General features: G+C 38.2%; 3 non-coding genes across 3 annotated transcripts; 2 read left to right on the top strand and 1 right to left on the bottom strand.

Moving 5' to 3' along the window:
- The first annotated feature begins 746 nt into the window (after positions 1 to 746).
- On the top strand, positions 747 to 854 carry LOC112745867 (small nucleolar RNA R71). Its single transcript, XR_003173775.1, has one exon. It is a non-coding gene; the product is annotated as a small nucleolar RNA R71 (small nucleolar RNA).
- Positions 855 to 21,598: 20,744 nt separating this feature from the next.
- On the bottom strand, positions 21,599 to 21,706 carry LOC112745656 (small nucleolar RNA R71). Its single transcript, XR_003173573.1, has one exon. It is a non-coding gene; the product is annotated as a small nucleolar RNA R71 (small nucleolar RNA).
- Positions 21,707 to 28,352: 6,646 nt separating this feature from the next.
- LOC112746344 (small nucleolar RNA R71) lies at positions 28,353 to 28,460 on the top strand. The gene has a single exon (XR_003174234.1). It is a non-coding gene; the product is annotated as a small nucleolar RNA R71 (small nucleolar RNA).
- The last annotated feature ends 43,629 nt before the right edge of the window (positions 28,461 to 72,089 follow it).

Genomic DNA, 72,089 nt, shown 5'->3' with positions numbered 1-72,089 from the left:
GCCTTGTACTCTCTCTTTGGATTTTCTTCTGTATTGCTTGGGAGAGTACTAGGAGGGGTTTCAGTGACCCTTTTACTCAGCTGGCCCACTTGTGCCTCCAAACTTCTAATGGAGGACCTTATTTCATTCATGAAACTTAAAGTGGCCTTAGATAGATCAGAGACTATATTTGCTAAGCTAGATAGATTCTACTCAGAATTCTCTGTCTGTTGCTGAGTGGATGATGGAATAGGCTTGCTATTGCTAAACATATTTCTTCCACCATTATTAAAGCCTTGTTGAGGCTTTTGTTGATCCTTCCATGAGAAATTAGGATGATTTCTCCATGAGGGATTATAGGTGTTTCCATAGGGTTCCCCCATGTAATTCACCTCTGCTATTGCAGGGTTCTCAGGATCATAAGCTTTTTCTTCAGAAGATGCCTCTATAGTACTGTTGGATGATTCCTTCAATCCATTTAGACTCTGAGAAATCATATTGACTTGCTGAGTCAATATTTTATTCTGGACCAATATGGCATTCAGAGTATCAATTTCAAGAACTCCCTTCCTTTGAGACGTCCCATTACTTACAAGATTCCTCTCAGAAGTGTACATGAACTGGTTATTAGCAACCATGTCAATGAGTTACTGAGCTTCTGCAGGCGTTTTCTTTAGGTGAATGGATCCACCTGCAGAATGTTCTAATTACATCTTTGATAACTCAGACAGACCATCATAGAATATATCAAGGATGGTCCATTCTGAAAGCATGTCAGAAGGACACTTTTTGGTCAGTTGCTTATATCTCTCCCAAGCTTCATAGAGGGATTCACCGTCCTTCTGTCTGAAGGTTTGAACATCCACTCTAAGCTTACTAAGCTTTTGAGGAGGAAAGAACTTGGCTAAGAAAGTCGTGACCAGCTTATCCCAAGAGTTCAGGCTATCCTTAAGTTGAGAATCCAACCATATTCTAGCTCTATCTCTTACAGCAAACGGGAAAAGCATGAGCCTGTAGACCTCGGGATCAACCTCATTGGTCTTAATAGTATCACAGATCTGCAAGAATTCAGTTAAGAACTGAAAAGGATCTTCTGATGGAAGTCCATGAAACTTGCAGTTCTGTTTCATCAGAGAAACTAATTGAGGTTTAAGCTCAAAATTGTTTGCTCCAATGGCAGGGATTGAGATGCTTCTTTCATGTAAGTTGGAATTTGGTGCAGTAAAGTCACCAAGCATCTTCCTTGCATTGTTATTATTTTCGGCCATGTCTCCTTCTTTTTCAAAAATTTCTGTCAGATTTTCTCCAGAGAGTTGTGCTTTAGCTTCCTCTTCAGAGTCCTTTCAGGTTCAGGATCAGCTTCAACAAGAATGTTCTTATCCTTGTTCCTGCTCATATGAAAAAGAAGAGAATAGAAAAGAAAATATGGAATCATCTATGTCACAGTATAGAGATTCCTTATGTAAGTAGAAGAAGAAAAGAATAGAAGAAGAGAAATTCGAACATCAAGAGGAAAAGAGGGTTCGAATTTTGAGATGAAGAGAAGTGTTAATAGATAAATAAAATAATTAGAAAGAGGTGAGGGGAAGAGAATTTCAAAAATTAAAAAAAAAATTTGTTTTTAATTTAAAATCAAAGTTAAAATTCGAAAATAAAAAAAAGAAATTAAATTAAATTAAAATTTAAAACAATTAGTTAATTAAAAAAGGAATTTTGAAAAAGGAGAGGGTGATTTTCGAAAATTAGAGAGAAAATTAGTTAGGTAGTTTTGAAAAAAATACGATTGAAATAGTAAACTTTTAAAATCAAACAAAAAGTCAAGTAGTTAATTGAAAAAGATTTGAAAATCAATTTTTGAAAAGATAAGAAGTTAGAAAAGATTTTGAAATTGATTTGGAAAAAGATGTGATTGAAATTTATTTTGAAAAAAGATTTGAACAAGAAATTTAAAAAGATTTGATTTTTGAAATTAAAGTTGATTACTTGACTAACAAGAAACAAAAAAAGATATGATTTTAAAATTTAAAGATTGAGCCTTTCTTACTAGGCAAGTAACAAACTTAATATTTTTGAATCAATCACATTAATTATTAGCATTATTTTCAAAAATATGAAATAGAAATAAGAAAAAGATTTTGAAAATAAATTTGAAATTTTCGAAAATTATGAAGGAAAAGAAAAAAAATTTGATTTTTGAAAGAGATTTGAAAAATATAGAATTTTTAAATTGAAAATTTGATTCGACTCATAAGAAACAACTAGATTTTAAAAATTTTTGAAAAAGTCAACTCAAATTTTCGAAAATTTATGAGAGATTAAGGGAAAGATATTTTTTGATTTTTGAATTTTTAATGATAAGAGAGAAAAACAATAAAAAGACTCAATGCATGAAAATTTTGGATCAAAACAAATTATACATGCAAGAACACTATGAATGTCAAGATGAACACCAAGAACACTTTGAAGATCATGATGAACATCAAGAATTTATTTTTGAAAATTTTTAAGAAAAGAAAACATGCAAGACACCAAACTTAGAAATTTTCAAACTTTAGACACTAACAAATTTAAAATGCATATGAAAAACAAGAAAAGACACAAAACAAGAAAAATTAAAGATCAAACATAGAAAATCATCAAGAACAACTTGAAGATCATGAAGAACACATTATGAATTTTCGAAAAATGCAAGAAAAAAATTAGAAAGATGCAATTGACACCAAACTTAAAATTAGACACAAGACTCAAACAAGAAACACAATATTTTTGGTTTTTATGATTTTATTAAATTTTTTTTTGATTTTTTTCGAAAATTGATTTGAAAAAGGAAAATAAGGATTCCAAAATTTTTAATAAGAATTCCAGGAATCTTGCAATGTTAGTCTAAAGCTCCAGTCCAGGAATTAGACATGGCTCACTAGCCAGCCAAGCTTTCAGTGAAAGCTCTGGTCCAAAACACTAGACATGGCTAATGGCCAGCCAAGCTTCAACATACATATCAGACATATAACAGCTGATACTTCATTCAACTTGCTTTTGTGATGATGAGTGGAAGCCTCGGTCCAAAAGAATTAGACATGGCTTTACAGCCAGCCAGGCTTCAACATATCTCATGAAACTCTAGAATTCATTCTTAAAAATTCTGAAGCCATAAAATAATTTATTTTTGAAAAGTTTTTAATTTTTTATATATATTTTTTTTTGAAAAATTTTTTCGAAAATAAAAAATAAAAAAGAATAAAAGCAAAAACTTAAAATTAAAATAAAATTTACCTAATCTGAGCAACAAGATGAACCGTCAGTTGTCCAAACTCGAAAATCCCCGGCAACGGCGCCAAAAACTTGGTGCACGAAATTGTGATCATCAACAATAGCGCCAAAGACTTGGTGCTCTCAAACGTGAATCACACTTTGTCACAACTTCGCACAACTAACCAGCAAGTGCACTGGGTCGTCTAAGTAATAAACCTTACGTAAGTAAGGGTCGATCCCACGAAGATTGTCGACTTGAAGCAAGCTATGGTCACCTTGTAAATCTCAGTCAGGCGGATTCAATTGGTTATGGTGAATTGATAATTAAAGTATAATTAAAATATAAAATGGGATAGAGATACTTATGTAATTCATTGGTGAGAATTTCAGATAAGCGTATGGAGATGCTTTTGTTCCTTCTGATCTCTACTTTCCCATTGTCTTCATCAAATCCTTCCCACTTCTTTCCATGGCAAGCTGTATGTTGGGCATCACCGTTGTCAATGGCTACATCCCGTCCTCTCAGTGAAAATGGTCCAATGCGCTGTCACTGCATGGCTAATCATCTGTCGGTTCTCGATCATACTGGAATAGGATTTACTATCCTTTTGCGTCTGTCACTACGCCCAGCACTTGCAAGTTTGAAGCTCGTCACAGCCATCCCTTCCCAGATTCTACTCGGAATACCACAGACAAGGTTTAGACTTTCTGGATCTCAGGAATGGCCGTCCATGGATTCTAACTTATACCACGAAGATTCTAATATCTCGGACTCGGTCCCCTGTATTAGATACCTAAGAGATACTCATTCTATCTCATCTTCATGTAGAACGGAAGTGGTTGTCAGGTACGCGTTCATAGGTGAGAATAGTGATGAGCGTCACATAATCATCACATTCATCATGTTCTTGGGTGCGAATGAATATCTTAGAGAAGAAATAGACTTGAACTGAATAGAAAAACAATAGTACTTTGCATTAATTCATGAGGAACAGCAGAGCTCCACACCTTAATCTATGGTGTGTAGAAACTCTACCGTTGAAAATACATAAGTGATGAAGGTTCAGGCATGGCCGATTGGTCAGCCTCCATAAAGGTCTAAGATAGCATAAAACTGATCAAAGATGATCCAAAAGACATAAATACAATAGTAAAAAGTCCTATTTATACTAAACTAGTTACTAGGGTTTACAGAGATAAGTAAATGATGCAGAAATCCACTTTTGGGGCCCACTTGGTGTGTGCTTGGGCTGAGCATTGAGCTTTACACGTGTAGAGGCTTCTCTTGGAGTTGAACGCCAGTTTGTAACCTGTTTCTGGCGTTTAACTCCACTTTGCAACCTGTTTCTGGCGTTTAACTCCAGAATAGGGCAGGAAGCTGGCATTGAATACCAGTTTGCGTCATCTAAACTCGGGCAAAGTATGGGCTATTATATATTGCTGGAAAGCTCTAGATGTATACTTTCCAACGCAATTGAGAGCGTGCTATTTGGAGTTCTGTAGCTCCAGAAAATCCACTTTGAGTGCAGGGAGGTCAGAATCCAACAGCATCAGCAGTCCTTTGTCAACCTCTGAATCTGATTTTTGCTCAAGTCCCTCAATTTCAGCCAGAAAATATCTGAAATCACAGGAAAACACACAAACTCATAGTAAAGTCTAGAAATATAATTTTTATTTAAAAACTAATAAAAATATACTAAAAACTAACTAAATCATACTAAAAACTATGTAAAAACAATGCCAAAAAGCGTATAAATTATCCGCTCATCAATCCCGCATCAACTACTCACATTTGAACGTAGACGGGATACCACATCAATCTGCCCCCACGCCGACGCCATTACCTGGAAAAGCGGGATCCCACATCAACATGCCTTGTCAGGTGCATAGCAAATTACAAAGGCAGTACTAACAGTACCACTGGGATCTCACGTCAACTGACTCAGCATGTTAGTGTTTCCACATGGATCCCACATCAACCTGCTTGACAAGCGCATAGCGAATTATAAAGGCAGTCCTAACAGCACCATCGGGATCCCACATCATCCGACTCAGCATACTAGTGCTTCTACAGGGATCCCATATCAGCCTGCTTGCCAAGCGCACAGCAAACTACAAAGGCAGCCCTAACAGCACTATTGGGATCCCATATCAATTGACTCAGCATGTTAGTGCTTCCGCAGGGATCCCACATCAACCTGCTTGCCAAGCGCATAGCGACTTATCAACAATCTCTGTAATAACCACAATCAATCAGGCTCAAATCATATATCAAAATCATTCTTGGCCCATTTACTTTCAATAACAAGCGTATTAAATTCACATCTTGCCAAGAATCATTTTTCCTCAAAAATCAAGTTCCTTTCGAAACGGAGTCACTTTATGTAACATTTTCCAAAACTTCTAGACAACTTCAAAACCATACCAGATTTAAAATCTCCTTTAACAGACTCAAAAATCATTCATTCTAAATCAAAACTTGGTAATAAAAACTCCGCAGTAGAGTCTCAAGATTTTACGGAAAAAATAACCCATCTCATTTCCTTAAATTTATTGAAAATCCTTAAAGTCATAGCTTCTTGGTTTAAATCAATCAAATAAAATTTAAATCAAACCGAGTTATATAAGTCAAAAGTCCCAAACCAATTTCAAAACCCAATCACCTAAAACAAAAACCAATCCATTTAAACCAAAACCATTTTCAGGTTCACTCTTAAAACCAATTCTTTGACTCTTTCCAAAATGTCACAAACAGAATTATTCAATCAAAAATTTAATTTCTCTTAAATTCACTAAAACTTCTTCGAATGAAATTCTTAATTCCAATTCAAGACATAAGCCTTTTCATATTCAAATTGACCTGAAAATAATACTTTTCTTAAATAAATTGAACTCGATACATAACTATTTTCTTAATAAATCAAGAATCAAAGAATACAATTTCTCGAATCCAATCTTTTCCAAATAGCATCTCAAACAAAGTCCTAAATTTTATAATAAAATTTCGGTAGCATCTGTCTTAAAACTCAGACTTTGCCACCCTTCTTAAGTCCCAACTAAACCTTTTCCAAATCAAACCAATCCAAAATCAAATTATTTTCAACAAATCAAACTCATTTCCAAAACTTTAAGGAAATAAATTCAGCAACCGTCCGTTTAACAAAACCAAACAATAATTCAATCAAACAATTATATTCATCCAAATCAAGGCAGACAATTCATAAGACTTGCATAATCACCAAAAATGTATTTATCATATCAATATCCATTTATAACAATTCCAAATTAAAAAAAATTGAGTTTTTAGAAAAACTCCTACCTCGAAAAGTCGAACCGATAAACCAAACGCGTAAAAGGAATTCTTTTCTCTTGGTCTGACATTAGTGACATCCGCAACCACAATTCCACTCACTTCTGCAACAGCAGAAATAACTTTAATCGCAACATGCGGCCCCAATAACTTAACCCTAAAACATTAATATCATGAAAACCTTAAAACACATAACGAAAATATTAACAGCAAGGATTCTGAGACAGAGATACCCATTGGAAAGACAGAACGAAGCAGTAGCGGTCTCTGAACCGATTTGGCGGCAGCTCCGACAGCCACCTCAAGTGACAGCCACGTCCAGAAATCTGGTGATGGCGATTATAACAACCACACAGTGACGATAATATCCCAGGAATTCAAAAGAAAGAAAACCAAACACAAAATCCTTACTAGTAGTGTTTTTGTCATCGGCAACGGCGTTCTCCGATGGCAAAAGTGGCGGTGGTTGGGTGCGGCGGTGCCAGGCCTGCAACCTTCTCTCTCACTCGTGAACCTTCTTTCTCTGCGCTCTGTTCGATGGCGGCTCCAAGGCAGACCAACAGCGACGGTGACGTGGCAGGGTGCGATGGCATAGGGTGCGGCTCTCGCCTCTCTCTTCTCTACTCCCCGTGCTCTCTCTCTCTCTTCTCTGTGTGACACGGCAGCTTCCCTCTTGATGGCACTGTGGTGGCAGTGACAACTGGAAGTGACGGACAGTAACAGCGAGTCAGACGCGACGGCGCTGGACGTCGGAGACAGCTGTAACACCCTTACTCTTAAACCTCATGATCGTACTAAAAGTTCAGGCGTTACTTACCTCTAATCTATTAATTTAATACTATATTTATTTAATATTGATTCTTCATGAATATGAACCGAATCTTTTATTATGAAAATGAAAAATTTTTATTTTAAAATCACAAAATCACATATTATATCCACGTAATAATAAATACATAGACTTATTCAATACTTCTTAATATACAAATCCTGTCCCTCTAAAATTTCAAAATGACAAATGACGATGGGTAACATAAAATCTAAGACTAAATCAAATATAGAAAATGAAAACATATATATACATAAAACTCCATAGTTCGATCGCGGCTTCGTGCCGAATCTTCCTGAACCTGTCACTGAAAGAGAAATTCTGTAGGGGAGTGAGAACATCGTCCTCGAAAGGATTCTCAATAGAGGGTTTAATAGTTGTTATAAGAATATACGTTTTAAGAGAAGAATTGATTTCAAGGAAGTGATTATCGTTCGTCCTATGAATCTTTTAAAAACCAATGGTTAATCATCCAAAACCTTTTCAAAGAAACAATATTTAATTTTTCAGAAATCTAAACCTTTTTTCTTATAAGAAAATCTTAATTAGTTTCCTAGGCTGTATGAATGAACAACCTGTTCCAAGCATAGGTTCATTAAGTCTATGCTAAACCAGCTTGATTTTTCCTACTTTACTAATACCTCAATCAGAAACTAATCATAGCCCCCAACTCAACCAAATCAGCAATCAAATCATCACATCAGGAAAATAACCCACAGCTTCACCACCACCAGATAAAGTGCATACTTTTTCATACTTTTTCTCAGTTGCACACACATACAATACAAACAAGAAAAATACAGATAAAGTGCAAATACAGCAAGTAAGCCAAATAACAGATAAGTATAATTAAACAAATAGGCAAACCAAAACAATGCACACCCAAGCAAAACATACAAATGCATATGATGTGTGCCTGTCCTATGGCTAATGAGCTCATCTGTCAGTTATACAGCCAACTCGACATGTCCTGGTACCTAACCATTGGACAGTCCCTCTGTCAGTTATATACATGCCCATGGGGGAACCTAGGGAGTTACAGTGCCCGGTCACATCTTATGTATAAAGGGTCAACAATTTGTCTCGATTTTACAAGTCTCGTTTACTTTTAATTTATATTATCATAAATTCATATCTCATTTCCAAATTCATTCAAAAATCATACTTTAAAATCAGTCCTCATCATCCTTCACTCAAATTCAATCATCATCATCCATCCTCTCATTCCGTTCATCAACAATCCCAATTCAAAATATAATTCATTCCTTTCTAAGTAAATCAAACTCAAAACGTAATCATTTTTTGAATAACTCAAAATCAAACCTTATAACCCTTAAATCCAAATCTTTTTAAATAACCATCCAAACAAAATCTCTAATTTTTATAAAATTTCAGCAGCATCCCCTCTAAAACTTGGACTCTGCCACCCTTCTCGGGTCCCATCCAAATATTCCTCAAACTCTTTTAAAACATTTCCAAAATCAAACCAATTCCAATATCTCAAATCATTTTCAATTCTCAAAAATCATTCCTGATAAATCAACAATCCAAATCCAATGTCTCAAATTCTTTTCAATAAATCAAACTTATTTCCAATATCAAAACATTTCCAAATCTCAAGAAAATCAATTCAGCAACCGCCAATTTACCAAAAATCAATCAATAACCCAAATTATTCAATCTCCACAAACAATCAATCATTCAACCACATAAACAATTACAATCGTCCAAAGCAACTCAAACCAATCTATAAGACTTACGAAATCACAAAAATATACATTTCACATCAATATCGATTTATAACAATTCTCGGAAATAAAATGAGTTTAAGGAAAGCGCCCCTACCTCGAATATTCGAAACTCAAAAACTCTAAAATGCATCACAAATTCATTTTTCTCCTGGCCTGCAACAGCGGCAGCCATAACCACAGCTCTATACCACTTTCGCAGCAACCACGGCAATACTAATCGCAATATGTAATAACAAAAGCTCAATCATATAATAATAATGCCGCAGGACCTCAGCTAAGATAACAAAACAGCGACAAAAGGACCTTTTGGAATGAAAATGCTTACCGTAACTAAGAAAAAATTGAACCAAGTAGCGGTAGCTTCAATCGCAACTCGCAATAACCAGAACTCGACCGTACATTACAAAAACCTCAGAATCTCTAACCAAACATAACAAAATATTGATTTTCAAGGGTTCTAGAACAAAGATGCTTACAGTAACAAAGGAATAAAGACTGAACCAAACTACTGAAGCTTCGGCGGTGGTTCTGGCGGCAACAACAACTTCTCCAGTGGCCATACATGATGGGTGACAGCCACTATAGCAGCTGGGAGGGCAGCGACAGCTTTTGCCAGTGATAGGAGCTCTGGCAGCATCGCAGGTGGCTTTCCCCTTCTCTCCCATCGTGTTCTCTCTCTCTCTCTCTCTCTCTCTCTCTCTCTCTCTCTCTCTCTCCTCAGGCTTCTCTGGCAACAGTGACTCGAACGATAGCGACGACCGTGGCTGGGAGCAGCTCCTTCCGCGGCAAGGAACAAGGACCCAACGACGACGGTGACCAGCAACTTCTTCCCCTCACTCCGCAACACTCTTCTCCATCTGTCTCTCCCTCTATTTCGTGTGATGACGGCAGCAGCTCGACGGAACAGTGGCAACACGAGCTGGACGGCGACGAGGTGTGGCAAGTTCGGCGGCTCGGTGGGGACGGCGCAGTTGGCAACAGTGAGGATGAATGGTGGAGATCATTTGAGCGGCAGCTCCCTCACTCTCCTCTTCTTATTCCTCCGATATCTCCTTTCTCCCTTCCCCCCTCTCTTTCTTTCTTTCTTTCTTTCTTTCTTCCCTTCCTTTCTCGTTCCCTTGTCCCCTTTTCTTTTTTTCTTTCTTTTAAATTTCTAATGCTATTGTGTGTTGCATTCGTATGTGGGGCGTGGGGATGAGAGAGGTGAGTGGCGATGAGGTGCTGGGGTAAAAGGGTTAGGGTTAGGGTTTTTAATTTGAGAATTAGGGTTTGTTTTTGGAAAAAATGTGAAATTAGGGATTTTTGGGTAAATTAGAATTTGGTAATTTTAATTAAATTAGGGTATAGAGTATTAATTAAAAATCTAATTTAATCTCTTAAAATTACTTTAAAAATATTATTTGATTATCAATTTGTTAATTAACTTTTAATCAAGTATTTTAATTTAACATTAGAAATAATATAATTAATTTTCTTTGCTTATAAAAATTAAACTATTAAATTCTAAAATATTAATTATTTAAACTAAGTCATATAAAATTCTTATTCTTTTATAGCTACTAAGCTTTATAGTTTAAATATAGAAAATTATTCAATAATTAAAAAATTCAGTAAAATTTCTATTTTAATTATTAGAACTTGATTTGATTATTTTTAATAAATTAGTTTATGAAAATAAAATCTTTAATGAATAAATAAATTGAAATTAACTCATAATAGGATTTTCTAAAATTTCTGGGTCTTACAACAGCTCCCTAGCTTGCGCTCCTCCTCCCCTCAATGGCGTCAACGGCGACGGCTCAGTGGCTCCGACGCTTCTCCCTCTTCTCTTCTTCTTCTCCTTACCGCAACTTTCTTTCTCCCTCCTTCTTTCTTTCTTTCTTCCTTTTCATAGCTGTTGCTGTTGTGTGTTGCTGGTGTGCTGCAGCCAGAGTTTGGGGTAAAAGAAAAAATTTATGTGTTAATTAGAGTTAGGGTTTGTATATGGAATTAGAAATTTTGAGTTTAATTAGAGTAGGATAATTTTAAAAAAATTAGGGTATAAAGAGTATTAATTTGAAATCTAATTTAATTCTTAAAATTATTTTAAAATATTATTTGTTTTATCAAAATACTAATTGATTTTCAATCAAATACTCTAATTGAAAAAATAAGATAATATAATTAATTTTTTTTATTCCTAAAACATAAAGTATTCAATTATAAAAAAATATTAATTATTTAACCCAAATCATATAAAATTCTTATTATTTTATAACTACTAACTTTATAATTTAAATATAGAAAATAATTCAACAATTGCAAAATTTAGATAAAAGTTCTAATTTAAATAGTCAAATCTTATTATTTTCGAATTTCTAAAAGTTTAAATTGTAAATAGAAAAATACTCAATAATTATAAAATTGGATAAAATCTTAATTTATTCCAAATTCAATTAATCAAAACTTGCTTTAATTATCTTTAATAAAATAATTTCTGAAATTAAAGCTGTCAATAAATAAATAATTTGAAATTAGTTCATAATAAGAATTTCAAAAGTCTTGGGTCTTACAGTCATGAGGTACAAGAACGATATTGCTTTAGACTTTTATTTCAGTTGACATTTACTCAAAGGGTGAAATGTACTAAATTTTAATTCAAGTGGCATTGCATCTTTACTCCTTCATAATAGAAGAATGAGATACATTGAAGATTCAAAATACTACCAAATGTAATTGAAAATTTTATATTCAAGATCTAACTCGATTACCCTCAAGTAAAATTATTACTCATTGATTTTATTATTTTCAATCTTGAAAATAGTTAAACTTTAAATTTAATTAACTATATAAAATTTTTATAACAAAAATTAACATGCGTGTTTTCATTTAAAAAACAAAAAAATACTATATATATAGTTGTTAGAACCAAACTGGTCAGGTTAATTGATGAGCGGATATTTTATACGCTTTTTGGTGATATTTTCATGTAGTTTTTAGTATGTTTTAGTTACTTTTTATTATATTTTTATTAGTTTTTATGCAAAAATCACATTTCTGGACTTTATTATGAGTTTGTGTATTTTTCTGTAATTTCAGGTATTTTCTGGCTGAAATTGAGGGACCTGAGCAAAAATCTGATTCAGAGGCTGAGAAAGGACTGCAGATGTTGTTGGATTCTAACCTCCCTGCACTCGAAATAAATTTTCTAGAGCTATAAAAGTCCAATTGATGCGATCTCAATTGCGTTGGAAAGTAGACATCTTGGGCTTTCCAGCAATATATAATAGTCTATACTTGGCCCGAGATTTGGTAGCGCAAACTTGCGTTTAAACGCAAGCTCCTTACCCTTTTCTGGCGTTAATTGCCAGAACTGGCATAAAAGTTGGAGTTAAACGTCCAAAATGGCACAAAAGCTGGAGTTCAATGCCAGGAATAGCCTATGCACGTGAAAGCTTCAGTGCTTAGCCTAAACACACACCAAGTGGGCCCCGGAAGTGGATTTCTGCACTATCTATCTTAGCTTACTCATTTTCTGTAAACCTAGGTTACTAGTTGAGTATAAAAACTACTTTTAGAGATTTATTTTGATCATCATGACATTTTTACATTTGAATTTTGTATCTTCTAAGGCATGAGTCTCTAAACTCTATGGTTGGGGGTTAGGAGCTCTGTTGTGTCTCGATGGATTAATGCAATTACTACTGTTTTCCATTCAATCACGCTTGTTTCTATTCTAAGATATTCACTCGCACTTCAACATGATGAATGTGATGATCCGTGACACTCATCACCATTCTCAACCTATGAACGCGTGCCTGACAAACACTTCCGTTCTACCTTAGATTGATTGTGTATCTCTTTGGTTCCTGGTTCACGAGTTTGATTGCCTCTCCTGACAACAGAGCATTCAAATCTGTGAGATCAGAGTCTTCGTGGTATAAGCTAGAATCAATTGGCAGCATTCTTGAGATCCGGAAAGTCTAAACCTTGTTTGTGGTATTCCGAGTAGGATCCGGGAAGGGATGACTGTGACAAGCTTCAAACTTACAAATGTTGGGCGCAGTGACAGTGTGCAAAAGGATCAATGGATCTTATTCCAACCCTAGTGAGAACCGACAGATGATTAGCCCTACGAAACCCGTAGCTGGACCATTTTCACTGAGAGGACGGATGGTAGCCATTGACAACAGTGATCCACCAACATACAGCTTGCCATGGAAGGAGCCTTGCGTGCGTGAAGAAAAAGACAGTAGGAAAGCAGAGATTCAGAAGACAGAGCATCTCCAAAACCTCAACCTGTTCTCTATTACTGCATAACAAGTATTATTTAATCCATGTTCTTTTACTCATTCCAATTAAAACTGAGAATTATTATTGATATCCTGACTAAGAGTTACAAGATAACCATAGCTTGCTTCAAGACGACAATCTCCGTGGGATCGACCCTTACTCACGTAAGGTATTACTTGGACGACCTAGTGCACTTGCTGGTTAGTTGTGTGGAATTGCAAAAGTGTGATTGTGATTTCGTGCACCATTAATGATTCACTTTCACTACTTTAACCGCACTACTTGAACTAGTTAATATGGATATTATTAAATAATTATATAAAATTTTAATATTTTTTTCTTCACAATAAACATATTTTTTATTTTATTTTTATACCAAAGTAACTATTATTTTTTAAATTTTAATAACTAAATTGATTATTCTATACCTATTATATGTTATATACCATGTGTAATTATTGAAAAATAATATTAATAAATATAATATAATCATTAAAAAAATTGTTATAATTAATAAAAATATTTGTTATTTAATGGTAGCTGTTAATAAAATATATATTTATAATAATAATTATTCATAATTAAAAATATAATTAATTTAAAAATAAGTGAGTGTAAAATTAAAATAATATAAAATAATTTAATTAACTATACTTTTTATTATATATCAATTGAATAGCATATTAATTGATAAGAAGCATCACAGCCTAGTAACAAGCTAAACATTTAGTAATCAGGAGATCCTAAGTTCAAACCATGCTTTCTAAAGTTTTGGAATTTTCTTTGTTGACTATGGTGGACTTGTGGTGCACTGGTTTATGGTGGACATGCAGACATGTAGACGTTGGATGCACACTGGAGTGTATGGTGGACCATGAGAATATGGGAGTACCATAGTGAAACTCGAACGAACCGAATTTTGACCTATTTTCATCGATTCTTGCCTGTTTTCACCGATTCACACCTATTTTTCAACTTTCACACCTATTTTCAACTTTAAACGGTCTTGGAGTTGAACCAAACCAGCTTAGGATCCGATTTGTTAGTTGTTTGATCAAACACTATAATTTGGAGGTCATGAGTCTGAACCATACTTTTTGAAATTTTGGGATTTTTGTTGTTGACTATAGTGGACTTGCGGTGCACTCATTTATGGTGGACATGTGGACATGTAGATGTTGGATGAACGTTGAAGTGTATGGTGGACTAGTAGCACGAATCCCCACACCTTTGTACTGTTGTACCAGCAAGTGCACTGGGTCGTCCAAGTAATACCTGAGTGAGTTAGGGTCAATCTCACGAGGATTGTGGTTTGAAGCAACCTATGGTTATCTTGCAGGTCTTAGTCAGGCAGATCAAGAGGTTGCAGGATTACATAATTTAGGATTATTATAATTGGGTGCTAATACTTTAAGGATATAGTTGAGGATTGGAGTTGCTTTGCCTTTCTGAATTATCTCTGGTATCACTGTCTTCTTTGCTTGTGAATGATCTCTTCTATGGAAGGCTGTATGTGATCAAAGCCATTGCCCGTGGTCATTGATCTCCTCTGCTCCAGATCAAACGCCATTGCCCGTGGTCATCCAATCTGACGGAGGGTGAAGCTCTAACAGTTTATTCTCTTGGCGATCCTACACAAAATGTCACAGACAAGGTCGAATCTTCCGGATCAGAAAATGCTGCTTCTTTGGATTCTAGCCTATACCACAGAAACCCTAATCTCCCAAAAAATCGGCTGAAATGATGTCTCGATAAGTCCCCAACGAAGTCGTGGATTAGCCGTCTGAGAGATGTATAAACATAGCTATTGGTTCGTACTTTCCGGCCACGTATTCACACGAACCCAAGTAGATACGGGTGTTTGTCAGGCACGTTCATCTTAGTATGATGAATAGAGCTGATTGTCACTGATCATCCTATTCACCATGTTGAAGTGCGAATATACATCTTAGAATTAATCAAATATGGATCGAAGAAGAAACAGTAATACTTTTATTAATTCATAGGACTCAACAGGGCTCCTCTCCTCAGCCTAGGAGGTTTAAAAACTCATACTGATGTGAAATACAAAGTGAAAATAAAAAATAATGGCTGTCCTCCCTATGGAAAATGTAAAATACACTTTAAATACTAAACAAATAACTAGTAAGGGTAAAACAGTCTTTTTAGTGCTAAAATCTACTTCTGGGTCTCACTTGGTGAGTGTTTGGGCTGAGCTTTAATGAGATCCACGTGCTATAAGACTCCTCGGGTGTTGAACGGTGGCTAGGAGGTCCTCTCTGGGTGTTTGGATGTTGGACTCTACTCCGTGGGTGCTGGACGCCTAGAAGGGGGTAGGTTGCTGGCGTTGGACGCCAGTTTTCGGCCTTCTAATCCAAAGAAAAGTATAAACTATTATATATTGCGAGAAAGCTCTGGAAGTCAGCTTTCCATAGCCATTGAGAGCGCTCCATTTGGACTTCTGTAGCTCCAGAAAAGCTCTTCCGAATGTAAGGAGGTCAGATCCAGACAACATCTGTAGTGCTTTTTCTGTGTGAATCAGACTTTTGCTCCAGCTCCTCAATTTAAGTCAGAAAATACCTGAAATTGTACAAAAACACAAAAACTAATAGTAGAACTCAAAAATGTGAATTTAACACTAAAACCTATAAAAAGTTAATAAAAACTAAATAAAACATACTAAAAATTATATGAAAATGATGCCAAAAAGCGTATAAAATATCTACTCATCACAACACCAAACTTAAACTGTTGCTTGTCCCCAAGCAACTAAAAACATAGTAGGATAAAAAAAAGATTAAGATACAATAAAATTCTAAGTTTCCAATGAAGCTTAGTTATAATTAGATGAGCGGGACTTAGTAGCTTTTTGCTTCTATATAGTTTTGGCATCTCACTATCCATTCGAACTCAGAATGGTTGGCATCTTTAGGAACTTAGAATCCAGATGATATTATTGACTCTCTTAGTCAAGCTCTTTTTGATTCTTGAACACAGCTTTCAGAGTCTTGGCCGTGACCCTAAGCACCTTTTTTTCTAGTATTACCACCAGATACAATAATGCCACAGACACTTTAACTGGGTAAACCTTTTCAGATTGTGACTCAGCTTTGCTAGAGTCCCCAGATAGAGGTGTCCAGAGTTCTTAAGCACACTCTTTTTTTCTTTGGACCACAACTTTAATCGCTCAGTCTTAAGCTTTTCACTTGACACCTTCACGCCACAAGCACATGGTTAGGGATAGCTTGCTTGAGCCGCTTAGGCCAGGATTTTATTCCTTTAGGCCCTCCTATCTATTAATACTCAAAGCCTTGGATCCTTTTTACCCTTGCCTTTTGGTTTAAAAGGTTATTGGCTTTTTCAATCTGCCCTCTTTTTCCTGCATTTTTGGGCAGTAATGGATTTTTCTGCTTTTTATTTTTTTTTCTTATCGCCATTTTTTTTCTTCTTTTTTTTTTTTGCATGCATATATATATATATATATATATATATATATATTCTTTTTCTTTTTGCTGCTTTTTCTTGCTTCAAGAATCAACTTTTTAGATTTTTCAGATTATCAATAATATTTTTTCTTTTTCCGTATTCTTTCAACAGCCAAAATGCTAAAATTTCAACTTCAAATATGCACTGTTTAATCATGCATTCAGAAAACAAAAGCAATGCCACCACATCAACATAATTAAACTATTCTTATTTTAAATTTGAAATTCATACATCTCTCAATTCTTTTCAATAAAATTTTCGTTTAAGCAAGGTGAGAAATATATGGAATATTTTACAACTTTAAGACATCAATGCAAATGATTATGAAATTAGAACAAGAGAACATATAAATAAACAGACAGAAAACAGAAAAATAACAGGAATGGAGTAAAAGAGAACGAATCCACCTTTAATGGTGGCGGTGGCTAGTGCTCCTCCTTGAGGATCCTATGTGATGCTTGATCTCTTCTATGTCACTCCTTTGCCTTTGTTGTTCTTCCCTTATGGCTCTTTGATCTTCTCTTATTTCATTGAGGATGATGGAACGTCCAGGGGCTGCTCCCTCGCTGGTGTTCAATGTCAGCAGTGCTGCCCATGAGGGGCGTTGAACGCCCAGCAGGAATACTGATGAGTGGATAATTTATACGCTTTTTGGCATTGTTTTTACATAGTTTTTAGTATGATTTAGTTAGTTTTTAATATATTTTTATTAGTTTTTAATTAAAAATCACATTTCTGGACTTTACTATGAGTTTGTGTGTTTTTTTTGTGATTTCAGGTATTTTCTGGCTGAAATTGAGGGACCTGAGTAAAAATTTGATTCAGAGGTTGACAAAGGACTGCTGATGCTATTGGATTCTGACCTCCCTGCACTCAAAGTCGTTTTTCTGGAGCTACATGAGTCCAAATGGCACGCTCTCAATAGCGTTGGAAAGTGGACATCCAGGGCTTTCTAGCAATATATAATAGTCTATGCTTTGCCCGAGTTTAGATGATGCAAACTGGCGTTCAACGCCAGCTCTCTGCCCAATTCTGGAGTCAAATGCCAGAAACAAGTTGCAAAGTGGAGTTAAACGCCAGAAACAGGTTATAAACTGGCGTTCAACTCCAAGAAAGACCTCTCCACGTGAAAGCTTCAATGCTCAGCCCAAGCACACACCAAGTGGGCCCCAAAAGTGGATTTCTGCATCATTTACTTATCTCTGTAAACCCTAGTAACTAGTTTAGCATAAATAGGAGTTTTTACTATTGTATTAGACATCTTTGGACGTTTAGTTCTGAGATCATGGAGGCTGGCCTCTCGGCCATGCTTGGACCTTGTTCTTATGTATTTTCAATGGTAGAGTTTCTACACACCATAGATTAAGGTGTGGAACTCTGCTGTTCCTCATGAATTAATGCAAAGTACTATTGTTTTTCTATTCAATTCAGGTCTATTTCTTCTCTAAGATATCCATTCGCACCCAAGAACATGATGAATGTGATGATTTTGTGACGCTTATCATCATTCTCACTTATGAACGCGTGCCTGACAACCAGTTCCGTTCGACATGCAAACAAGCTTGAATGCATATCTCTTAGCCTCCTGATCCTGAGATCAGAGTCTTCGTGGTATAAGTTAGAACCCATGGATGGCCATTCCTGAGATCTGGAAAGTCTAAACCTTGTCTGTGGTATTCTAAGTAGGATCTGGGAAGGGATGGCTGTGACGAGCTTCAAACTCGCGAGTGCTGGGCATAGTGACAGGTGCAAAAGGACGATTGAATCCTATTCCAGTATGATCGAGAAATGACAGATGATTAGCCATGCAGTGATAGCGCATTGGACCATTTTCACTAAGAGGACGGGATGTAGCCATTGACAACGGTGATGCCCAACATACAGCTTGCCATAGAAAGGAGTAGGAATGATTGGATGAATACAGCAGGAAAGCAGAGGTTCAGGAGGAACGAAAGCATCTCTATACGCTTATCTGGAATTCTCACCAATGAATTACATAAGTATCTCTATCCTATTTATATTTTAATTATCAATTTACCATAACCATTTAAATCCGCCTGACTGAGATTTACAAGATGACCATAGCTTGCTTCAAGCTGACAATCTCTGTGGGATCGACCCTTACTCACGTAAGGTTTATTACTTGGACGACCCAGTGCACTTGCTGGTTAGTTGTGCGAAGTTGTGACAAAGTGTGTGAATTACGTTCCGAGCACCAAGTTTTTGGCGCCGTTGTTAAGGATCACAATTTCGTGCTCTAAGTTTTTGGCGCCGTTGCCGGGGATTGTTCGAGTTTGGACAACTGATGGTTCATCTTGTTACTCAGATTAGGTAAATTTATTTTAATTTTAAGCTTTTGTTTTTATTATTATTAATTTCGAAAAAAAAATAAAAATAAATATTTTCAAAAATATATTTTTCTTCAGAATTTTTAAGAATGAATTCTAGTGTTTCATGATGATTTATTGAATCCTGGCTGGCTGTAAGCCATGTCTAATCTTTTGGACTGGGGTTTCAACTTATCATCACAAGAGCTTGTTGATCTTCACCCATTTGGCAGTTACACACATAGTTGTTGTATACATGGGAGGTAGGCAATATCTGCTGAAGCTTGGCTGGCCATTGGCCATGTCTAGTGTTTTGGACTGGAGCTTTCACTAAAAGCTTGGCTGGCTAGTAAGCCATGTCTAATTCCTGGACCGGAGCTTTAGACTAACATTGCAAGATTCCTGGAATTCCTATTAAAAATTTTGAAATCCTTATTTTTCTTTTTTCCAAATAATTTTCGAAAAATACCAAAAAAATTTTAATAAAATCATAAAAACCAAAAAATATTGTGTTTCTTGTTTGAGTCTTGTGTCAATTTTTAAGTTTGGTGTCAATTGCATGTTTTTATAATTTTCTTGCATTTTTCAAAAATTCATAATGTGTTCTTCATGATCTTCAAGTTGTTCTTGATGATTTTCTATGTTTGATCTTTAATTTTCTTGTTTTGTGTCTTTTCTTGTTTTTCATATGCATTTTCAATTTGTTAGTGTCTAAAGTTCGAAAATTTCTAAATTTGGTGTCTTGCATGTTTTTCTTTTCTTAAAAATTTTCAAAAATAAATTTTTGATGTTCATCATGATCTTCAAAGTGTTCTTGGTGTTCATCTTGACATTCATAGTGTTCTTGCATGCATCATTTGTTTTGATCCAAAATTTTCATGCATTGAGTCTTTTTATTGTTTTTCTCTCTCATCATTAAAAATTCAAAAATAAAAAATATCTTTCCCTTATTCTCTCATAAATTTTTGAAAATTTGAGTTGACTTTTTCAAAAATTTTTAAAATCTAGTTGTTTCTTATGAGTCAAATCAAATTTTCAATTTAAAAATTCTATCTTTTTCAAATCTCTTTCAAAAATCAATTTTTTTCATCTTTTCCTTCATAATTTTTGAAAATTTCAAATTTATTTTCAAAATCTTTTTCTTATTTCTATTTCATATTTTCGAAAATAATGCTAACAATTAATGTGATTGATTCAAAAATATTAAGTTTGTTACTTGCAGAGTAAGAAAGGTTCAATCTTTAAATTTTAAAATCATATCTTTTTTTGTTTCTTGTTAGTCAAGTAATCAACTTTAATTTCAAAAATCAAATCTTTTTAAATTTCTTGTTCAAATCTTTTTCAAAATAAATTTCAATCACATCTTTTTCAAAATTTATTTCAAAATCTTTTCTAGCTCCTTATCTTTTCAAAATTTGATTTTCAAATCTTTTTCAATTCACCACTTAACTTTTTGTTTGATTCTTATCTTTTTCAAAACTACCTAACTAACTCTCTCTCTCCCTAATTTTTGAAAATCCCTTCCCTCTTTTTCAAAATTCATTTTTAATTAACTAATTATTTTAAATTTTAATTTTTTTTTATTTTCGAATTCTAACTTTGATTTTTAAATTAAAAACAAAAATATTTTTATTTTATTTTATTTTATTTTCGAATTCTCTCAACTCTCATCCCCTTCTATTTATTTATTTATCTACTAACACCCCTCTTTCACTCAAAAATTCGAACCCACTCCTCTCCCCTGTGTTTGGATTCTTATCTTTTTCTTTTGCTACTCTTCTTTTCTTATACTTACATAAGGAATCTCTATACTGTGACATAGAGGATTCCATATTTTCTTTTGTGTTCTCTTCTTTTTCATATGAGCAGGAACAAGGATAAGAACATTCTTGTTGAAGCTGATCTTGAACCTGAAAGGACTCTGAAGAGGAAGCTAAGGGAAGCTAAAGCACAACTCTCTGGAGAAAATCTGACAGAAACTTTTGAAAAAGAAGGAAACATGGCCGAAAATAATAACAATGCAAGGAAGATGCTTGGTGACTTTACTGCACCAAATTCCAATTTACATGGAAGAAGCATCTCAATCCCTACCATTGGAGCAAACAATTTTGAGCTTAAACCTCAATTAGTTTCTCTGATGCAACAGAACTGCAAGTTTCATGGACTTCCATCTGAAGATCCTTTTCAGTTCTTAACTGAATTCTTGCAGATCTGTGATACTGTTAAGACCAATGGGATTGATCCCGAGGTCTACAGGCTTATACTTTTCCCGTTTGCTGTAAGAGACAGAGCTAGAATATGGTTGGACTCTCAACCTAAGGATAGCCTGAACTCTTGGGATAAGCTGGTCACGGCTTTCTTAGCCAAGTTCTTTCCTCCTCAAAAGCTGAGTAAGCTTAGAGTGGATGTTCAAACCTTCAGACAAAAAGAAGGTGAATCCCTCTATGAAGCTTGGGAGAGATACAAGTAACTGACTAAAAAGTGTCCTTCTGACATGCTTTCAGAATGGACCATCCTGAATATGTTCTATGATGGTCTATCTGAATTATCTAAGATGTTATTAGACCATTCTATAGGTGGATTGGTGGAAGAAATTGTGTTCCATGTTCTTTGTACTTGTGTGAGAGTAACAATATATAATTGTATTGAATCCTCATTGTGGCTCTATGTGTGGACACAACTCCGTTCAACTAACCAGCAAGTGCACTGGGTCGTCCAAGTAATACCTTACGTGAGTAAGGGTCGAATCCCACGGAGATTGTTGGTATGAAGCAAGCTATGGTCACCTTGTAAATCTCAGTCAGGCAGATATAAAGTGATATGGTTTTCGAATATTATATAATAAAATAGGGATAGGGACACTTATGTAAATCATTGGTAGGAATTTCAGATAAGCGAATGGAGATGCTTTTCGTTCCTCTGAACCTCTGCTTTCCTGCTATCTTCATCCAATCAGTCTTACTCCTTTCCATGGCTGGCTGTATGCAAGGGCATCACCGTTGTCAGTGGCTACATCCCCTCCTCTCAGTGAATAATATGCTCACGCACCCTGTCACGGCACGGCTATTCATCTGTCGGTTCCCGATCATGCTGGAATAGGATTCACCCTCCTTTTGCGTCTGTCACTAACGCCCAGCACTCGCGAGTTTGAAGCTCGTCACAGTCATTCAATCACTGAATCCTACTCAGAATACCACAGACAAGGTTTAGACCTTCCGGATTCTCTTGAATGCCGCCATCATTCTAGCTTACGCCACGAAGATTCTGGTTAGGAGATCTAAGAGATACTCATTCTAGCTTAATTCATGTAGAACAGAAGTGTTTGTCAGGCACGCGTTCATAAGGGAGAAGGATGATGAGCGTCACACATAATCATCACCTTCATCACGTTCTTGGGTGCGAATGGATATCTTAGAAGAGAAATAAGAAGAATTGAATAGAAAACAGTAGTACTTTGCATTAATCTTTGAAGAACAGCAGAGCTCCACACCTTAATCTATGGAGTGTAGAAACTCTACCGTTGACAATACATAAGTGGAAGGTCCAGGCATGGCCGAGATGGCCAGCCCCCTAAACGAGATCACAGGATCAAAATACAATCCAGGATGGTCAAAAAGACTAGTAAAAGGTCCTATTATAATAAACTAGTTACTAGGGTTTACATGAGTAAGTAATTGATGAATAAATCCACTTCCGGGGCCCACTTGGTGTGTGTTTGGGCTGAGCTTAAGTGTTCCACGTGCAGAGGCCATTTGTGGAGTTGAACGCCAGTTTCTGTGCCAGTTTGGGCGTTCAACTCTGGTTTTGGATCCTTTTCTGGCGCTGGACGCCAGATTTGGGCAGAAAGCTGGCGTTGAACGCCAGTTTACGTCGTCAATTCTTGGCCAAAGTATGGACTATTATACATTGCTGGAAAGCCCTGAATGTCTACTTTCCAACGAAATTGGAAGCGCGCCATTTCAAGATCTGTAGCTCCAGAAAATCCACTTTGAGTGCAGGGAGGTCAGAATCCAACAGCATCAGCAGTCCTTTTTCAACCTCTGAATCTGATTTCTGCTCAAGTCCCTCAATTTCAGCCAGAAAATACCTGAAATCACAGAAAAACACACAAACTCATAGTAAAGTCCAGAAATGTGAATTTAACATAAAAACTAATGAAAACATCCCTAAAAGTAACTAGATCCTACTAAAAACATACTAAAAACAATGCCAAAAAGCGTATAAATTATCCGCTCATCACAACACCAAACTTAAATTGTTGCTTGTCCCCAAGCAACTGAAAATCAAATAGGATAAAAAGAAGAGAATATACTATAAATTCCAAACTATCAATGAAACAGAGCTTCAATCATATGAGCGGGACTTATAGCTTTTTGCCTCTTGAATAGTTTTGGCATCTCACTTTATCCATTGAGGTTCAGAATGATTGGCATCTATAGGAACTTAGAGTTCAGATAGTGTTATTGATTCTCCTAGTTCAGTATGATGATTCTTGAACACAGCTTCCTTATGAGTCTTGGCCGTGGCCCTAAGCACTTTGTTTTCCAGTATTACCACCGGATACATAAATGCCACAGACACATAATTGGGTGAACCTTTTCAGATTGTGACTCAGCTTTGCTAAAGTCCCCAATTAGAGGTGTCCAGGGTTCTTAAGCACACTCTTTTTTTGCTTTGGACCTTGACTTTAACCGCTCAGTCTCAAGTTTTCACTTGACACCTACACGCCAAAAGCACATGGTTAGGGACAGCTTGGTTTAGCTTCTTAGACCAGGATTTTATTCCTTTAGGCCCTCCTATCCACTGATGCTCAAAGCCTTGGGATCCTTTTTATTTGCCCTTGCCTTTTGGTTTTAAGGGTTATTGGCTTTTTCTGCTTGCTTTTTCTTTTTCTTTCTATTTTTTTTTCGCCTATTTTTTTTTTTTCTGCAAGCTTTGTTTTTTTGCTGCTTTTTCTTGCTTCAAGAATCATTTTTATGATTTTTCAGATTATCAAATAACATGTCTCCTAGTCATCATTCTTTCAAGAGCCAACATATTTAACATTCTTAAACAACAACTTCAAAAGACATATGCACTGTTCAAGCATACATTCAGAAAACAAGAAGTATTGTCACCACATCAATATAATTAAGCTAAGTTCAAGGATAAATTCGAAACTCATGTACTTCTTATTCTTTTGAATTAAAACATTTTTCTTTTAAGAGAGGTGATGGATTCATAGGACATTCATATCTTTAAGACAAAGTTACTAACTACTAATGATCATGTAATGAAGACACAAACATAGATAAGCACATAATATAGAAAACGAAAAACAGAAGAAAGAAGAACAAGGAATGAATCCACCTTAGTGATGGTGGCGTTTCCTTCTTGAGGAACCAATGATGTCCTTGAGCTCTTCTATGTCTCTTCCTTGTCTTTGTTGCTCCTCCCTCATTGCTTTCTGATCTTCTCTTATTTCATGGAGCATGATGGAGTGCTCTTGATGTTCCACCCTTAATTGTCCCATATTGGAACTCAATTCTTCTAGGGAGGTGTTGATGTGCTCCCAATAGTTTTGTGGAGGAAAGTGCATTTGAGGCATTTCCGGAATCTCATGGTGATGAGCTTCTTGCGCCTCTTGAGCTCCATGACTGGGCTCTCTTGCTTGCTCCATCTTTTTCTTAGTGATGGGCTTTTCCTCTTTAATGAGGATATCTCCCTCTATGTCAATCCCAGCTGAATTGCATAGGTGGCAAATGAGGTGAGGAAAGGCTAACCTTGCCATGGTGGAGGACTTGTCAGCCACCTTGTAGAGTTCTTGAGGTATAATCTCATGAACTTCCACCTCTTCTCCAATCATGATACTATGGATCATGATGGCCCGGTCTATAGTAACTTCAGACCGGTTGCTAGTGGGAATGATTGAGCATTGAATAAACTCCAACCATCCTCTAGCTATAGGCTTGAGGTCCAATCTTCTTAGTTGAACCGGCTTGCCTTTGGAGTCAATCTTCCATTGAGCTCCTTCTACACATATGTCCATAAGGACTTGGTCCAACCTTTGATCAAAGTTGACTCTCCTTGTGTAGGGGCGTGCGTTCTCTTCCATGTATGGCAAGTTGAACGCCAACCTCACATTCTCCGGACTAAAATCTAAGTATTTCCCCCGAACCATTGTAACATAGTTCTTTGGATCCGGGTTCTTACTTTGATTATGGTTCTTGGTGATCCATGCATTGGCATAGAACTCTTGAACCATTAGGATGCCGACTTGTTGGATGGGATTTGTTAGAACTTCCCAACCTCTTCTTTGAATTTCATGTCGGATCTCCGGATACTCATTTCTTTTGAGTTTAAAAGGGACCTCTGGGATCACCTTTTTCTTGGCCACAACATCATAGAAGTGGTCTTGATGGGCTTTGGAGATGAATCTTTCCATCTCCCATGACTCGGATGTGGAAGCTTTTGTCTTCCCTTTCCCTCTTCTAGAGGATTCTCCGGTCTTAGATGCCATCAATGGTAATGGAAAAACAAAAAAGCTATGCTTTTACCACACCAAACTTAGAATATTGCTCGCCCTCGAGCAATAATCAAAAGAATAGAAGAAGAAGAAGAAGAAATATGGAGAGGGAAAGGGAGATGTGTTTCGGCCAAGGAGGGTGTAGAGGGGTGTGTTGTGTGAATTTGATGAAGAATGGAGGTCTTTATATAGGGAAGGGAGGGGGGGTTAAGGTTCGGCCATATGGGTGGGTTTGGGTGGGAAATTGGTTTTGAATTTTGAAGGTAGGTGGGGTTTATGAGGTAGGTTTATTGGGAAGAGTGGGTGGATGTGAGTGGTGAAGGTTTAATGGGGAAGAGAGATTGAGGTGATTGGTGAAGGGTTTTTTGGGTAAGAGTGTTTATGGGGTTGTGTGAAAGAGAGTGGTGAAAAGAAGTGAGTGGAGGTAGGTGGGGATCCTGTGGGGTTCACAGATCCTGAGTGGATCCTGTGGGGTCCACAGATCTTGAGTGGATCCTGTGGGGTCCACAGATCCTGAGGTGTTTAAGGATTTACATCCCTGCACCCATTAGGCATGTAAAAATGCCTTTGTACCCAACTCTGGGCGTTCAGCGCCAGGTTGGTGGCCATTTTGGGCGTTCAACGCCCATTTGTGTGCCATTTCTGGCGTTGAACGCCAGAACCATGCTTGTTCTGGGCGTTCAGCACCAGGATGCTGCCTATTTTGGGCGTTCAGCGCCAGAACCATGCTCTGTTCTGGCGCTGAACGCCAGACAGATGCTCCTCTAGGGTGTGATTTTTCTTCTGCTGTTTTTGATTCCGTTTTCAATTTTTCTATTTATTTTGTGACTCCACATGATCATGAACCTAAGAAAACACGAAAAACAATAAAAATAAGAATTAGATAAACATTGGGTTGCCTCCCAACAAGCGCTTCTTTAATGTCAATAGCTTGACAGTGGGCTCTCATGGAGCCTCACAGATGTGCAGAGCTTTGTTGAAACTCTCCAACACCAAACTTAGAGTTTGGATATGGGAGTTCAACACCAAACTTAGAGTTTGGTTGTGGCCTCCCAACACCAAACTTAGAGTTTGACTGTGGGGGCTCTGGTTGACTCTGCTTGGAGAGAAGCTTTTTCTGCTTCCTCTCCATAGTTGTAGAGGGAGATCCTTGAGTTTTGAATACAAGGGAGTTCTCATTCCATTGAAGGACTATTTCACCTCTGTCAACATCAATCACAGCTCTTGCTGTGGCCAGGAAAGGTCTTCCTAGGATGATGGATTCATCCTCTTCCTTTCCAGTATCCAGGACTATGAAATCAGTAGGTATGTAAAGGCCCTCAACCTTTACTAATACATCTTCTACTTGTCCATAAGCCTGTCTTCTTGAGCTGTCTGCCATCTCTAATGAGATTTTAGCAGCTTGCACCCCATAGATTCCCAGTTTCTCTATTACAGAGAGGGGCATGAGGTTTATTCCTGAACCAAGGTCACACAGAGCCTTAAAGATCATGGTGCCTATGGTACAGGGTATTATGAACTTTCCAGGATCCTGTCTCTTCTGAGGCAATGTCAGTTGATCCAGATCACTTAGTTCATTGATGAACAAGGGAGGTTCAACTTCCCAAGCATCAATGCCAAATAATTTGGCATTCAGCTTCATGATTGCACCAAGAAACTTGGCAGTTTGTTCTTCAGTGACATCCTCATTCTCTTCAGAAGAGGAATACTCATCAGAGCTCATGAAGGGCATAAGGAGGTTCAATGGGATCTCTATAGTCTCTAGATGAGCCTCAGAGTCCTTTGGTTCCCCAGAGGGACGCTCCTTATTGATCACTGGACGTCCCAGGAGGTCTTCCTCCTTGGGATTCACGTCCTCTCCTCTCCTCAGAGGTTCGGCCATGGCGCTTATGTCAATGGCCTTGCACTCTCCTTTTGGGTTCTCTTCTGTATTGCTTGGGAGAGTACTAGGAGGGATTTCAGTGATCCTTTTACTCAGCTGACCTACTTGTGCTTCCAGATTTCTAATGGAAGACCTTGTTTCATTCATGAAACTTACAGTGGCCTTAGATAGATCAGAGACAAGATTTGCTAAATTAGAAGCATTTTGTTCAGAGTTCTCTGTCTGTTGCTGAGTTGATGATGGAAAAGGTTTGCTATTGCTAAACCTGTTTCTTCCACCATTGTTAAAGCCTTGTTGAGGTTTCTGATCCTTCCATGAGAAATTTGGATGATTTCTCCATGTTGAGTTATAGGTGTTTCCATAAGGTTCACCTAAGTAATTTACCTCTGCTATTGCAGGGTTCTCAGGATCATAGGCTTCTTCTTCAGAAGATGCCTCTTGAGTACTGTTGGATGCAGCTTGCATTCCATGCAGACTCTGAGAAATCATATTGACTTGCTGAGTCAATATTTTGTTCTGAGCCAATATGGCATTTAGAGTATCAACTTCAAGAACTCCCTTCTTCATAGGCGTCCCATTACTCACAGGATTCCTTTCAGAAGTGTACATGAACTGGTTATTAGCAACCATGTCAATGAGTTCTTGAGCTTCTGCAGGCGTTTTCTTTAGGTGAATGGATCCACCTGCAGAAGTGTCCAGTGACATCTTTGATAGCTCAGATAAACCATCATAGAATATATCCAGGATGGTCCATTCTGAAAGCATGTCAGAAGGACACTTTTTGGTCAACTGTTTGTATCTTTCCCAAGCTTTATAGAGGGATTCACCTTCTTTCTGTCTGAAGGTTTGAACATCAGCTCTAAGCTTGCTCAGCTTTTGAGGAGGAAAGTACTTGGCTAAGAAAGCCGTGACCAGCTTATCCCAAGAGTTCAGGCTGTCTTTAGGTTGAGAATCCAACCATAATCTAGCTCTGTCTCTTACAGCAAAAGGGAAAAGCATGAGCCTGTAGACTTCAGGATCTATTCCATTAGTCTTAACAGTATCACATATCTGCAAGAATTCAGTTAAGAACTGAAAAGGATCTTCAGATGGAAGTCCATGAAACTTGCAGTTCTGCTGCATCAGAGAAACTAATTGAGGTTTCAGCTCAAAGTTGTTTGCTCCAATGGCAGGAATAGAGATGCTTCTTCCATGTAAATTGGAATTAGGTGCAGTAAAGTCACCAAGCATCTTCCTTATATTATTATTATTTTCGGCTGCCATCTCCTCTTCCTGTTCAAAAATTTCTGAAAGGTTTTCTCTGGATTGTTGTATTTTAGCTTCTCTTAATTTTCTCTTCAGAGTCCTTTCAGGTTCTGGATCTGCTTCCACAAGAATGTTCTTATCCTTGCTCCTGCTCATATGACAAGGAAGAATGGACAGAAAAATAATAATAATAATAGAGATCCTTTATACCACAGTATAGGGATCCCTGTGTGAGTGGAAGAAAAGGGGGAGACAAAGAATGTAATATAAAGGAAGAAACACAACTGTGAGGATGGAAGGAGGTGAAATGAGATGTTAGTATATGAATGAATAAATAGAATAAGATGGGGGAGGGAAATTTTTCGAAAATTATTTTGAAAAAGAGTTAGTGATTTTTGAAAATAGTTTTTGAAAAATGTTTAGTAATTTTTTTTTTCGAAAATTTTTTTGAAATAAAAAATAAAAATTAAAAATAATTAGTTAATTAAAAAGAAATTTTGAAAAAGGGGGAAGATATTTTCGAAAATAGAGAGAGAGAGAGTTAGTTAGGTAGTTTGAAAAAGTTAAGAAACAAACAAAAAGTTAGTTAGTTAGTTGAAACAAATTTTGAAAAGATAAGAAGTTAGGAAGTTAGAAAAGATATTTTGAAAAGATATTTTTGAAAAAGATAAGATAAGAAGATATTTTTTTGAAAAGACATGATAGGAATTAGTTTTGAAAAAGATTTGATTTTTAAAATCTCAATTAATGACTTGATTCATAAGAAATCACAAGATATGATTCTAGAACTTAAAATTTGAATCTTTCTTAACAAGCAAGTAACAAACTTCAAATTTTTGAACCAAAACATTAATTGTTTAAGTTATTTTCGAAAATTATGATTTAAAATGAGAAAAAGATTTTTGAAAAATATTTTTGAAATTTTCGAAAATAACTAAGAATTTTGAAAAAGATTTGATTTTTGAAAAAGATTTTGAAAAAGATAAGATTTTCAAATTGAAAATTTGATTTGACTCATAAGAAACAACTTTGATTTTAAAAATTTTTGAAAAAGTCAACTCAAATTTTCGAATTTGATGAGAGAAAAAGGGAAAGATATTTTTTTGATTTTTGAAATTTTTATGAAAAACATGAAAATTATGCAATGCATGAAATTTTTAGATCAAAACAATGAATGCATGCAAGAATGCTATGAATGTCAAGATGAACACCAAGAACACTATGAAGATCATGATGAACATCAAGAACATATTTTTGAAAAATTTTTAATGCAAAGAAAACATGCAAGACACCAAACTTAGAATTCTTTAATGCTTAGACACTAAGAATTCAAGAATGCATATGATAAACATGAAAAGAAACAAAACAAAAAATCATCAAGATCAAACAAGAAGACTTACCAAGAACAACTTGAAGATCATGAAGAACACTATGAATGCATGATATTTTCGAAAAAAATGCAAGATGCATATGCAAGTGACACCAACTTATGATATGACTCAAGACTCAAACAAGAAACACAATATATTTTTGATTTTTATGATTTTCTAAATTTTTTTGGATTTTTATTTTATATTTTTCGAAAATAGTTTTGAAAAAATAAGGATTCCAAAATTTTTAATATGAATTCTAGGAATCTTGCCATGTTAGTTAAAGCTTCAGTCCAGGAATTAGACATGGCTCACTAGCCAGCCAAGCTTTCAATGAAAGCTCCAGTCCAAAACACTAGACATGGCCAATGGCCAGCCAAGCTGTGATATATGGAATTACATGCATTGAAGTGATTAGTTGAAGCCTCAGTCCAAAAGAATTTAGACATGGCTTTACAGCCAGCCAGGCTTCAACATGCTTCATGAAACACTAGAATTCATTCTTAAAAATTTTGAATAAAATTTTTGAAAACAAATTTTTTTTTATATATTTTTTTTTTCGAAAACAAGTGAGGAATTTTTGAAAGGTTTTTGAAAATTTTTTTTTTTTGAAAAGAAAACAAAAAGAAAATTACCTAATCTGAGCAACAGGATGAACCGTTAGTTGTCCAAACTCAAACAATCCCCGGCAACGGCGCCAAAAACTTGGTGGACGAAATTGTGTTCCATGTTCTTTGTACTTGTGTGAGAGTAACAATATATAATTGTATTGAATCCTCATTGTGGCTCTATGTGTGGACACAACTCCGTTCAACTAACCAGCAAGTGCACTGGGTCGTCCAAGTAATACCTTACGTGAGTAAGGGTCGAATCCCACGGAGATTGTTGGTATGAAGCAAGCTATGGTCACCTTGTAAATCTCATTCAGGCAGATATAAAGTGATATGGTTTTCGAATATTATATAATAAAATAGGGATAGGGACACTTATGTAAATCATTGGTAGGAATTTCAGATAAGCGAATGGAGATGCTTTTCGTTCCTCTGAACCTCTGCTTTCCTGCTATCTTCATCCAATCAGTCTTACTCCTTTCCATGGCTGGCTGTATGCAAGGGCATCACCGTTGTCAGTGGCTACATCCCCTCCTCTCAGTGAATAATATGCTCACGCACCCTGTCACGGCACGGCTATTCATCTGTCGGTTCCCGATCATGCTGGAATAGGATTCACCCTCCTTTTGCGTCTGTCACTAACGCCCAGCACTCGCGAGTTTGAAGCTCGTCACAGTCATTCAATCACTGAATCCTACTCAGAATACCACAGACAAGGTTTAGACCTTCCGGATTCTCTTGAATGCCGCCATCATTCTAGCTTACGCCACGAAGATTCTGGTTAGGAGATCTAAGAGATACTCATTCTAGCTTAATTCATGTAGAACAGAAGTGTTTGTCAGGCACGCGTTCATAAGGGAGAAGGATGATGAGCGTCACACATAATCATCACCTTCATCACGTTCTTGGGTGCGAATGGATATCTTAGAAGAGAAATAAGAAGAATTGAATAGAAAACAGTAGTACTTTGCATTAATCTTTGAAGAACAGCAGAGCTCCACACCTTAATCTATGGAGTGTAGAAACTCTACCGTTGACAATACATAAGTGGAAGGTCCAGGCATGGCCGAGATGGCCAGCCCCCTAAACGAGATCACAGGATCAAAATACAATCCAGGATGGTCAAAAAGACTAGTAAAAGGTCCTATTATAATAAACTAGTTACTAGGGTTTACATGAGTAAGTAATTGATGAATAAATCCACTTCCGGGGCCCACTTGGTGTGTGTTTGGGCTGAGCTTAAGTGTTCCACGTGCAGAGGCCATTTGTGGAGTTGAACGCCAGTTTCTGTGCCAGTTTGGGCGTTCAACTCTGGTTTTGGATCCTTTTCTGGCGCTGGACGCCAGATTTGGGCAGAAAGCTGGCATTGAACGCCAGTTTACGTCGTCAATTCTTGGCCAAAGTATGGACTATTATACATTGCTGGAAAGCCCTGGATGTCTACTTTCCAACGCAATTGGAAGCGCGCCATTTCGAGATCTGTAGCTCCAGAAAATCCACTTTGAGTGCAGGGAGGTCAGAATCCAACAGCATCAGCAGTCCTTTTTCAACCTCTGAATCTGATTTCTGCTCAAGTCCCTCAATTTCAGCCAGAAAATACCTGAAATCACAGAAAAACACACAAACTCATAGTAAAGTCCAGAAATGTGAATTTAACATAAAAACTAATGAAAACATCCCTAAAAGTAACTAGATCCTACTAAAAACATACTAAAAACAATGCCAAAAAGCGTATAAATTATCCGCTCATCATGGATCTATTCACCTAAAGAAAATGCCTGCAGAAGCTCAGGAACTCATTGACATGGTTGCAAATAACCAGTTCATGTACACTTCTGAGAGGAATCCTGTAAGTAATGGGACGCCTCAAAGGAAGGGAGTTCTTGAAATTGATGCTCTGAATGCCATATTGGCTCAGAACAAAATATTGACTCAGCAAGTCAATATGATTTCTCAAAGTCTGAATGGAATGCAAGCTGCATCCAACAGTACTATAGAGGCATCCTCTGAAGAAGAAGCTTATGATCCTGAGAACCCTGCAATAGCAGAGGTGAATTACATGGGTGAACCCTATGGAAACACCTATAATCCATCATGGAGAAATCATCCAAATTTCTCATGGAAGGATCAACAAAAGCCTCAACAAGGCTTTAATAATGGTGGAAGAAACAGGTTTAGCAATAGCAAACCTTTTCTATCATCCACTCAGCAATAGACAGAGAATTCTGAGCAGAATCCATCTAGCTTAGCAAATATAGTCTCTGATCTATCTAAGGCCACTCTAAGTTTCATGAATGAAACAAGGTCCTCCATTAGAAATTTGGAGGCACAGGTGGGCCAGCTGAGCAAAAGGGTCACTGAAACTCCTCTTAGTACTCTCCCAAGCAATACAGAAGAGAATCCAAAAAGAGAGTGCAAGACCATTGATTTGACCATCATGGCCGAACCTACAAGGGAGGGGGAGGACGTAAATCCTAGTGAAGAAGACCTCCTGGGACGTTTAGTGACCAATAAGGAGTTTCACTCTGAGGAACCAAAGGAATCTGAGGCTCAATTAGAGACCATAGAGATTCCATTGAACCTCCTTCTGCCCTTCATGAGCTCTGATGAGTATTCTTCTTCTGAAGAGAATGAAGACGTTACTAAAGAGCAAGTTGCTAAGTACCTTGGTGCAATCATGAAGTTGAATGCCAAGTTATTTGGTAATGAGACTTGGGAAGATAAACCTCCCTTGCTCACCAATGAACTGAATGCATTGGATAGGCAGAAATTACCTCAAAAGAAACAGGATCCTAGTAAATTCTTAATTCCCTGTAACATAGGCACCATGACCTTTGAGAAGGCTCTGTGTGACCTAGGGTCAGGCATAAACTTAATGCCACTCTCTGTAATGGAGAAACTTGGGATCTTTGAGGTGTAAGCTGCCAGAATCTCATTGGAGATGGCAGACAACTCAAGAAAACAGGCTTATGGACAAGTAGAGGACGTGTTAGTAAAGGTTGAAGGCCTTTACATCCCTGCTGATTTCATAATCCTAGACACTGGGAAGGATGAGGATGAATCCATCATCCTTGGAAGACCCTTCCTAGCCACAGCAAAAGCTGTGATTGATGTGGACAGAGGAGAGTTGGTCCTTCAACTGAATGAGGACAACCTTGTGTTTAAAACTCAAGGATCTCTTTCTGTAACCATGGAGAGGAAGCATGAAAAGCTTCTCTCACTGCAGAGTCAACCAAAGCCCCCACAGTCAAATTCTAAGTTTGGTGTTGGGAGGCCACAACCAAACTCTAAGTTTGGTGTTGAACCCCCACATTCAAACTCTAAGTTTGGTGTTGGAAGGTTCCAACCTTGCTCTGATTATCTGTGAGGCTCCATGAGAGCTCACTGTCAAGCTATTGACATTAAAGAAGCACTTGTTGGGAGGCAACCCAATGTTATTTAATTATATCTATTTTATTTTTTATTTCTATTTCGTGTTTTATTTGGTTGATGATCATGTGGAGTCATAAAAACTACAAAAAAAAATCAAAAACAAAATGAAAAACAGCATTAAAAACAGCACACCCTGGAGGAGGAGCATTCTAGCGTTTAAATGCCAGAAACAAGCATCTACCTGGCGTTAAATGCCAGAAACAGGCTACTTTTGGGCGTTTAATGCCAGAAACAGGCAGCAGTTTGGCGTTAAACGCCAGGATTGCACAGCAAGGGCGTTTTACACGCCTAATTGGAGCAGGGATGTTAAGTCCTTGACCCCACTGGATCTGTGGACCCCACAGGATCCCCACCACTTCTTCTCTCCTATTCACAACTTTTCATAACTCTCTTCCCCAAATTCCCTTTACCAATCACCTCAATCACTCTTTCCCATCACCTCTTCACCATTCACATCCATCCACTCTTCCCCATAAACCCCACCTACCTCCAAAATTCAAACTCTTTTCCCTCCCAAACCTAACCCCAATGGCCGAACCCTAAACCTCCCCCTACCCCTATATAAACCCCTCATTCCTTCTTAATTTTCACACAATACAACCCTTTCTTCTTTCCCTTGGCCGAATACACACCTCTCTCCCTCTCCTCCATTCCTCTTCTTCTTCTTCTTCTTCTTCTTCTTCTTCTTCTTTCTTTCTTTCTTCGTTTGCTCGGGGACGAGCAAACATTTTAAGTTTGGTGTGGTAAAAAGCATAGCTTTTTATTTTTCTATAACCATCAATGGCACCTAAGGCCAGAGAATCCTCAAAAAAGGGGAAAGGGAAGGCAATTACTTCCACCTTTGAGTCATGGGAGATGGAGAGATTCATCTCAAAGGTCCATCAAGACCACTTCTATGAAGTTGTGGCCAAGAAGAAAGTGATCCCCGATGTTCCTTTCAAGCTCAAGAAGAATGAGTATCCGGAGATCCGACTCGAGATCCAAAGAAGAGGTTGGGAAGTTCTCACCAACCCCATTCAACAAGTCAGGATCTTAATGGTTCAAGAGTCCTATACAAACGCATGGATCACTGGGAACCATGATCAAAGTGTGAACCCGAATCCAAAGAATTGGATTACCATGGTTCGGGGGAAATACTTAGATTTCAGTCTGGAAAATGTAAGGTTGGCGTTCAACTTGCCAATGATGGAAGAAAACGCACGCCCCTACACTAGAAGGGTCAACTTTGATCAAAGGTTGGACCAAGTCCTCATGGACATATGTATAGAAGGAGCTCAATGGAAAGTTGACTCAAGAGGCAAGCCGGTTCAATTGAGAAGACTAGACCTTAAGCCTGTAGCTAGAGGATGGTTGGAGTTTATTCAACGCTCAGTCATTCCTACTAGCAACCGGTCTGAAGTTACTATAGACCGGGCCATCATGATCCATAGTATCATGATTAGGGAGGAAGTAGAGGTTCATGAGATTATACCTCAAGAGCTCTACAAGGTGGCTGACAAGTCATCCACTGTGGCAAGGTTAGCCTTTTCTTACCTCATTTGCCACCTCTGCAATTCGGCTGGAATTGACATAGAGGGAGACATCCTCATTGAAGAGGACAAGCCCATCACTAAGAAAAGGATGGAGCAAACAAGAGATCATGAACCTCAACAAGAGCATAAGGAAATTCCTCACCATGAAATCCCTGAGATGCCTCAGGGAATGCATTTTCCTCCACAGAATTATTGGGAAGAAATCAACACCTCCCTAGGAGAATTAAGTTCCAACATGGGACAACTGAGGATGGAGCACCAAGAGCACTCCATCATCCTCCATGAGATTAGAGAATATCAAAGAGCTATGAGGGAGGAGCAACAAAGACAAGGAAAAGACATAGAAGAGCTCAAGAGCACCATTGGTTCTTCAAGAAGAGGAAGAGGCCACCCTCACTAAGGTGGACCCGTTCCTTAATCTCTTTGTTCTTATTTTCCTGTTTTTCGTCTACTATGCTTTATGTTTTAATTATGTTTGTGTCTTTACTATATGATCATTAGTGTTTAAGTGTCTATGTCTTAAAACTATGAATGTCCTATGAATCCATTACCTCTCTTAAATGAAAACTGTTCTAAAAACAAAAGAACAAGAAGTACATGGTTTTAAATTCATCCTTGAAACTAGTTTAATTATTTTGATGTGGTGACAATACTTTTTGTTTTCTGAATGAATGCTTGAACAGTGTATATGTCTTTTGATATTGTGGTTTATGAATGTTAAATATGTTGGCTTTTGAAAGAATGATGAAAAAGGAGAAATGTTATTGATAATCTGAAAAATCATAAAAATTGATTCTTGAAGCAAGAAAGAGCAGTGAATGCAAAAGCTTGCAGAAAAAAAAGGTGAAAAAAAATAGAAAAAAAAAAGAGAAAGAAAAAGAAAAAGCAAGCAAAAAAAGCCAAAAGCTCTTAAAACCAAAAGGCAAGAGCAAAAAGCCAATAGCCCTTAAAACCAAAAGGCAAGGGTAATAAAAAAGGATCCAAGGCTTTGAGCATCAGTGGATAGGAGGGCCTACAGGAATAAAATCCTGGCCTAAGCGGCTAAACCAAGCTGTCCCTAACCAAGTGCTTGTGGCATGAAGGTGTCAAGTGAAAACTTGAGATTGAGCGGTTAAAGTCAAGGTCCAAAGCAAAAAAAGAGTGTGCTTAAGAACCCTGGACACCTCTAATTGGGGACTTTAGCAAAGCTGAGTCACAATCTGAAAACGTTCACCCAATTATGTGTCTGTGGCATTTATGTATCTGGTGGTAATACTGGAAAATAAAGTGCTTAGGGCCACGGCCAAGACTCATAAAGTAGCTGTGTTCAAGAATCAACATACTGAACTAGGAGAATCAATAACACTATCTAAATTCTAAGTTCCTATAGATGCCAATCATTATAAACTTCAATGGATATAGTGAGATGCCAAAACTATTCAAGAGGCAAAAAGCTACTAGTCCCGCTCATCTGATTGGAGCTAAGTTTCATTGATATTTTGGAATTTATAGTATATTCTCTTCTTTTTATCCTATTTGATTTTCAGTTGCTTGGGGACAAGTAACAATTTAAGTTTGGTGTTGTGATGAGCGGATAATTTATACGCTTTTTGGCATTATTTTTACATAGTTTTTAGTATGATTTAGTTAGTTTTTAATATATTTTTATTATTTTTTAATTAAAAATCACATTTCTAGACTTTACTATGAGTTTGTGTGTTTTTCTGTAATTTCAGGTATTTTCTGGCTGAAATTGAGGGACTTGAGCAAAAATCTGATTCAGAGGTTGACAAAGGACTGCTGATGCTGTTGGATTCTAACCTCCCTGCACTCAAGGTCGATTTTCTGGAGCTACAAGAGTCAAAATTGCGCGCTCTCAATTGTGTTAGAAAGTAGACATCCAGGGCTTTCCAGCAATATATAATAGTCTATACTTTGCCCCATTTTCAACGACACAAACTGGCGTTCAACGCCAACTCTCTGCCCAATTCTGGAGTCAAACGCCAGAAACAGGTTGCAAAGTGGAGTTAAACGCCAGAAACAGGTTATAAACTGGCGTTCAACTCCATGAAAGACCTCTCCACGTGAAAGCTTCAATTCTCAGCCCAAGCACACACCAAGTGGGCCCCAAAAGTGGATTTCTGCATTATTTACTTATCTCTGTAAACCCTAGTAACTAGTTTAGCATAAATAGGACTTTTTACTATTGTATTAGACATCTTTGGACGTTTAGTTCTGAGATCATGGAGGCTGGCCTCTCGGCCATGCTTGGACCTTGTTCTTATGTATTTTCAACGGTAGAGTTTCTACACACCATAGATTAAGGTGTGGAGCTCTGCTGTTCCTCATGAATTAATGCAAAGTACTATTGGTTTTCTATTCAATTAACGTCTATTTCTTCTCTAAGATATCCATTCGCACCCAAGAACATGATGAATGTGATGATTATGTGACGCTCATCATCATTCTCACTTATGAACGCGTGCCTGACAACCACTTCCGTTCGACATGCAAACAAGCTTGAATGCATATCTCTTAGCCTCCTGATCGTGAGATCAGAGTCTTCGTGGTATAAGTTAGAACCCATGGATGGCCATTCCTGAGATCCGAAAAGTCTAAACCTTGTCTGTGGTATTCCGAGTAGGATCTGGGAAGGGATAGCTGTGACGAGCTTCAAACTCGCGAGGGCTGGGCGTACTGACAGATGCAAAAGGACGATTGAATCCTATTCCAGTATGATCGAGAACCGACAGATGATTAGCCATGCAGTGACAGCGCATTGGACCATTTTCACTGAGAGGACGGGATGTAGCCATTTACAACGGTGATGCCCAACATACAGCTTGCCATAGAAAGAAGTAGGAATGATTGGATGAAGACAGTAGGAAAGCAGAGGTTCAGGAGGAACGAGAGCATCTCTATACGCTTATCTGAAATTCTCACCAATGAATTACATAAGTATCTCTATCCTATTTATATTTTAATTATCAATTTACCATAATCATTTAAATCCGTCTGACTGAGATTTACAAGATGACCATAGCTTGCTTCAAGCCGACAATCTTCGTGGGATCGACCCTTACTCACGTAAGGTTTATTACTTGGACGACCCAGTGCACTTACTGGTTAGTTATGCGAAGTTGTGACAAAGTGTGTGAATTACGTTCCGAGCACCAAGTTTTTGGTGCCGTTGTTAAGGATCACAATTTCGTGCACCAAATACCCTGGCTGGCGTTCAACTTTAACACTTCATTCATAGTGTTCTGTTTTCACTGCTGTGAATTCTGTCTCTGTTTTGACTGATGCACATGATCATGACTCTAAAAATAAAAATAAAAACAAATAATTAATTAAGTAAGGTTGGATTGCCTGCCAACAAGTGCTTCTTTAACATCGTTAGCTTGACGGTTAGCTCCTTACGGAGGTGAGTATAGGCTTAGATTTTTGCCCCTTACAGTGAACTTTCATCTTGTCTTCTCATGAATGAGCTCCACATGCTCTAGAGACAGGATACAACTCTCTGTATGTGGTAAGACTGGCTTCTTGGTGAAGACAACTCTCATGCCAGGTGAGAGGCCTTCAGTTGGGACTTTCTTGTCCTTCCAGCCTTTAGGTACTTTTTTCTTAGTACCTTTGTGCTTAGAGCTTGTTGAGGGCTACCTAACACCAAACTTAGAATTGATGTTTGGGGGCTTTGCAGAGCTCTGCACAGAAAGAGAGGGTTGGAACACCAGGTATTGTACAGTTATCTCTCTTTTGTTTGAGGGAGAATTGGGATGAGGCATCTTGAATACGATGTGGTCCTCCCCTAGTTGTAGAGTCAGTTCTCCCTTAGCCACATAAATGATAGCATTGGTAGTGGCTAGGAAAGGTCCTCCAAGGATGACAGAGTCATCCTCATCCTCTCCAATGTCTAAGACAATAAAGTTTGTAGGGATGTAGAGGTTTTTAACCTTTACCAGGACATCCTCTACTAAGTCATATGACTTCTTCATTGTCTTGTCTGCCATCTCTAATGAGATGTGTGCAGCTTGTACCTCAAGGATTTCCAACTTCTCCATTACAGAGAGTGGCATAAGGTTTATGCTTGACCCTAGGTCACACAGAGCCTTTTCAAAGGTCATGGTGCCTATGGTGCAAGGAATCAGAAAGCGTCCAAGATCTGGAAGCTTCTGAGGTAGCCTCTGCTGAACCAAAGCATGGAGTTCCTTGGTAAGCAGTGGAGGTTCATCCTCCAAAGGCTATTGATGTTAAGAAAAAGTTGTTGTGTTGGTAAAGAATTTCTAAATGAAATCTCGTTGCAAGTATAGTTCTAAACCAACAAACAATCCTCCCAATCAAAACTTGGTTGTCACAAGTACAAACCTCAATAAGAATTAACCAAAGTATTTAAACCTTGGGTCATCTCACAAAGAATTGCAATGAAGTGATCAATTATTGGCTATGAAGGAACAAGGGGTTTGATTTATAAAAGGGGCAAGAAAGTAAATGGCAAGAAAATAAAGGAAACAACTAAAGAAAGCAAATAATAAATAGAGACATTCATGGCAAGGATTGAGAATATAGGCTTTCCATCCTAGTCACTAATAATAATAATTAACAAGAATTTGCCTTATCTAGTTAACTTTAGCATTGGAAGAAGGTACAAAGTTATCTTGACACGAAAGAAAGTCAAATAAGACTAGCTAATCTCAATCTAAAAGTCCTAATCAACTTACTAATTGAATTAGCAAACGATTAGCGTCAATGGAAATAATATTAGCTAACAACTCTAGATCACCAACATAAGTTGGGTATTCATGACTCAAGATTGCCTAATTCCTCCTTCCAAGCCAAGAATGCTCAAAGATCTACTCTAAGAACCAACCATGCATTTTGTCAAACACTTGGAAGGCATAAAAAGAAAGCATAATAAATGTGCGAGAATAGTAAAATCTAACAACTACCAATTACAAGGAATCAGCAATAACTACTCAAATCAACAATTAAAGAACATCAACCATCAAATTGCATTAAAGAAAACCAAATCCAACAAAAGTTCATCAATAACTAAAAGAAGCATGAAAAGGAAAATTAACACTACAAACTAAGAGAATTGAGATGTAAGAACAAGAATTTGGAAGGAAAACAAAATGAAAACTAGGATTGAACTCTAGATTTAAGATGCAAAATATCCTAAGAACCCTAATTCTAGAGAGAAGAGGGAGCTTCTTTCTCTAGAAACTAAACTACATGATGCTAAGCTACAACTAATTGCTCCCCCTTTGCCCCAGCTTGATATCTGCATGAAATACCCTCAGAAATGATTTAGGCCTGCGTAGCTCAGAAATCGCCCCCAGCGAATTTATTTTAAGTAAGTTACGTGCCAAGCGTCACGCGTGCGCGTGGACAACGCGTGAGCGTGGCTTGCAAATTTTCAATTCACGCGTATGCGTGGATGACGCGTGCGCGTGGCCCTCAATTCTCCAAATACTCATTTCTTGAAGAATTCTCCACTTTTCATGCTTTTCTCTTCACTTTTTCCATCCAATACTTGCCTTATGAACCTGAAATCACTCAACAAACACATCAAAGCCTCGAATGGAATTAAAGTGAATTAAAATTAGCTATTTTAAGGCCTAAAAAGTATGTTTTTACACTTAAGCACAAATTAAGGGATAATTACAAAACCATGCTATTTCATTGAATAAATGAGAGAAAAAGAGATAAAATCACCTAAATTAAGCACAAGATAAACCACAAAATTGGGGTTTATCAGACCTCCCCACACTTAAACCAAGCATGTCCTCATGCTAAACTCAAGAAAGAAACAAAGGGTATCAACATTTATTCAATGCAACCTATCTACGTGTGACCTACCTATATGCAACTATCTAAATGAATGCAACTACTTAGTCAAAATAAGTCAATCCCCAAGAATATATATATGAGTACAAGGGCTAAAGCAATGGCAATCAAATCAAACCCACAATTGAATTGAGTTATTGAAAGATTTTACAAACTTGCAAGAGAATAGATAATCATAGGTGAAAACATGTAATTGAGCAATCGAACCCTCACTGGATGTGTATCCGCTCTAGTCACTCAAGTGTATGGGGTTGATTCACTCAATTCTCCCCTAATTATGCTTTCTAAGATTTGTTTTTCATCTAACAATCAACAATTATTTCATGCATGCATACAAATATCATAAGGACTTATCCATGGGTTGTAATGGGGCTAGGGTCAAGGTAGGGTTGTATATGGTTAAGTGGACTTGAATTTGAATCTTTGATAAGCTTAAACTTCCCACCTAACCTATATAACAACCTATACTATTCTAAACAAACCTAACTACCTATTCTTCACTTTTCACATACTCATGCATTCTCTTTTTTGATTACCATAAATATGCATTGATTATTATTGAACTTTACTTTGGGGTATTTTGTCCCTTTTTTATTTTTCTTTTTCTTTCTTTTTTTTCTTTTTCTATTTTTTTCTTTTTCTTTTTTTTTGTTTTTCCCATTTTTTCTAACTAATATATATATATATATATATATATATATATATATATATATATATATATATATATATATATATATATATATATATATATATATATACAAGAGCATCAATGCATATGGTTTAACATTCAATGCATGAGTATGTACCCAATTCCTAAGATTTTCAACAAACATACAAAAATACACTTTTATCTCTACCGAATATTCCCAACTCTCCCAAAATTAAATGATAAATACTGTCACTAGCCTAAGCTAATCATAGATCCAATTTAAGGACATTTATTATTTTTATCTTTAGGCTTGTAATGTGCTAAAATTAAGAATAAATGGGTTTAGCATAGGCTCAAAATTGGCTAACAATGGAAGATAAAATATAGGCTGTTTGGGTAAGTGAGCTATTTGAAACAATGGCCTCAATCATATAAGTGCATTCATACACAAAATAATGGACATAAAGGATCAAAAAAATCAAAGATTACAATCATAGAAAGAGAATAATGCACACAAGAATGGAAATAAGTGGTCCTGTGATGTAACCACACAATTAGGCTCAAAACTCACATGCTTGTGTTCTTAGCTCAAAAATCATATTTCACAATGTGTATAGTTCAAGCAAGTTCTAAAATTTTTTTTCAATCAATTGGGGTTTCCTATAGATAAAATTCTTGAAAAATCTTATTATTTTGATTGAGCTTATTATATATAGATGCAAAATAAGAAAATGCAACAAAATATCCTAAAAGACCTAAAAAATGAAATGCAAAAGTGTTGGGATTAGAAACTTGTCACCCAAAAGTGCCGACTGGTCGGACGACCTCCCCACACTTAAAAGTTTGCACCATCCTCGATGCACTCAAAGATGAGCAAGGGAGTACGGCGACTTTCTAAGTTGCCACCTTCAGCTGGTGGATCAATCGGTTGCTGCATGTTCTTTCTTGCTTCCATTTTTTGCTTATGGTAAAACATCCTGAGCAATAGAAAATAGGATAGTAGGACAAGTAAATATAAAAGTAAGGAAGCATACATTGTTAGAATGAGGTAAATCACTAAAATTGAGTGAGTGAATTAGTGTGACATTGATGAGAAATAAGTGTGTGAATTATAAGTTTGCACGCGGTTTAGAACCCACACACTGACATAAAAAGCTATGTCACAATTATACAAAAGAAAGTACGCACTTCACTCATTCTAGTATGCTTGAGATGCTTTAAAAGACTTATAGGTTAAGACAACCATGCAAGTAGTGAAGAAGCATAAAAGCATTCAAGCAATTGATCAAGAAATTGTAAATTGGATAATGAATGGGCATTGATTGATTGTGCAAGGTAACTTTAATGATCAAAATAAAATATAGAGCTTACACATCAAACAATGACACATGTTGAAGTTGTTGCAACACCTAAGTGATATAGAAGTGGAGCACATGGATGCTATGGAACTTAGGAAAAAGAATATAGAAGTGAAAATCAATCATATAACAAGCATGGTCCTCAAAGCTTAGAAAGCTAAAAAATATGTCACTAGGTAAGCTTTCGATCCAATTCCACAATTCCACAATCTCAATGCATAAAATAGGTGGTGTCAATAAAGGTCAATCATAAAAAAGTATCACCTAAAAAAATGCATTGATAATGTACAATTGCCTAGCAATGGATGATGAATGCATGGTGGCCAAAACATGCAATTCAAAAGATTTAAGATGCTTAAAGGCAATGTCACACACTTGGTTTTCAAAAACATGAAGCATGAAGAACTCAAACCAAGTAACAAAATACAACCTCAACCAAGAAATTCAACAATGACAATTAACAACAATGATGTTAAACTAACATCATATTAGTAATAAGTAGCAGTAAACAGTAAACAAGATTAATAATCTAACACCCATAAGGAAAAACAAAAATTAACCAAAAATTAATCTAGATAAATAACTAACTAACTATACTAACTAATGGTTGATGGTGTATGGTAGTGCTGGATAATGATTAAAGGGTGGAAAAAAGAGAAGAGAAGAGAGAATAAGGGAAAAAATGGAAAGAAGAGAAGAAAAGAAGATGGTTGAAATAGGGCAACCCACGCGTACGCGTGCACGTGGTGAGGTGAAAGGGGATCAACGCGTACGCATGGGTCACGCGTACACATGGTGGATTATTTAGAGAGGCGACGCGTACGCGTCGGGTGACGCGTACGCGTGGATGGATTTTTGTGCTAAAGGCACAAATCCAGCACATTTTTTGCACAACTCTCGGATTTTTGACTGGGGGTGAAAATTTTAGATCCACGCGTACGTGTGGGCGAGGCGTACGCGTGGATGGTTGAAATGCTAGGGGCCATGCGTACGTGTGGGTGACGCGTACACGTGGGAAGGTGCTCTGTTTTTCAAAATTTTTCATGTTTTTGCACCAAACCAAGCATTCCAAACTTCCAAACAGCTACTAAAACACCATAAAACCTTATTTAACCTACTAGACTCCCAAATAAACTCAACTAACCAATCAAAGTATGAAATTAAGCTAAGTTTACTAATATGTACAAAAGAGAAAAATGAAAAGATGTTACAATGGTGGGGTGTCTCCCACCTAGCACTTTTGTTTATGGTCCTTAAGTTAGACTTATGGGGAGCTCTCATCAAGGTGACTTGTGATTGAATCCATCCTTGAACATCCACCAATGCTTGGACTTCCAATAAGCTCCATCATTCAAAGTCAATATCTCCAAGCCTTGATGGGGTTCTTCACAAACCATGAGCTCCCAAAGTTGATCCTCCTCTTGTAATCTGGGGTCCCATACTTTGTTTTCACACCCGTCTTGAAGTTGATCATGGTAATCCTCTCTGGGTGGTAGAGAAGCCGAATTCTCATGAGGGCGCCAAACTACCCTCTTAGATCTATCCAATTGAGCACTACACTAATCTATGCTCTTCAATTTTGAGCTTCCCACCATAATGAGCCTAGATTTACAACGCCAACCACTAAACATCCTCCTCTTACACTTAATTCCTTAAAGCGCCCTAAGTTGGCCATCCGTTTCAAGCAAACTAAATTCAAGTGGGATAATAAAGCTAGGAGTTAGAAGTTTTACCCACTCAAATGAAGGGTGAGATGGGAACCTAGGTGGAGGAGTTCCCAATGATCTTGACAAAGCGCGCTCCACTCCCATCCATCCTCTTCTAAAGGCTTCCACCACTTGGCAAGGTTCTTCAGGCTCTACCTCTTGCCAAGCTTCCTCAAGTTCACATTCTTCTTCACCAATGTCTTCAAGCTCTTCCCCATCACTCAAATTATAAATAGGAGGTTTAGTGAAGTCTACCTCTTCGTCAATTCCAAGCATAGTGGGGAAGGACTCATCAAGCTCAAAAGGATCATATGTTGATGCGGAATCATCATAAATAGGGAGGCTTGTTGCTTGGAACACTTCCAATTCTTCACTCACAATGTGCCTTGGAGGTTGCACATCCTCCTTAACATCACTTTCTAGTCCAATGAAACAAGGCTCAACAAGATCATCAAGGAGGTTGATCAATGTGGACAAAAAATCACTAATGATTGAATCCACTTCTTGATCAATTTCTTCAAAATCTTCAACTTGTGATTCCTCTTTGCGTTCAACATCTTCTAAATCTTCAACCACTTCCTTTGGTTCAATTATCTCTACCTCCTCCTCTTGTTACAATTCTTGTTTTAACTCCTCTTCTTCGCCTTGAAGCTCCAAATTCACTCTCTCACTAAGCTCCTTGGTTGCTTCTCCACATTCGACAATGGGATTGCCTTGATCGTATAGGCTTAGGCGGGATGAGACCATGTTGTGAACGGCTTCCACTACGGTGGCAAGCACGGCTTTTATCTTCTTGAACTCTCCTTCGTGCTTCAGACACGTAGCTAGAAGTTCTTGTTGCTCTCGCATTAGGTCATCCGACGAAGGTGGTGGTGGAAGAGAAAGTTCATTGTTTGAGGGAAAGATATTGTAGTCGTAAGGTGGTCCATATAGGTGAAAGTCTTGAGGTGGTGTATATAGAATTTGTGGTTCTTGAGAGTATTGGTGTTGGAATGGTGGTGGCTCTAGATATGGTTCATATGGTGGTTGGTATGGTGGGTATGGGTTAGGGTCATATGGAGGTGAATGGTGGTATGAGGCTTGTGAATATGGTAGGAGGCTATATTGAGGAGTGGGTTCATATGCATATGATGATTGTGGTTGACAACCACAATGAGGGTCACCACACACATTAGATTGGTATGCATCTTGGAGTGGTTCTTGCTCATAGTACATTGGTGGAGGTTGTTGCCATGAAGGTTGATCAAAAGCTTGGGGCTCCTCCCACCTTTGATCTCCAAATCCTTGATGCAAATCCTCATTAAAGCTCCCATTTCCTACAACATAGTTTGAACCACACTCATAGCCAAAGTGATGAGAATTCATAGTAGCAAGAGCAAATAAAAATAAACTCTAATAAGGAACAAAGAAAACCAAATCCTAAAACTAGCAAAAACTAACAAAGAGGCAAAAGGCAAACATATTCACATATATACAATAGCCAATAACATAGCACTATTGCAATTCCCCGGCAACGGTGCCATTTGATGTTAAGAGAAAGTTGTTGTGTTGGTAAAGAATTTCTCAATGAAATCTCGTTGCAAGTATAGTTCTAAACCAACAAACAATCTTCCCAATCAAAATATGGTTGTCACAAGTACAAACCCCAATAAGAATTAACCGAATTATTTAAACCTTGGGTCATCTCACAAGGAATTGCAATGAAGTGATCAATTATTGGCTATGAAGGAACAAGGGGTTTGATTTATAAAAGGGGCAAGAAAGTAAATGGCAAGAAAATAAAGAAAATAATTAAAGAAAGCAAATAATAAAGAGAGATATTCATGGCAAGGATTGAGAATATAAGCTTTCCATCCTAGTCACTAATAACAATAATTAACAAGAATTTGCCTTATCTAGTTAACTTTAGCAATGGAAGAAGGTACAAAGTTATCTTCACATGAAAGAAAGTCAAATAAGACTAGCTAATCTCAATCCAAAAGTCCTAATCAATTTACTAATTGAATTAGCAAATGATTAGCGTCAATAGAAACAATATTAGCTAACAACTCTAGATCACCAACATAAGTTGGGTATTCATGATTCAAGATTCCCTAATTCCTCCTTCCAAGCCAAGAATGCTCAAAGATCTACTCTAAGAACCAACCAAGCATTTTGTCAAACACTTGGAAGGCATAAAAAGAAAGCATAATAAATTTGCAAGAATAGTAAAATCTAACAACTACTAATTGCAAGGAATTAACAACAACTACTCAAATCAACAATTAAAGAACATCAACCATCAAATTGCATTAAAGAAAACCAAATCCAACAAGAGTTCATCAATAACTAAAAGAAGCATGAAAAGGGAAATTAACACTACAAACTAAGAGAATTAAGATGTAGGAACAAGAAATTGGAAGGAAAACAAGATGAAAAGAAGGATTGAACCTTAGATCTAAGATGCAAAATATCCTAAGAACCCTAATTCTAGAGAGAAGAGGGAGCTTCTCTCTCTAGAAACTAAACTACATGATACTAAGCTACAAATAATTGCTCCCCTTTTGCCCCAGCTTGAATTCTGCATGAAATACCCTCAAAATGAGTTGGATTTGGACTGGGCAGCTCAGAAATCGCTCCCAGCGAATTCACTTTAAGTGAGTCACGTGCCGAGCGTCACGCGTGCCCGTTGCTGGCCAAAACTCCTACTCACGCGTACGCGTGGGTGATGCGTGCCCCGTGGCTTGCAAATCTTCAATGCATGCGTGTGCATGGATGACGCGTGCGCGCGGCCCTCAATTCTCCAAATGCTCATTTCTTCAAGAATTCTCCACTTTGTATGCTTTTCTCTTCACTTCTTCCTTCCAATACTTGCCTTATGAACCTGAAATCACTCAACAAACACATCAAGGCATCGAATGGAACTAAAGTGAATTAAACTTAGCTATTTTAAGCACTAGAAAGCATGTTTTTACACTTAAGTACAAATTAATGGAGAATTACAAACTATGCTATTTCATTGAATAAATGTGAGAAAAGGTGATAAAATCCCCTAAATTAAGCACAAGATAAACCACAAAATTTGGCATTCAGCTTCATTAGAGCTCATAGGTACCGAGCAACTTGCTCTTCCCTAGTGTTCATACCCTGGGTCGAGCTATCCGACCCGGGCTAATCGAAAACAAAGCAGCCGACCTCTTCAGGCCAGATCCCCCGACCTCTACTGTAAAGAGGTTGGCCAAATTGATATAAGAAGCCCAAAACAAGCCCAAACGAAGGGACACAGCCCAATCTAAAGGTAGCTAAAGCCTAGAAAGATAAAGGCGGTTCCCCTAAGAGATAAGGAGACTTCACTTAAAGATAAGATAAGATAACTAACTTATCTTATCTAAAAAGGTCAGCCCATACTACTATAAATACACTGGAGCACCCAGGTATAACTCATACTCTGATTTTACAAAATACCTGCTTAAAGCCTATGCTGACTTAGACATCGGAGTCCCTTGCAGGTACCACCACCCTCCGGTAAACACGGATCAGCAGTACTACCCAGGCCAACAAGTCGGACATGACAGCTCCGGCCACCACCGCAGATCTCGACCGAGATCGACCTACAGTTTCAGGTAACCCCCGGAATATTGGCGCCGTTGCTGGGGAACCTGGAAGTCATTCCATTATCATGGCGGACAACCTTGACAACGACCACGACTTTGATTTGGAAAACAGAATGCCGCATAAAAATGCGGACATCACACTAAAAGATACGTCTCAACCAAACGGAGATAAGCATTCACCAAATATAGAAATTTTGGAAGCCCTACAAGCTCAATAGGAACGCCTCAAACAGCTCAAAAAAGAAGCCGAACACCAGCGCGAAGACGAGAGGGACCTTCGAAAAGAAACTAGACAACACCGAGAGTTAGAAGACAAACTCCTAAAGCTCGAGGCTGACCTCAAAGCTAAAACAGTTTAGTCCAATCGCGATGACAACTCCCACAGAGATCAAGACCCATTCACCAAAGAAATCATGCAAGCTAAAATCCCAAAGGACTTCAAAGCTCCTGACATGATCTTATACAACGGCACATCAGACCTAAGCCATCATCTCAGCAACTTCAGAAGCAGAATGTACCTCACCGACACCTCGGACGCCATTCGATGCAAGGCCTTCCCGACCACCCTAACAAAAATAGCAATAAAGTGGTTCGACAGCTTACCTCCTAGATCCATCACCAGTTTTGACGACCTAGCTAAAAATGTCCTCGCCAGATTCTCCATCCAGAAGGACAAAGCCAAACATGCCCCGAGCCTACTAGGAATCAAGCAAGGAGATCGGGAAAGTCTTCGCAACTACATGGAAAGATTCAACAAAGTGTGTTTGGACATACAAAGTCTGCCCACAGAAGCAGCTATTATGGGTCTCATCAATGGCCTGAGAGAAGGACCTTTTAGTTACTCCATATCAAAGAAGCATCCAACATCCCTGAACGAAGTACAAGAACGGGCAGAGAAGTATATTAACATGGAGGAGAATTCTCGATTAGGAGGAACTTCAAAATCTGGATTCTCCTACCCCTCTCAAGACAAAGATAAAGAGTCCAAGAAAAAAGAAGATCAACCCACTGAGAAACCCAGAAAATACCACCATTACACCCCTCTTCGGGTGTCCCTTGTGGATGTTTACCGAGAAATAGGCAACACGGAAAAGATCCCACCACCCCGCTCGGACAGAGTACTGCGAATACCACCGAATTTACGAACATTCTACTAACAAATGCTTCGACTTAAAGAATTTAATAGAAATATTGGCGAGAAAAGGGCGACTAGACCGATACTTAGCCAACAAAGCAGATGAGCCAAGAAAAAGAAGAAGAGACGAAGAGGTCGAACGGGCTGAACGACCACTTCACACTCCAGAGAGACATATTCATATGATAAATGGAGGATTCGCAAGGGGAGGGATCTCTAAATCATCTCGCAAAAGACACCTTAAAGAGGTATATCATGTTGGGGAAGGAGAGAGGTCATCCGACCTCGCCACTATCACCTTTACCCGAAAAGACGCAGCAGACATCATCCCAGGACATGATGATCCTATGGTCATTACTATCATACTGGCCAACACAAATCTCCATCGAACATTAATAGACCAGGGAAGCTCTACGGATATTTTGTTTAAATCCACCTTCGACAAACTCGGCCTACAAGATAAAGAGCTCAGAGCATATCCGAACATCTTGTTCGGACTGGGAGACACTCCAATATAACCACTTGGATATATTTCACTAGACACAACCTTCGGAAAGGGAACCTGGTCAAGGACACTTAACATAGACTATATCATAGTCAATGTGAGCTCAGCTTACAACGCCTTGATAGGTCGGACAACACTGAACCAGCTCACCGCAGTAGTCTCAACTCCACATCTATGCATGAAGTTCCCAACCCCAGAAGGGATCGCCACGATAAAAGGAGACCAGAAAATCGTGCGATAATGTTACAACGAAAGTCTGAACCTTAAAAGCAAAGGAGAAGAGATCAACACTATCGAACTCAGGGGAGTTCGAGGTCACGAGGAACTTCGTCCCCAACCTAAAGGCGAGACTGAAGAGGTCTAAATCGGCGATGCCATGGATAAGACGACAAAGGTTGGGGCAACCTTAAAGGGAGACTTAAAGGAATCTCTGGTACAGTTCCTAAAGGATAACGTCGACCTCTTTGCATGGAAGGCCGCAGACAAGCCGGGCATAGATCCGAAACTAATGTGCCACAAACTAGTGGTGTATCCAGGATCTTGGCCAGTACAGCAGAAGCATAGGAAATTCGGACCGAAAAAATTCCAAGCTGTGGAAGAACAGGTACAAGCCTTGCTGGAGGCAGGGTTCATAAGGGAGGTCAGATACCCACTATGGCTAGCCAACATTGTCTTGGTAAAAAAGTCAAACGGGAAGTGGCAGATGTGCACTGACTACACTGATCTTAATAAAGCCTTCCCAAAAGATCCCTACCCACTCCCAAGTATAGATACTCTAGTGGATGCATCTTCCGGATACAAGTACCTCTCCTTCATGAATGCTTATTCAGGATACAATCAAATCCCGATGTATCCACCCGATCAAGAAAAAACCTCGTTCCTAACCCCAAAAGCAAATTACTGCTATATCGTCATGCCGTTCGGGCTCAAAAACGCAGGAGCCACCTACGAAAGGTTGATGAAAAAAGTCTTTAAAGACCATATTGGGAAACTAATGGAGGTTTACGTGGATGATATGCTGGTAAAATCACAAAGTGAGGAATCTTTATTGCCTGACCTCACCAAAGTGTTCGACATCATCAGAAAGCATGGTATGCGACTTAATCCCGCAAAATGCACCTTTGCAGTAGAAGCTGGCAAATTTTTGGGCTTCATGGTCATGCAAAGAGAAATTGAGGCGAACCCAGATAAATTTCAGGTGATACTCAACATGAAAAGTCTGACCTACGTCAAAGAAGTACAACAGTTCAACAGAAGACTTGCAGCCCTGTCCAGGTTTCTAGCCGAGTCAGCCATCAGATTTCTCCCCTTTTACGCTACATTAAGGAAAGGAAAGAGGTTTGAATGGACAACAGAGTGTGAGTAGGCCTTCCAAGATTTCAAAAAATTCTTGGGGTAACCACCCATTTTTACCCGACCACGGGAAGGAGAAGTACTCATATTATACCTTGCAGTGGGAAATCAGGTAATCGCTTCAGCACTAGTCAGAGAAGACGAACGTGGGCAGCAACCCATCTACTTCATTAGTAAAGCTTTACAAGGGGCTGAAATGAACTATCAAAAGATAGAAAAGTTCACCTACGCGCTCATACTCACTTCTCGACGACTCTGCCCGTACTTTCGAGCGCACACAATCAAGGTTCGGACCAACCAGCCCATAAAAGGCATCCTACAGAAGGCAGACTTAGTTGGTAGAATCTTGCAGTGGGCAGTTGAGTTGTCCAAATTCGATCTTCAATATGAAGCTCAGACCACAATCAAATCACAGTATCTGGCTGACTTTATCGCCGAGTACACTGATACCCCGGAAAATCCAACAAGATGGAATCTCTACGTGGACGGCTCTTCAAACAAAACCGGGAGTGGTGCAGGTGTGATAATAGAAAGTGACCAGGGAACCCAAAATGAACTCTCACTAAAGTTCAAATTCTATGCTTCAAATAATCAAGCTAAATACGAGGCATTACTGGCTGGTTTGAGGCTAGCTAAAGAGGTAGGAGTTCAAAAGCTCACCATCTTCAGCGACTCACAAATAGTTATCTCACAAATAGAAGGGAGCTACCAAGCTAAGGATCCCACCATGAAAAAGTATCTGGACAAAACCAGAGAACAACTCAGTGATAAGAGAATTTTTGATGGTTTAGAATTTCACAATTGAAATCTCGTTGCAAGTATAGTTTCTAAACCAACAATAATCCTTTCATACAAAAATTTGGTTGTCACAAGTACAAACCCCTAAAATAATAACCGAAGTATTCAAACCTCGGGTCGTTCTCCCTAGGAATTGCAATAAAGTGTTCTTGTTATTGGTTAGAGGTATATTTTGGGGTTTTGGGTAAGAGACAAAAAAGTAAATGACAATGGAAATGTAAATGATGAAACGGTCTTGGCAAGGTTTGGTGGTTAAGGATCTCTATCCTTATCTCTAACCACAACATGAGAATTGGCAAGGATCAATCCCATTAAGTCATCCTCTAACTAGTAGTAAAGGAAAGTCAAATGAGCTATATCAATCCAAGTCCATAAGTCCTAACTCTCTACTAATTCAATTAGTGAGAACTAGAGCTAATGGCTCCCAATCATCAATCACTTGGATATTAGTAAATCAAGAGTTCCTAAATTACCATCCCAAGCCAAGAGCATAAAATTCTACTCTAAAATCCAACCAAGCATTTTATCAAACACTTGGAAGGCAATAAAGGTAAACATCATTAATTGCAAGAATTAAAGAGAGATCTAACTACAAAAGCAAGAGATCAACAATAGGAAAGCAAAACAATTATAAAACAACAAAGAACTTACCAATTGCATTGAAGAAGAAATGTAGATCCACAAAAGAAAGTTCATAAACTACAACTAACAATACAAAAGAATTACAAGAGAAGTAGAATGCTACTACTACAAGAAAACAATTAAGGATGAAAGAGGAAAATTAAGAGAGAAGAAGAAGAAGTAGATCTAGATCTAAACCTAATCCTAATTCTAGAGAGAAGAGAGAGCTTCTCTCTCTAGAAACTAACTAAAATCTTGATAAAACTAAACTAAAACTAACTAAGTGTCTAAGTGTGTCATCCCTCTTTAATCCTTGGGTTAAATAGCATCAGAAATGAGTTAGATTGGGCCCAAAATGCTTCAGAAATCGCTAGCCATGAGTTGCACTTTAGCGAGTCACGTGAAACATCGGCATATACGCATACAGTGCCTGTACGCGTCTCTAGACGTGCGAAAACTATGGCAAATCTTATATCATTTTGAAGCCCCAGATGTTAGCTTTCCAACGCAACTGGAGCCGCCTCATTGGGACCTCTGTAGCTCAAGTGTGAAGAGGTCGGGCTTGACAGCTTTGGGATTCCTTCATTTCTTTATGAGTTCTCCATTTCTACATACTTTTTCTTCATTCCCTCAATCCAATCTTTGCCTCCTAAACCTGAAATCACTTAGCAAACACATCAAGGCATCTAATGGAATCAAGGTGAATTAAATTTAGATATTTTGAGACCCAAAAAGCATGTTTTCACTCTTAAGCACAATTAAAGGAGAATTTACAAAACCATGCTATTTCATTAGATACATGGGAGAAAAGTTAACAAAACCCTCTAAATTCAACACAAGATAAACCCTAAAAATGGGGTTTATCAACCTCCTCATACTTAAACCATAGCATGTCCTCATGCTAAACCAAGAATGAAGCAAGGGGTATGGCATTTATTCAATGTAACCTATCTATATGCATCCTATCTAAATGAATGCAGCTAAATGCAAAATAATTCTACCTACTTGGTTAAAAATAAATCAATCCTCCAAGAGCATGTATAAACGAGTAGGGCTAAGGTCATATGACGACTCATGAATCCTACCAATTCAAGTATAAAAATAAAGTTCAAGTAGACTTGCAAGAAGAACGCTCATGAAATCCGGGAATCAAGGAATTGAGCATCGAACCCTCACCGGAAGTGTTTGCACTGTAGTCGCTCAAGTATTTAGGGTCGATTCACTCAATTCTCCCCTAATCATGCTTTCCAAGATTTGTTCATCTTCTAACAATCAACATTTATTTTATGCATGCATACAAATATCATGAGGACTTTCTCAAAGGTTGTAATGGGGCTAGGGTCAAGGTAGGATCATATATGGATAAGTGGACTAGAATTTGAATCTTTGATTGACTTAAACTTTCCTACCTAACCTATATAATAACCTATACAATTAAGTGCTAACCTAACTACCCATTCTTCACTTTTTCACATACTCATGCATTTTTTTTCATTTCACAACACTTATGCATTGATTCTTATTGAACTTTACTTTGGGGCATTTTGTCCCATTTTATTGTTTTTTTCTTTTTCTTTCTTTTTCTATATATATATATATTTTTTTTTCTTTCCTTTTCTTCTCTTTTCTTTTCTTTTCTTTTTCGCTTTTATTTCTTTTTCCTTTGTTTTTCTCATTTTTCTTTCTTTCAAACTTTATACAACATCATCAATGCACAAGGTCTATACATTTAGTCAATACATGAGCATGCATCCAATTTCTAAATATAGAAATACAAAACACACTTTTATCCCAACCAATGTTCCCAAATCTCTCCAAACTTGAATAATAAACACTCTCACTAGCCTAAGCTAATCAAAGATCCAAACAAAGGACTTTTATTATTTTTCGCTTTAGGATTGTAATATGCTAAAATAAAGAACAATTGGGTTAAGCGTAGGCTCAAAATTGGTTAATAATGGAGAGTAAAAGGTAGGCTATTTGGGTAAGTGAGCTAATAAAATGATGGCAATAATGGAAATAGAAAATCAAACAAATCAAAAATTACAGTCATAGAAAGAGAATAATTGCACACAAGAAGGAAAATAAGTGGTTATAAGATGTAACCACACCATTAGGCTCAAATTTCACAAGCTTGTGTTCTTAGCTCAAAACCATGTTCCAAATTACATTCTTCAAGCAAGCTTAACACCAAAAATTTTCAAATTGGTAAGGTGTCCTAAAACAGTTTCTTAGAAAAGAAAATCATCATCCTAACCAAGTAGTCCTAATAAGAAAGAAGTGGTAAAAATATGTACAAATTCTAACTAACATGCAACCTATCATGCAATGCAACAACTGGCTAACATTGGTGTTGAAAAAGAAAATTGTTACCCATGGAGATCAGTCGGACGACCTCCATACACTTGAAGATTGCTCCGTCCTCGGTGCATGCAAAGAAGAGCAAGGTGGACGGGTTGAAACAACTGATGAGTTCCTTCAAAAGGTTGTGCGGATGACTTGTTTGTTGCCCCATTTAGAAACTTTTCCTTTCTCCCTTCTTGGTGGCTGGTGCGCAGAAATCGTGATCGTTCCTTCCTTGGTAACGGCACTAAAAACTGAATACGCACGTTCATGTTCTTAATTCTGTATCACAACTTCGTACAACTAACCAGCAAGTGCACTGGGTCGTCCAAGTAATAAACCTTACGTGAGTAAGGGTCGATCCCACGGAGATTGTCGGCTTGAAGCAAGCTATGGTCACCTTGTAAATCTCAGTCAGGCGGATTCAGATAGTTATGGAGATTTGATAATTAAAACATAATTGAAATATAAACTAGGATAGAGATACTTATGTAATTCATTGGTGAGAATTTCAGATAATCATATAGAGATGCCTTTCGTTCCTCTGAACCTCTGCTTTCCTGCTGTCTTCATCCAATCATTCCTACTCCTTTCCATGGCAAGCTTTATGTAGGGCATCACCATTGTCAATGGCTACATCCCATCCTCTCTGTGAAAATGGTCCAATGCGCTGTCACTGCATGGCTAATCATCTGTCGGTTCTCGATCATACTGGAATAAGATTTACTATCCTTTTGTGTCTGTCACTACACCCAGCACTCGCGAGTTTGAAGCTCGTCACAGCCATCCCTTCCCAGATCCTACTCGGAATACCACAGACAAGGTTTAGACTTTTCGGATATCAGGAATGGCCATCCATGGGTTCTAACTTATACCACGAAGATTCTAATAGCTCGGACTCGGTCACCTGTATTAGATATCCAAGAAATACGCAAGCATTCTAGCTTGTTTGCATGTAGAACGGAAGTGTTTGTCAGGCACGTGTTCATAAGTGAGAATGTTGATTAGCGTCACATAATCATCACATTCATCATGTTCTTGGGTGCGAATGAACATCTTAGAATAGGTATAAGCTTGAATTGAATAGAAAAATAATATTACTTTGCATTAATTCATGAGGAACAGCAGAGCTCCACACCTTAATCTATGGTGTGTAGAAACTCTACTGTTTGAAAATACATAAGTGATAATAGGGTAGACATGGCCGAGTGGCCAGCCTCCCATGGAGTTCTAGAGATCTAAAATGATCAAAAGATAATTCCAAAGATATCCAAAGATGTAAATACAATAGTAAAAAGTCCTAGTTATACTAAACTAGTTACTAGGGTTTACAGAAATGAGTAAATGATGCAGAAATCCACTTCCGGGGCCCACTTGGTGTGTGCTTGGGCTGAGCATTGAGCTTTACACGTGTAGAGGCTTCTCTTGGAGTTGAACACCAGTTTGTAACCTGTTTCTGGCGTTTAACTCCACTTTGCAACCTGTTTCTGGCGTTTGACTCCAGAATGCAGCATAGAACTGGCGTTCAACGTCAGTTTGTGTCGTCTAAACTCGGGCAAAGTATGGACTATTATATATTGCGGGAAAGCCCTAGATGTCTACTTTCCAACGCAATTAAGAGCGCGCCATTTGGAGTTCTGTAGCTCCAGAAAATCCACTTTGAGTGCAGGGAGGTCAGAATCCAACAGCATCTGCAGTCCTTCTTCAACCTCTGAATCTGATTTTTGCTCAAGTCCCTCAATTTCAGCCAGAAAATACCTGAAATCATAGAAAAACACACAAACTCATAGTAAAGTCCAGAAATGTGATTTTTATTTAAAAACTAATAAAAATATACTAAAAACTAACTAAATCATACTGAAAACTATGTAAAAACAATGCCAAAAAGCGTATAAATTATCCGCTCATCAGTGGCCAGCCTAAAACGAGTGAAAAAGAAAGAAAATTAAACCTACAACAAAGATATCAAAGCAAATAGAACGTAGGCGGGGCTAATGCCAAATAAAAGTAGGGTTCTCACTACATGTTAGCTATGTATGTAAGTGAGAAAGCAATATAGGCAAAGGGCGTATCAACTAATACTTGATGCAGGAGTAAAATTGAAGCATGAGAAGCATGTTGAGCATCAAGTTCAAACAAGAATTGACACGAATAAGATTAGTGATAAGAATGAAAGCAATAGGTCCCATCATAACTCAATGATAATGAAGTACAAAAACAAAGAATAATGAATGAGGAAGGACTTAAGCACTAATCTTGTGTGTGGAACAAATATGACCATTAATGTTAAACAAGTCACGAAGCACCAAAACAATGCAAGAGATTCTCAACAATTGAGTAAGAGAATTCAACACCATTATTAAAATGAGAAACTTAGAAAATAAAATGAGAACAGGCTATAAAAACAAAATTGAACTGCGAAGAATAAAAGTATGCAAATACAATAAACAAAAGAAAATGGAAGATGAGAAAAAAAACTCTTTTTTTTAACCGACGCGGACGCGTAATGCACGCCCACGCGTCGATGCGCAGATTGGCAGAAGGACGCGTACGTGCCAGTTGCGTGCACGCGTGGGTTAGGTTAGGCGCAGGGCATAGTGTCAGCTCAGAGTTTGCCTAACTCTCTGGAAAATGTACCAGGTATGCAGGTGGCGCAATCGACGTGCGCGCGTCATGCACGCGTGCACGTGCATTGCACGTTCAGAATCATGGACGCGTATGCGTCAGGTGCACGCACGTGGGGTAGTGTTGGGCCTGAGGCTCAGTGTTGGCTCAATGTTCGCATAACTCTCTGGAAATTATACCAGGAGCTGCGAAGTCCATCGACGCGTACGCGCCAGGTGCACGCACGCGTCCCCCCCTTTTTTTTGAAACACTAAAACAGCTAAGAAAAATCTCCCTAACAGTACCTACAGCTCAGAACTGATCAAAAATGAAAAATTACAAAAATCTTTTTGACTTTTGAAACTTTCCCAACTACTAAACAAGCAAAACTTGCATGTCAAGCAACTAATAACTAAATTATTAAAACAAGCCTATATGAAGAGAAAAACTACCTACAATGGTAACTCAATCACTTATTAATCAAAGCTACAAGAGAATGGAAAGAGTGTACCATGGCGGGTGTCTCCCACCTAGCACTTTTGTTTATTGTCCTTAAGTTGGACTTATTGGGAGCTCCTTTCAAGGTGGCTTGTGCTTGAATTCTTCTTGGAACTCCCACCAATGCTTGGCTCTCCATTGTGCTCCAAGATTTCTCATGAGTTGCACCGAGGCTTGATGGAGTCCTTCACAAGCTTGGGGCTCCCAAAGTCGATCCTCTTCTTGTAATCCGGGATCCCACACTTTATTTTCACACACGTCTTGAAGTTGATCATTATTAATCCATCCGGGTGGTGAGCAAGATGAATTCTCAATGAAGTGCCCAACAATCCTCCTAGACCCATCTAATTGAGCACTGTTCCAACCCTTATATTCCATCTTTGATGCATCGACCATAATGATCCTTGATTTGCAACGCCAACCACAAAACCTTTTTCGCTTATGCTTCATCCCACAAAATTCCCTAAGTTGGCAATCCGTTTCAAGCAAACCATATTCAAGTGGGATGATAAAGCTAATAGAAATGAATTTCACCCACTCAAATGAAGGAGTAGATGGCAACGTAGGCAAAGAGGCTTCCAAAGATCTTGACAAAACGTAACCAACCCTTGCCCTTCCATTTCTAGGGACTCCCACCTCTTCACAAGGTCTCTTAATTTCAATCCTTTTTTCATCAATTATATCTAAGCCTTTTTCCTTACTCAAATCATAAATGGGAGGGTGAGAAAAATTTACCTCCACATTACCTTCAAATTCACCGGGAGAAGGTTCTTCAAGCTCAAAGGATTCTTCACCACTAAGAATTGATGCATGATCTTCAATTCCAAGGGAACTCAATTCTTGCTCTATCCCATCCAATTCTTCATATGGAATATGCCTTGGAGGTTGTGCACATTCCTCCTCAACATCAACTTCAATCTTGTTGGAGGGGTTTTAATCAATTCTAGATTCCCAAGGTAGTTTCGCATGTCCTAAGTCTTCAACCACTTCTTCCTTTTCTTCAACAATTGTAGCTTCCTCCAATTGTTCCAATACAAAGCAACTTCCCTCATTCTCCATCAATCTCTCCTTTATGTTATGCTCTTCATTTGTTTCTCCACATGTAGCCATGGGAGTTCATTGAGTGTTCAAATATTGGGATGCTAACCGGTTTACCACCTCGTCCAAGGCGGCCGTGAATGGTTGCACATCCCTTTTCATCTCCTCTTGTCCTTGAACAAGAACATCAAGGATGTCATCCATTGGAGGTTGGGGTGGATGGAAGGGTTCATGATCTTGGGGGAAGGGGTCATAGTAGGAAGGTGGTTCTTCTTGGTAGAGTTGTGGTGGTTCAATAATTTCCACTCTTTCCACTTGTTGCACAACATGCTCCATGGTTGCTTGAAGTTGATCCAATGTTTCCTTGAGAAGATCCCTTGAATCTTGTTCCTCTTGGATAATATAATTAGGATCATACGGCTCTTGAATTGATGGACATGAGTATTCTTCCATGGGAGGTTGTGGTGGGAAGTAGAGTTCATCTTATGGTTGAAAATTTTTATACATTGGAGGTGGTTCATCTTGGTAATAATATGGAGGGGGTGGTTCTTGAAAGTAGATATTGGGATGGTGGTGACTCATATGGCTCATATGGTTGTTGGAATGGTGGATATGGATTAGGGTCATATGAAGGTAGTTGGTAAGAAGGGGCTTGTGAGTATGGTTAAGGGTTATGTTGAGGATATGGCTCATAGGCATATGGTGGTGGTTCTTGAAAGTCACAAGGAGATTCATCATAGCCATTGGATTGATATGCATCATAGAATGGCTCTTGTTCATATTGTATTGGTGGAGGTTGTTTCCATGAAGATTGATCATATGCATATGGCTCCTCCCACCTTTGACTATCTCATCCTTGATACACATCTTCATTGTAGCCCTCATTTCCTACAACATAGTTAGAACCAAACTCATAGCCAAAGTGAGAATTCATAATGAAAAGGAAATATAAGAAGAAAAAGCCAATAAGAAATAATGAAACAAAGTCTTAAAGCTAGCAAAAACTAACAAGCAATCCAAAAATCAAGCTATTCACAATATTCACTTATATACAATAACCAATAACATAACACCATTACAATTTCCCGGAAACGGCACCATTTTGATGAGAGAATTTTTGACGGTTTAGAATTTCACAATTGAAATCTCGTTGCAAGTATAGTTTCTAAACCAACAATAATCCTTTCATACAAAAATTTGGTTGTCACAAGTACAAACCCCTAAAATAATAACCGAAGTATTCAAACCTCGGGTCGTTCTCCCTAGGAATTGTAATAAAGTGTTCTTGTTATTGGTTAGAGGTATGTTATGGGGTTTTGGGTAAGAGACAAAAAAAGTAAATGACAATGAAAATGTAAATGATAAAACGGTTTTGGCAAGGTTTGGTGGTTAATGATCTGTATCCTTATTACTAACCACAACATGAGAATTGGCAAGGATCAATCCCATTAAGTCATTCTCTAGCTAGTAGTAAAGGAAAGTCAAATGAGCTATATCAATCTAAGTCCATAAGTCCTAACTTTCCACTAATTCAATTAGTGAGAACTAGAGTTAATGGCTCCCAATCATCAATCACTTGGACATTAGTAACTCAAGAGTTCCTAAATTACCATCCCAAGCCAAGAGCATAAAATTCTACTCTAAAATCCAACCAAGCATTTTATCAAACACTTGGAAGGTAATAAAGGTAAACATCATTAATTGCAAGAATTAAAGAGAGATCTAACTACAAAAGCAAGAGATCAACAATAGAAAAGTAAAACAATTATGAAACAACAAAGAACTTACCAATTGCATTGAAGAAGAAATGTAGATCCACAAAAGAAAGTTCATAAACTACAACTAACAATACAAAGGAATTACAAGAGAAGTAGAATGCTACTACTACAAGAGAACAATTAAGGATGAAAGAGGAAAATTAAGAGAGAAGAAGAAGAAGTAGATCTAGATCTAAACCTAATCCTAATTCTAGAGAGAAGAGAGAGCTTCTCTCTCTAGAAACTAACTAAAAGCTTGATGGTGCACGAAATTACAATCACACTTTTGCAACTCCGCACAACTAACCATCAAGTGCACTGGGTCGTCCAAGTAATACCTTACGTGAGTAAGGGTCGATCCCACGGAGATTGTCGGCTTGAAGCAAGCTATGGTTATCTTGTAACTCTTAGTCAGGATATCAACAATTCTCAGGTTTAATTGTAAAACGTAAAAGAACATGAAATAAATACTTGTTATGCAGTAATGAGGAGCAGGTTGAGGTTTTGGAGATGCTTTGTCTTCTGAATCTCTGCTTTCCTACTGTCTTCTTCTTCTTCATGCATGCAAGGCTCCTTCCGTTGCAAGCTTTATGTTGGGCATCACTGTTGTCAATGGTTACTTCCCGTCCTCTCAGTGAAAATGTTCCAAATGTGCTGTCACCACACGGCTAATCATCTGTCGGTTCTCGATCATGTTGGAATAGGATCCATTGATCCTTTTGCGTCTGTCACACGCCCAACACTCGCGAGTTTGAAGCTCATCACATTCATCCCTTCCCAGATCCTACTCGGAATATCAGAGACAAGGTTTAGACTTTCCGGATCTCAGGAATGGCCGCCAGTAATTCTAGCCTATACCACGAAAGTTCCAATCTTAGATTAGAAATCCAAGAGATACACATTCAAGCTTGATTGCATGTAGAACGGAGGTGGTTGTTAGGCATGTGTTCATAGGTGAGAATAATGATGATTGTCACGGATTATCACATTCATCAGGTTGAAGTGCGAATGAATATCTTAGAATAGAAGCAAGCGTGATAGAATGGAAAACAGTAGTAATTGCATTAATTCATGAAGAACAGTAGAGCTCCTCACCCCAACAATGGGGTTTAGAGACTCATGCCGTACAAGATACAATATGAAATGTGTAAAGTGTTATGAGACTTTTCTTGGAGATAAACGCCAGCTTTTGTCCCAGTTTGGGCGTTTAACTCCAGCTTTTATGCCAGTTCTGGCGTTAAACGCCAGAATTCTTAATCTGATTTGGAATGCCGGTTTGGGCCATCAAATCTTGGGCAAAGTATGCACTATTATATATTTCTGGAAATCTCAGGATGTCTACTTTCCAACGCAATTGAGAGCGCACCAATTGGGCTTCTGTAGCTCCAGAAAATCCACTTCGAGTGCAGGGAGGTCAGAATCCAACAGCATCTGCAGTTCTTTTTCAGCCTCTGAATCAGATTTTTGCTCAGGTCCCTCAATTTCAACCAGAAAATACCTGAAATTACAGAAAAACACACAAACTCATAGTAAACTCCATAAAAGTGAATTTTAAATAAAAACTAATAAAAATATAATAAAAACTAACTAAAATATACTAAAAGCATACTAAAAACAGTGCCAAAAAGCGTTGATGACAAGTCATCCTAGCCTATTTTAACTAGTCTTTTTCTTTTGTTTTCATTAGAATTATGCACTTTCTTGAGCTACAAGCAAGCTAATTGAGTAGATTTTCATGTTTCCCTTGATTGAATCAACCATATATGAATTCATGCCATTTCTTGAGGTTTTATGCTATATTTGTTGCATATTGTGAAAGAATGAATATCTCATGATTTTGAGCATAGCTTTGATGTGTTTGGTTGATTAATTATAGGTGAAGAAAGCTTGGAGAAGGGTTGAAGCAAGAAGGAATAGCTAGGAGTAAAGAGAAGACAATGGAATAAGTGAAATTGAACCAGGAAGCAAGAAGCTGGACCTAAAGTTAGCATCAAACTTTTGCACAAACTTTTGGTTGAAAAGTTAGCCCCAACGTTAGCCCCCTAACTTGGAGGCTAACGTTGAAACTTGAAAATTCTCCCCTGGGCTCCAAAAGCTTGCGCCAACGTTAGCCCCCTAACTTTGAGGCTAACGTTGGCACATGAATTTCTCCCCTGGGCACCAAAAGTTTGCGCCAACGTTAGCCCCCTAACTTTGAGGCTAACGTTGGCACATGAATTTCTCCCCTGGGCACCAACGTTTGCGCCAATGTTAGACCCCTAACTTGGAGGCTAACGTTGGCACATGAAAATTCAAGGAAGAGGAGCAAAAGTTTGCGCCAACGTTAGCCCCCTAACTTGGTGGCTAACGTTGGCGCCACTAGCACACAAGGCAAGGCCAACGTTAGGGTCAAAGTTAGACCCCTAACGTTGGCACCAACGTTCATACCAGCAAGTTTTGTGGGCTGCTATGAAAAGTTGGAGCCAAAGTTAGACCCCTAACTTTAGCTCCAACTTTTGGTCCAACTTTTGCAAAACTCAAACCCGGTTCAATTGGTTCACTTTGGTTCTTCTTCAAACTTCAAGAGCAATCAACCAAGGCCTCTTTCAACCTAATTCCACCAAGAGCAAAGGCCCAACTCAAGGCTTGAAGATTATTGGAAGAAAGTGTATAAATAGGATAGAATTCAAGTTTTCGGAGAGCTTTTCCTTTTGGAATTTTCATAAGAGTTTTCAGAGAGTTTTTGTTATTGAGTGACTTTAATTTCTTTGTCTTGGGGAAGGAGAATTCACTTCTCTTTCTCTCAGTTTTATTGCTTTCAATTTCAATTACAATTGTCTTGGATTTTGGGTTGGAGAATTGAAGAAATTCTGTTTCAATCTCAACCTTGGATCTCTCTGTTTATTTACTGAATTTGAATTTCTGTTTCCATCACTTGCTTCTCATCTAATTTCTTTGCAATTTACAATTTCCTTGCAACTGTTCTTGTTGGATCTAGGAAGGCATTGAGATCTAGACTTAGTTTTCTAGTCTCTGGGTCCTGAGATCCAAATCTCCAATTTACATTCTGTTTCTTGCTTTCCATGTTCATTTACTTTTCTGCTATAAGATCCGATCCAATCCCAATTCCCTTTTTCTCTTCTGTTTGATGCAATTTAACTTTTTCTTGTTTAATTTATGCAAATCCACGTCCCAATCCCCTTTACATTTCAAGCAATTTACATTCCTTGCACTTTAAGATTCCGCAATTTACATTTCTTGCACTCTAAGTTTCTGCCATTTAATTTCTTGTTCTTTACGTTTCAGCAATTTATTTCTTGTTCTCTTTACTTCAATGCAATTTAATTCTGCAAGTCATAAAACCATCAACCAAATCTTGATTCTCTTGACTAAACCAACCACTAAACTAAAATTGCTCAATCCTTCAATCCCTGTGGGATCGACCTCACTCCCGTGAGTTTTTATTACTTGATGCGACCCGGTGCACTTGCCGGTTAGATTTGTGTGTTTTGGGAGAAATTTATTTTTCCTCCAAAATATCTCATCAAGCGTATAAATTATCCGCTCATCACAACACCAAACTTAAATTGTTGTTTGTCCCCAAGAAACTGAAAATCAAATAGGATAAAAAGAAGAGAATATACAATGAATTCCAAAAACATCTATGAAGATCAGTATTAATTAGATGAGCGGGGCTTTTAGTTTTTTGCCTCTGAATAGTTTTGGCATCTCACTTTATCCTTTGAAGTTCAGAATGATTGGCTTCTATAGGAACTCATAATCCAGATAGTGTTATTGATTCTCCTATTTAAGTATGTTGATTCTTGAACACAACTACTTTATGAGTCTTGGCCGTGACCCTAAGCATTTTGTTTTCCAGTATTACCACCGGATACATAAATGCCACAGACACATCACTGGGTGAACCTTTTCAGATTGTGACTCAGCTTTGCTAGAGTCCCCAATTAGAGGTGTCCAGAGCTCTTAAGCACACTCTTTTTGCTTTGGACCACGACTTTAACCGCTCAGTCTCAAGTTTTCACTTGACACCTTCACGCCACAAGCACATGGTTAGGGATAGCTTGGTTTAGCCGCTTAGGCCAGGATTTCATTCCTGAGGGCCCTCCTATCCACTGATGCTCAAAGCCTTGGATCCTTTTTATTACTCTTGCCTTTTGGTTTAAAGGGCTATTGGCTTCTTCTGCTTGCTTTTTCTTTCTTTTTCTCTCTCTTTTTTTTCACTTCTTTTTCTTGCTTCAAGAATCAATTTTTTGATTTTTCAGATTATCAATAACATTTCTTCTTTTCCATCATTCTTTCAAGAGCCAACAATTTTAACATTCATAAACAACAAGTTCAAACATATGCACTGTTCAAGCATTTATTCAGAAAACAAGAGTATTGCCACCACATCAAAATAATTAAACTGTTTTAAAATTTGAAATTCATGTACTTCTTTTTCTTTTTCAACTAAAAACACTTTTTAATTAAGAAAGGTGATGGATTCATAGGACATTCATAGCTTTAAGACATAAAATTTAAATTTTATTAATCATAGAATGACAATAAGACTCAAAAATAAATATAAGAGCACTCTAATAATAATAGAAGACGAAAAAAACAGAAAAATAAATGACTCTTAAAATAGACTCTTAATAATAAAGGTTATCACAGAGTTAGGACTCAACAACCTTGATTTTGAGAAGTGGATGCTCCTTCAATCTGTGGGGTGCTTGGTCCTTCAAGGGAGAGTTTCTGGCGCTTCAGCTCCTGTAGCTCACGCCCCTGCTTCTCCTGTTCCTTCAGTAGTTTGCAGAGCATGCAGTTTTGATTCTGTTGTTCTTCCTTAAGTTGTTCCATAGTTTCTTGCAGCTTGGTAACAGATGCTTCTAGGCGGGTCCAGTAGTCAATTTCAGGAATTTCTGGGAGGAACTCCTGCGCCCTCCTTTTTATGGAGTTGTCTTGCACTTGTCCTTCCATTGACTTCTTGGTGATTAGGTGTTCGATTGGGATGAATTCATCTACTCCCATCCTTACCCCAGCATCTTTACATAGTAGAGAAATTAAGCTTGGGTAGGCCAGTTTGGCTTCAGTAGAGTTCTTGTTTGCAATTGTGTAAATCTCACAAGAAATCAGATGATGAATTTCCACTTCTTTTCCAAGCATAATACAATGAATCATCACTACTCTTTTGATAGTGACCTCAGAGCGGTTGCTAGTGGGCAATATAGAATGCCCAATGAAGTCCAACCAGCCTCTTGCAACTGGTTTGAGATCTCCCCTCTTGAGTTGGTTTGGGACACCTTTTGAATTGGTTATCCACTTAGTTCCAGGGAGGCATATGTTCTCTAGAACTTGATCCAACCCCTTATCTACTCTCACCATTCTCCTATTAAAAGATTCTGGATCATCTTGTAGTTGAGGCAATTTGAAGACCTCTCTTATTTTGTCCAGATGAAAGTAAATAAGCCTCCTTCTGACCATGGTTTGGTAGGTATGAAAGGCGGTTCCAGATATTCTCTGCTTATCTGTTAGCCACAGATTTGAGTAGAATTCCTGAACCATGTTTCTTTCAACCTTTGTTTCAGGATTAGCTAGAATTTTCCATCCTCTGTTTCGAATTTGCTCTTGGATCTCCGGATATTCATCTTCTTTCAGATTGAATTTAACTTCCGGGATCACTGACCTCAGACCCATTATTTTGTGGTAATGGTCTGCATGTTCTTTGGTTAGGAACCTCTCTTGATTCCAAAGACTCTTTGGAGTACTCTCTTTCTTGCCTCTTGATTTGGTTTGCTTTCCCTTAGGTGCCATGATCTTGATGAGGCTTAGCTCAGTGATCACGGAAAAACACACCAAACTTAGAGGTTTGCTTGCCCTCAAGCAAAAGAAAGGAAAGAGGAGAGAGAGGAGAAGAGGCGAATTCGAATGGTGGAGAGGAGGGGTTGGCCGAATGTGTATTTATAAAAGGAGGGGAGGGATTTCGAAAATTTTAAAAGAGATATGCCAGAAACCCCTTTATCATTGGGTGTTTTGCTGAACGCCCAAGATGCTGCAATTCTGGCGTTAAACACCCAGAATTGTACCCATTCTGGCGTTTAACACACAAAATGCCCTTTACTGGCGTTTTCTTGTCAGCAAGCTCCTTTTCTCTGCTTTTTGCACTGAATCCTTCTGTAACTCTGTGAATTCCTTCAATTTTGATGATTAACCTTTGAAGAAAATGTATATCAAATTTCTACAAGTATTAATTAAAACAAATAACCTGCTAACGGCTGGGTTGCCTCCCAGCAAGCGCTTCTTTATTGTCTTTAGCTGGACCTTTTACTGAGCTTCATTCAAGCCTCAGTTTTGAGCATTCTTGCTCAAAATTGCTTTCAAGATAATGTTTGATTCTTTGTCCATTAACAATGAACTTTTTGTCAGAATCAATATCTTGAAGCTCAACATATCCATATGGTGACACTCCTGTAATCACATATGGTCCCCTCCACCGAGATTTTAATTTTCCGGGGAATAATCTGAGCCTAGAGTTGAATAGCAGAACTTTTTGTCCTGGCTCAAAGACTCTAGATGACAATTTCTTGTCATGACACTTTTTTGCTTTTTCCTTATAAATTTTTGCATTTTCAAAAGCATTGAGTCTGAACTCCTCTAGCTCATTTAGCTGGAGCAATCTTTTCTCACCAGCTAACTTAGCATCCAGGTTTAGGAATCTGGTTGCCCAGTAGGCTTTATGTTCCAGTTCCACGGGCAGATGATAGGCCTTGCCATACACAAGCTGGTATGGAGAGGTTCCTATAGGAGTCTTGAATGCTGTTCTGTATGCCCACAGAGCATTATCCAAGCTCTTTTTCCAATCCTTTCTACGGGCAATTACAGTCCGTTCCAGGATTCTTTTTAGCTCTCTATTAGAGACTTCAGCCTTCCCATTTGTCTATGGATGATACGGAGTTGCTACTTTGTGGTTAATTCCATATCGGACCATGGAAGAGTAAAGCTGTTTATTGCAGAAATGGGTGCCCCCATCACTGATTAGTACTCTGGGAACACCAAATCTGCTGAAAATATGTTTCTGGAGGAACTTCAGTACAATCTTGGTATCATTAGTGGGTGTGGCAATTGCCTCCACCCATTTAGATACGTAGTCTACTGCCACCAGAATGTAAGTGTTTGAGTATGATGGTGGAAAAGGACCCATGAAGTCAATACCCCATACATCAAACAACTCAATCTCTAAGATCCCTTGTTGAGGCATGGCATAACCATGAGGTAAGTTGCCAGCTCTTTGGCAACTGTCACAGTTACACACAAACTTTCGGGCATTTCTATAGAGAGTAGGCCAGTAGAAGCCACATTGGAGGACTTTAGTGGCTGTGCACTTACTTCCGAAGTGTCCTCCATACTGTGATCCATGGCAATGCCATAGGATCTTCTGTGCCTCCTCTCTAGGGATGCATCTGTGGATCATTCCGTCTGCACATCTCTTAAAGAGATATGGTTCATCCCACAAGTAGTACTTTGCATCAGAAATTAGTTTTTTCTTTTGCACCCTGCTGTACTCCTGGAGTATGAACCTCACAGCTTTATAATTTGCAATGTCTGCAAACCATGGTGCTTCCTGAATGGCAAAGAGTTGCTCATCTGGAAAGGTCTCAGAGATCTCAGTAGAAGGGAGAGACGCCCCAGCTACTGGTTCTATCCGGGACAGGTGATCAGCTACTTGGTTCTCCATCCCTTTTCTTTCTCTTATTTCTATATCAAACTCTTGCAGAAGCAACACCCATCTTATGAGCCTGGGTTTTGAATCCTGCTTTGTGAGTAAATATTTAAGAGCAGCATGGTTAGTGTACACAATCACTTTTGATCCTACTAAATAGGATCTAAACTTGTCAATGGCATAAACCACTGCAAGCAGCTCTTTTTCTGTGGTTGTGTAATTCTTCTGTGCGTCATTTAGAATACGATTGGCATAGTAAATGACGTGCAGAAGCTTGTTATGCCTTTTTCCCAACACTGCACCAATGGCATGGTCACTGGCATCACACATTAATTCGAATGGTAATGTCCAGTCAGGTGCAGAGATGACTGATGCTGTGACCAGCTTGGCTTTCAGGGTTTCAAATGCTTGCAGACACTCTGTGTCAAACACAAATGGTGTATCAGCAGCTAGTAGGTTGCTCAGAGGTTTTGCAATTTTTGAAAAATCCTTTATGAACCTCCTATAGAATCCTGCATGCCCCAGAACGCTTCTGATTGCCTTAACATTAGCAGGTGGTGGTAATTTTTCAGTTACCTCTACCTTGGCTTGATCCACCTCTATTCCCTTGCTTGAAATTTTGTGCCCAAGGACAATTTCTTCAGTCACCATAAAGCGACATTTTTCCCAGTTTAAGACCAGGTTAGTCTCTTGGCACCTTTTCAGGACAAGTGCTAGATGATCAAGACAGGAGCTGAATGAGTTTCCAAATACTGAGAAGTCATCCATGAAGACTTCTAGGAACTTTTCTACCATATCAGAGAAGATAGAGAGCATGCACCTCTGAAAGGTTGCAGGTGCATTGCACAGACCAAAAGGCATTCTTCTGTAAGCAAATACTCCAGATGGACATGTGAATGCTATTTTTTCTTGGTCTTGAGGATCCACTACAATTTGGTTGTAGCCTGAATAGCCATCCAAAAAGCAGTAGTATTCATGGCCTGCTAGTCTCTCTAGCATTTGGTCTATGAATGGTAAAGGAAAATGATCCTTTTTGGTGGCTGTATTGAGCATTCTGTAGTCAATACACATGCGCCACCCTGTAACTGTTCTTGTGGGAACCAGTTTATTCTTTTCATTATGAACCACTGTCATGCCTCCCTTCTTGGGGACAACTTGGACAGGGCTCACCCAGGGGATATCAAAAATAGGATAAATAATCCCAGCCTCTAGTAACTTAGTGACCTCTTTCTGCACCACCTCCTTCATGGTTGGATTTAGCCGCCTCTGTGGTTGAACCACTGGCTTAGCATCATCCTCCAATAGGATCTTGTGCATGCATCTTGCTGGGCTAATGCCCTTAAGATCACTTATGGACCACCCAAGAGCTGTCTTGTGTGTCCTTAGCACTTGAATTAGTGCTTTCTCTTCCTGTGGATTTAAAGCAGAGCTTATGATCACTGGAAAAGTGTCACCCTCTCCCAGAAATGCATATTTCAGGGATGGTGGTAGTGGTTTGAGCTCAGATTTAGGAGGTTTCTCCTCTTCCTGAGGGATTTTTAGAGGTTCTTTTATTTCCTCTGGTTCCTCCAGATCAGGCTGAACATCCTTAAAGATGTCCTCTAGCTCTGAGTCAATAATATCAGCGCTCATGCAGTCGATTGATGTGTCTGGATGCTGCATAGCTTTGACAGCATTTAACTTGAACTCATCCTCATTAACTCTCAGGGTCACTTCCCCTTTTTGGACATCAATGAGAGTTCGTCCAATTGCTAGGAAAGGTCTTCCTAGAATGAGAGTTGCACTCTTGTGCTCCTCCATTTCCAGCACTACAAAGTCAGTGGGAAAGGCAAATGGCCTAACCTTGACAATCATGTCCTTAATGATGCCTGATGGATATTTAATAGAGCCATCAACAAGTTGAAGACATATCCGGGTTGGTTTGACTTCTTCAGTCAACCCAAGCTTTCTGATAGTGGATGCAGGTATTAGGTTGATACTTGCTCCAAGGTCACATAGAGCTGTCTTGGTACAAGCACCCTCTAATGTGCATGGTATCATAAAGCTTCCTGGATCTTGAAGCTTTTCTGGTAAGCTTTTCAGAATGACTGCACTGCATTCTTCAGTGAGAAACACTCTTTCAGTTTCTCTCCAATCCTTCTTATGACCTAAGATCTCTTTCATGAACTTAGCATAAGAGCGTATTTGCTCAAGTGCCTCTGCAAACGGGATCTTTATTTCAAGAGTCCTGAGATAGTCTGCAAAGCGGGCAAATTGTTTATCCTGTTCCGCTTGGCGGAGTTTCTGAGGATAAGGCATCTTGGCTTTATATTCTTCAACCTTAGTTGCTGCAGGTTTATTCCCTACAGAAGTGGTTGGAGAAGCCTTCTTAGAGGGGTTACTATAAGCACTTGCAGGTGTCTGATCCCTCATTGGTGTTTGAACGCCAGAACTGGGCAAGGAATGGGCGTTTAACGCCAACTTTTCTCCCTTTTCTGGCGTTTGAACGCCAGAATTATTCCTCTCTGGGCTCTTGCTGTCCTCAGAGGGATTTTGGGCAGTGGTTTGGTCACCCTCTGTCAGTTGTTCCTTTCTTGGCTTTTTACTATTTTGAGCTGAATTATTCAATGTCTTCCCGCTCCTTAGTTGAACAGCTTGGCATTCTTCTGTTATCTATTTAGATAGCTGCTGTCTTGTCTGATTTAATTGTGCTTCTATATTTTTGTTAGCATTTTTAGTGTCTTGGAGCATCTCTTTAAATTCTGCTAATTGTTTTGTTATAAAGAGTAATTGTTAATTAAGTTCAACAATCTGTTCTTGAGGATTATGATCAGTAGTTGCTGT

This window comes from Arachis hypogaea, chromosome 14, assembly GCF_003086295.3.
Source record: "Arachis hypogaea cultivar Tifrunner chromosome 14, arahy.Tifrunner.gnm2.J5K5, whole genome shotgun sequence".
Lineage (NCBI taxonomy): Eukaryota > Viridiplantae > Streptophyta > Magnoliopsida > Fabales > Fabaceae > Arachis > Arachis hypogaea.
This window is presented reverse-complemented; position numbering and strand designations above follow the sequence as displayed.